At 33.2% G+C, this 72,089-nt stretch overlaps 4 protein-coding genes and 1 long non-coding RNA gene across 5 annotated transcripts; 2 read left to right on the top strand and 3 right to left on the bottom strand.

Moving 5' to 3' along the window:
* Positions 1–6,073: 6,073 nt before the first annotated feature.
* LOC121218427 (tropomyosin-like) lies at positions 6,074–7,569 on the bottom strand. Its single transcript, XM_041095610.1, has 3 exons — positions 7,371–7,569; positions 6,892–7,286; positions 6,074–6,292 (listed from the first exon to the last, which is right to left on the bottom strand). Exons 1-3 carry the CDS (start codon positions 7,567–7,569, stop codon positions 6,074–6,076), a joined length of 813 nt encoding a protein of 270 aa, XP_040951544.1.
* Positions 7,570–18,592: 11,023 nt separating this feature from the next.
* On the top strand, positions 18,593–20,437 carry LOC107901825 (uncharacterized). Its single transcript, XR_001685457.1, has 3 exons — positions 18,593–18,913; positions 19,130–19,217; positions 20,213–20,437. It is a non-coding gene; the product is annotated as an uncharacterized lncRNA (long non-coding RNA).
* A 23,614-nt stretch (positions 20,438–44,051) lies between these two features.
* Positions 44,052–44,637, top strand: LOC107900146 (serine/threonine-protein phosphatase 7 long form homolog). Its single transcript, XM_016825846.1, has 3 exons — positions 44,052–44,087; positions 44,155–44,403; positions 44,518–44,637. Exons 1-3 carry the CDS (start codon positions 44,052–44,054, stop codon positions 44,635–44,637), a joined length of 405 nt encoding a protein of 134 aa, XP_016681335.1.
* A 9,642-nt stretch (positions 44,638–54,279) lies between these two features.
* On the bottom strand, positions 54,280–55,137 carry LOC107900145 (uncharacterized). Its single transcript, XM_016825845.2, has one exon. It carries the CDS (start codon positions 55,135–55,137, stop codon positions 54,415–54,417), a length of 723 nt encoding a protein of 240 aa, XP_016681334.1. The 3' UTR covers positions 54,280–54,414.
* LOC107901824 (uncharacterized) lies at positions 54,280–56,243 on the bottom strand. The gene has a single exon (XM_016827979.2). The coding sequence runs from the start codon at positions 56,184–56,186 to the stop codon at positions 55,833–55,835; it is 354 nt and encodes a 117-aa protein (XP_016683468.1). The 5' UTR covers positions 56,187–56,243; the 3' UTR covers positions 54,280–55,832.
* Between the last annotated feature and the right edge of the window lie 15,846 nt (positions 56,244–72,089).

The raw sequence follows: 72,089 nt of genomic DNA, 5'->3' as shown, positions 1-72,089 counted from the left end.
ATGAGTCTAGTTTCAGGGAAAATTTACGGATATAAATTTCGAGTTTCGTAGCTTGAATTATAATTATTTTAGTGACTGCTGTACAGGTGGACAGCTTTATTATGAATGATGAAATTAAATTTGAAAGTAAATTTTTATGCCCCGAACTTTTAAGTTAAGTCAAGTAACGCCTCATGCTCGACTCCGGCAACGGTATTGGGTAAGGGGTGTTACAGTTAGCTAGTCCTTTTATATCTATCTATTGTCGAAACCACCCTTTTTTGAAAAACAAAAAAGAAAGTTTAGTTGTCGACTTAAAAACGAAAAATTGAAGTCGCCACCGATATTTTATTGAGGTGCGATCGGATCGCCTTGAAAATAATTTTAAGTCTACGAATTTTGAGAAAATAGGTTCGGGAGTCAGTTACGCACGAAGAAGGATTAGCACCCCCGTAACACCCAAAATTGGTACCGAATTGATTGTTTAATGTCTTAGTGTCGAGAATTTAAAAAGTTTTTAAAATACGATCTTTTGAAAAGAAAATTTGAATAAAACTGAATTGGATGATAAGACGTACTCATTTCAAAGGGGTAAATTGTCATACTCAATGAGTTAGGGTATAACAATTTAATCTTCAAAATTAAGTTTATCTTCACGTGCTTTAATTTGAGAAGGATACCTGGTTATTTGAGTCAAACGGTAAATTAAAATCTACTAAGTTAGGGTTCAATTTCTCGAAATTCTTAAACACCAAATATTACTTTTATCTAAAAAATCCTTAATTCGAGGTAGCAAAATTGTCAGATCCAGTGAGTTAGGGTCCAACATTTTGAAATCTCGAGAAAGTTTATTTGAAAATTACGATTTTATTTTAAAGACATTAGCCACCTAAATTCAACGAAAAAAATCGAAGTCCAGTAAGTTAGGGCACAATTTTCTCGAGAATCTTGGGTACTGAGTAGTTAAAAACTTAGGGATAAAACAATTTCAATATTTTTCTACATGGATGTAACGCGATTGAATGGTAACATATTACGCAAAAGTATAATTTAGAAATAAATAATAATAAAAACGCGTTAATAAATCATGAATAATAAATAAACACAAACTAACATAGCGATAATAATCTCAATCACACATGTCGATAACCCTTTTAATGAAGGGTTTTAAAAACATAAAGAAATAAATAAAAATTTTAAAAAATGAAGTAAAATAAAAGTGAATAACTTGAAATTAAAATCTACATTCTAATTTATATAAATAAAACTTAGTATAAATAATAGTATACCTAGTAGTAACATATAAAAGTTAAATAAATAGAATAAAATAACAAATTTAAAAGGAATAAGGTTTTTATGCGTAAGAAAATATCATTTGAAAATAATAATATATTATTATATATATACATATGTATACTAAGGAAAAAAAATCATATTATATATGCATATATATAAAAATATAAAGTATCATTATTAGAAATTAACTTTCTATAAAATATAAAGTTAATTATATATAAAAACAAATATAGTAAATAAAAAATATAATAATACAATAATAAGAATAAGTATGATGATAAAAATAACAACAAATTTTCTAAAAAATTTAAATAAAACGAAGGATTAAATTACAAACAAAATCGAATTAACAGGGAATAAATAAGATTAAGCTAAAGTGGGGGCTATACTGCAATGCGCGGATTATATGAGGCTAGGCTAATTGGGTTTAAGCTAGTTGGGTTTAGGCTAGGCTAGAGTTTCGGGTTAAACTAGGTCGGGCCACGTTGGGCCCATACATTTGGATTGAATATTGGACTTTTATTTTGTTTTTCATTTGATTTATTTTACTAACGGGTCGGGCAAATTGGGCATATTACAGCTACCCCTCTTTGCTTATTGTTGTGTAACGGGAACAGAGCAAAGACTCTAAAATGGCCAATTTTGCCCGGTTGTGTTGGACTTTGGTGCTCTTTTTCTTCAAATAGCCTCATTCCATCCTACTGCATCTCCAGAGGTATAGGAATTGGCGACTCCGTTGGGGATACACCAGAGAGTCCGGCTGTAAAATTGATTGTTTTTGGTCTTATTATCGAACATTGAAAATTGATTTAAAAAAAACTACGATCCTTTTCTTACATGTGTTTGTATGATTGTTGAGTTTTTATACCTTGGCATCATATTGCATAAAGACTATTTGGTCTTACACTTCTAAGAGGAGTGAGAAGCTACTCATTCGTGAGGTTTTCACCTCTGTGCAGGATAGCAGATAACTTCTAGGATACGTCCGTACCTATGTCTTCATGAAGTTTTCATCTCCGTGCAGGCATAAGGAAATGTATTTCCCTAAATCGAACTCGATCTATATGAGCTTATAATGGGTGAAGATTGAGGAATCTGCTGGTTCGGGTACCTTGACTCTAGAACCAAACTCCATATAGCTGACTTAGAAGCCCAACCTAGTTAGAATTATTCCAACCTCTAGTGATTGCCCGGATAAATGCTTAATTTTTATACTTGCTTTGAATTGTTGTGTTATACTGACTTTTTTGTGTTTTGTTGATATTTTGCATGTCATTGCATATTTCAAAGAGTGTCAATTCAAGTTTAGTTACTAAATTAGAAAATTGTTATGGCAAATGAATTTCTTGATAAAGTGGAAGACAATGGTTAGAGAAAGTGCAATTGGAAAAGGGAGACAGTCTAGCTAAGGATTATGTGTCAGAGCTATGGGACTACACTCATATTAATGTGACGCAAAATAGCCTTCAAGAGTTAAAAAAGATATGGGATAAGTGGAATGATGAGACCAAGTAGTTGTTCTATTCTAATTATAGAGACTTGACGTACTTATTGGACATCAAGGTGGATGAGCAATTATTTCGGGCCCTAGCTCAATATTGGAACCCTGCATATAGCTGTTTCACTTTTGGCAAAGTAGATCTGGTGCCTACAGTGGAGGAATATACGGTTTTACTACATTGTCCAAGGCTTCAGGTGGATAAAACATATTCTAGAGCCGCGTACGTCCCGGCATTTTGGAAGAAACTGATGAATATTACTGGCATGAGCGAGTAGTGGATCATGGCCAGGATCAAGCAGAAATGGGAGTGTTAATGTATTTCATAGAAGAATTTACGAGACTTGATTTTAGCGTATCCGGATGGGAAAAAGAAGGTCGATGTATTTGCTTTGAGTATTTATGGGTTGGTGATCTTCCCTAGAGCACTGGGGCATGTTGAACAAACGGTTTCAGATCTCTTTGACCGGTTGGGTAAAAGGGTCATGCCTGTTCCTGCGATTTTGGCTGAAACGTTTAAATCTTTGAATGCATGTAGGCGAGCTGGTGAATGCAGATTTATAGGCTGTACGTAATTGTTGCTAGCTTGGTTCCATAGTCATTTCTAAAAGGTCGACAAGATTTCGTATCAAGTTTTCTCTGAGCATTACTCACCGTTAAAAAAGATAGTGGCTACGCCAAGAAGTGACGATATATCAGAGGAAAATTGGATGGAAATTTTGTAAAATTTCTGGGAGGAAGATATTGAATGGAGAGCTCCTTGGTTGATTCTTGACAGAATTCTATACTGTTACGGGAGCTTTGATTGGGTTTCGTTGCTCGGAATTTGGGGAGCCGTTGGGTATGCACCTTTGTTGGTACTAAGGCAATACAATTCAAGACAGTTTGTGCCGGCAACGCATGGTTTAGCTCAATGTGAATTCTCGTATCGAGGAGACAATTTTAAGAAAAAGGTAAAAGAAATTTCTCAAGCTTGGAATCAGGTTCATAGGATGAAAAGGCTAACTGCAGGTTCGATGACAACTCTAGAGTACGATGAGTAGCGAAGTAAGAGAATTAATGATAATATTTTAGAGTTAAACTTAGAGCGTGTTCGACCAATGGAAGAGTACCTACAAGTGATCTCATCAGAGTTGGAGATTATAAAACAAGAATTTGAAAAGAAGAATTTAGAGCTCGAAAGAAGATAGAGCGGTTGGAAGAAAAAAAGATACATTTGAGGCTAGATGTTGACGTCCAAAAGTTAGAGGCTGAAAAATTAAAGAAAGGGAAGAATAAAATTGAGAAGGATCTAGATAGCTTAAAGATAGACTACAAAAAGCTACGAGTATCAATGGGAATTGCGGGGCTGGGAAAGACTTCAGAGTAGTGGCGACAGGAGATCCAGGAATAAAGAAACAAAGCCGATCGGTGGGAAAGAAAGGCTCAGGAGACTCAAGCACAGAAGGAGGGTTTAGAATGGCAGATGTTAAAAACTCCGAACCATAAAGCAGAATTAAAAGCTAGAATAGTGGAGCTCGAGAGATCACTCGCTCGGTATAGAGGTCGTAATTCTGTGATAGAATTAAAAGTAAGCCTGTGCAATATTGAAGAAATGAAAAAGAGGATAGAAGAACTGGAGAATACATTACAAAGCTATGGGCAAATGATCGAATTCTTGGAAGAAAATGAAGAGCATTGGAAGGAACAACTTTATCATTCTCAAATCAAATTCAGAACAGAGATTACATTATGGGCAAGGCCGTGGCTCAGATCAGAGAGGTAGCTGATCATTTGCAAACAATAGCGATTCAGGCTGACGTTTTAAGTGTAAAGTATGAACTGGAATCGGATCGGGGTCAGGAGTTAGCTTCATTGTTGAAAGAAGTTAAAGCTCTGAGCATTAGGGCAAAGCCATATCTGTAATTCATTTTATGTAAAGAATTTTGTTTATCAATAAAGTTTTCTAAAAAGAAATTGGATCAGAATCGACGCTCTTCTTGCATTCATTTCATGCATTTGCATTACATGACATCATATGCATTCAAGATTATTAAAAAGGGTTTTAATTGGTTAAAATTGTGCTTCAGTTAATCTGGAAGCCAACAAAAACTTGTCAACCGAACACCGTTATGGTACCTGTGCTAAGTCAAAAATTATGGACCAAAGGTTGGAAAAGCTAGAGCGACTTCAAAAAGAAATGCAAGATCAGTTGCAGATGCAATAAAAGAACAAATGGAAAAGATTTAGCATGGCATGACACAAAAGATGCAAGTCTCAAAATGACCTGATGACTAAGTTGACGCAATTATTAACGAAAGGAGTAGATAATGGGAAAGGTCCTGTGATTATTAATGAAGAAGAAAACAATGACAAACTACTTTATCCTCCAGGTTTTACGCATCCGCATGCGCAAGTTCAGACTGAGCTGCATCCGCGGAGACCTGTTTCAGTTAGGCCTCAACAATTCCAAGGCGGTGCTTCAATGCTAATGAACTTTCAGGTCGGATCAGGCTCTAATCCTGGTGATAACCTGAATAATATTGCTATTCCAGATTTCGATGAGATAGCTGAGAAGGACAAGGCGAAGGAAGAATTTCCAAAGAAGTTGAGAGAAATGAGGAAATGGGTTCTTATACGCGCAATAGGAAGCGATATGACGCTTAAGCAGAATTGCGAAAAGAAAAGAATTTGATAGTGGAACGGAGAAAAGGGAAAAGAGTGGAAGTTGAGTCATTGGTTAATGAACCAATAAAAGAAGAAGTAAATGAGTTTTTGAAAATTTTAAAACACAGCGAGTACAGTGTTGTGGAGCAACTACACAAACAGCCAGCCCGCATATCTGTAATAGCTTTACTCCTAAGCTCAAAAGTACATCGAAATACATTGATAAAAGTATTAAACGAAACATATGTGGCCGATGACATCTCAGTGTGTGCAGATAAAGGCAATACATTTAGTGCAGATCCATTATCAACCAAGACCCCCTGCAGTGTGTGCCCCTTGCATCGGGTAGTAATGTGCAAAGCCTTAGTAGAACCTCTACCACCAGACGGTATTTCATCATCGTTGAAGATGATAAAATTGTCAGCACTTATATTGTTGACCAATCGATCCAGTTTATTGACTGAGATGCCATCGGCCACATATGTTTCGTTTAATACTTTCATCAGTGCATTTTGATGTACTTCTGAGCTTAGGAGTAAATCTAATACAGAGATGCGGGCTGGCTGTTTGTGCAGTTGCTCCACAACACTATACTCACTGTGTTTTAAAAACTTCATTGCTTCTTCTTCTTTTACTGGTTCATTAACCAATGGCTCAACTTTCATTGCTTTCTCTTTTCTCCGTTCCACTATCAAATTCTTTTCTCTTCGCAATTCTGCTATCGCTTCCCATTGCGCGTATAAGAACCCATTTCCTCATTTCTCTCAACTGCTTTAGAAATTCTTCCTTCGCCTTATCCTTCTCAGCTATCTCATCAAAATCTGGAATAGCAATATTATTCAGGTTATCACCGAGATTAGAGCTTGATCCGGCCTAAAAGTTTATCGGCATTGAAGCACCGCCTTGGAACTACTGAGGCCTAACCGAAACAGGTCTCCGCGGATACAGCTCAGTCTAAACTTGCGCATGCGGAGGCGTAAAACCTGGAGGATAAAGTATTTCGTCATTGTTTTCTTCTTCATTAATAATCACAGGACCTTTCCCCTTAACTACTTCTTTGGTTAATAATTGCATCAACTTAGTCATCAGGTCATTTTGAGACTCCTGCATCTTTTGTGTCATGCCATGCTAAATCTTTTCCATTTGTTCTTTTATTTGCATCTGCAACTGATCTTACATATCCTTTTGAAGTCGCTCTAGCTTTTCCAACCTTTGGTCCATAATTTTTGACTTAGCACGGATACTATAACGGTGTTCGGTTGACAAGTTTTTGCTGGCTTCCAGATTAACTGAAGCACAATTTTAACCAATTAAAACCCTTTTTAATAATCTTGAATGCATATGATGTCTTGTAATGCAAATGCATGAAATGAATGCAAGAAGAGCATCGATTCTGATCCAATTTTCTTTTTAGAAAACTTTATTGATAAACAAAATTCTTTACATAAAATGAATTACAGATATGGCTTTGCCCTAATGCTCAGAGCTTTAACTTCTTTCAACAATGAAGCTAACTCCTGACCCCGATCCGATTCCAGTTCATACTTTACACTTAAAACGTCAGCCTGAATTGCCATTGTTTGCAAATGATCAGCTACCTCCCCGATCTGAGCCATGGCCTTGTCCATAATGTAATCTCCGTTCTGAATTTGATTCTGAGAATGATAAAGTTGTTCCTTCCAATGCTCTTCATTTCCTTCCAAGAATTCGATCCTTTGCCCACAGTTTTGTAATGTATTCTCCAGTTCCTCTATCCTCTTTTTCATTTCTTCAATCTTGCACAGGCTTGCTTTTAATTCTATCATAGAATTACGACCTCTATACCGAGCGAGTGATCTCTCGAGCTCCACTATTCTAGCTTTTAATTCTGCTTGATGGTTTTGAATTTCTAATATCTGCCGTTCTAAACCCTCCTTCTGTGCTTGAGTCTCCTGAGCCTTTCTTTCCTAACGATCGGCTTTGTTTCTTTCTTCTTGGATCTCCTGTCGCCACTGCTCTGAAGTCTTTCCCAGCCTCGCAGTTCTCATTGATACTCGTAGCTTTTTGTAGTCTGTCTTTAAGCTATCTAAATCCTCCTCTACTTTATTATTCCCTTTCTCTAATTTTTCAACCTCTAACTTTTGGACATCAGCATCTAGCCTCAAATGCATCTTTTCTTCTTCCAACCGCTCTATCTTCTTTTCGAGCTCTAAATTCCTCTTTTCAAATTCTTATTTTATAATCTCCAACTCTGATGGGATCACTTGTAGGTACTCTTCCATTGGTCGAACACCCTCTAAGTTTAACTCCGAAATATTATCATTAATTCTCTTACTTCGCCACTCACCGTACTCTAGAGTTTTCATCGAACCCGCAGCTAGCCTTTTCATCCTATGAACCTGATTCCAAGCTTGAGAAATTTCTTTTATTTTTTTCTTAAAATTTTCTCCTCGATACGAGAATTCACGTTGAGCTAAACCATCGTTGCCGGCACAAACTGTCTTGAATTGTATTGCCTTAGTACCAACAAAGGTGCATACCCGACGGCTCCTTAAATTTCAAGCAACGGAACCCAATCAAAGCTCCCATAACAGTACAAAATTCTATTTGGAATCAACCAAGGAGCTCTCCATTCAATATCTTCCTCCCGGAGATTTTACAGAATTGCCATCCAATTTTCCTCTGATATATCGTCCATTCTTGGCGTAGCCACTATCTCTTTTAACAAGGAGTAATGCTTAGAGAAAACTTGATATGAAATCTTGTCGACCTTCCAGAAATGACTATGGACCAAGATAGCAGCAATTGCGCACAGCCTATAAATTTGCCTTCACCAGCTCGCCTACATGCATTTAAAGATCTAAACGTTTCAACTAAAATCGCAGGAACAGGCGTGACCCCTTTACCCAACCGGTCAAAGAGATTTGAAACTACTTTGTCAACATGCCCCAGTGCTCTAGGGAAGATCACCAACCCATAAATACTCAAAGCAAACACATCGACCTTCTTTTTCCCATCCGGATGCGCTATAATCAAGTCTCGCAAATTCTTCCATGGAATACATTTACACTCCCCTTTCTGCTTGATCTTGGCCATGATCTACTGCTCGTTCATGCCAGTAATATTCATCAGTTTCTTCCAAAATGTCGGGACGTACGCGGCTCTAGAATATGCTTTATCCACCTGAAACCTTGGACAATGTAGTAAAGCCGTATATTCCTCCACTGTAGGCACCAGATCTACTTTGCCAAAAGTGAAACAACTATATGCAGGGTTCCAATATTGAGCTAGGGCCCGAAACAATTGCTCATCCACCTTGATGTCCAATAAGTACGTCAAGTCTCTATAATTAGAGTAGAACAACTGCTTGGTCTCATCATTCCACTTATCTCATATCTCTTTTAACTCCTGAAGGCTATTTTGCGTCACACTAATACGAGTGTAGTCCCACAGCTCTGACACATAATCCTTAGCTAGATTGTCTCCCTTTTCCAATTGCACTTTCTCTGACCATATATGGACAATGGCATTGTCTTTCACTTTATCAAGAAATTCGTTTGCCATAACAATTTTCTAATTTAGTAACTGAATTTGAATCGACACTCCTTGAAATATGCAATGACATGCAAAATATCAACAAAACACAAACAAGTCAATATAACACAACAACAATTCAAAGCAAGTATAAAAATAAAGCACCTATTCGGGGAATCACTAGAGGTTGAAATAATTCTAACTAGGTTGGGCTTTTAAGTCAGTTATATGGGGTTTGGTTTTAGAGTCAAGGTACCCTAACCAGCAGATTCCTCAATCTTCACCCATTATAGGCTCATATAGACCAAGTTCGGTTCAGGGGAATACATTTCCCTATGGCTGCACGGAGATGAAAACCTCACGAAGACATAGGTACGGATGTATCCCGAAAGTGATCTGCTATTTTGCACGGAGGTGAAAACCTCACGAAGGAGTAGCTTCTCACTCCCACTTAGAAGGGTAAGACCAAATAGTCTTTATGCAATATAATACCAAGGTGTAAAAACTCAACTATCATACAAACACATGTAAGAAAAGGATCGTAGTTTTTTTTAAAAATCAATTTTCAATGTTCGGTAATAAGATAAAAAACAATCAATTTTGCGGCCGGACTCTCTGGTGTGTCCCCAGCGGAGTCACCAATTCCTATACCTCTGGAGATGCAGTAGGATGGAATGAGGCTACTTGAAGAAAAAGAGCACCAAGGTCCAGCACAACCGGGTAAAATTGGCCATTTTAGAGTCTTTGCTCTGTTCTCGTTACACGACAACGAGCAAAGAGGGGCAACTGTAATAGGCCCAATTTGCCCGACCCGTTAGTAAAATAAACCAAATGAAAAAAACAAAATAAAAGTCCAATATTCAGTCTAAATGCATGGGCCCAACGTGGCTCGACGTGGTTTAACCCGAAACTCTAACCTAGCCTAAACCCAACTAGCCTAAACCCAATTAGCCTAAGCCCAATACCCTAGCCCAACTAGCCTAAACCAGAAGTCAGAAACCCTAGTAGCTAGGGTTCCCAGTGCCGCAGCAGTAGCATTTCTTCGTTCTCCCTCCGCATGTGACAAGCCTTCATACGCACACGCCTTCGCCTCCGTACATGCCACGTCCTTAGCCCCGCACGTCGTACATACAAATGGGAAGAAAACGCAACAAAGAAAGCGGAAAAATTGTATTCTTTTTATTCTTTTCTTTTTCTCAGCCTATAAAATAGAGGCAAAACCTTTTGTAATCGGTTACAAAAAAAACAAGAAACAAAAAATCTTTCAGAGAAACCGAAAAGAAAAAGGTTCCAAAGGTGATTTCCCTTTTATTTTTCCAGTAATGCTTCCTATTTCTTTTACACATTCGTCTTCATTCTGTTGATTGTGAGAAGAGAATAAAGGAGGGGAGGAGAAACTCACCTTCGAGTTGGGAGCGCCGGATCCTGGTTCACTCCGCCGTAATCGGAGTTTAGACTGGATGAAAAGGGGTCTGAGGCGGCGCGACTCTGGAATGGAAAGGGATTAGTTTTTTTAGGGGTTTTTCTTTTTGGTTTAGAGTAATTGATGGGGTTTAGTGTTGGCTTAAAGGGGAATCATAAAACGTCACTGTTAGGGCTGGATTCAATGGCTCTGAAACAGTGCCGTTTTAGGTCGCGACCCAATGACCCAACCCAAACGCGGCTAGATCCGCGTTTTCTGGCGTAGGGAGGGATATTTGCGCGATCAGTCCATCCCTTTTCTGGTGTATTTGAATCGGTGATCTTCTTTCTTTTCGATTTAGTCCCGTATCCTGCTTTTATTTCATTTCAACCCAGCTTGCAACGCCGCGTTTTGGGGAAGCGGGATATTTCCCAATCGGCTCCTCATATAATCCGCGCATTGCAGTATAGCCCCCACTTTAGCTTAATCTTATTTATTCGTTGTTAATTCAATTTTGTTTGTGATTTAATCCTTCGTTTTATTTAAATTTTTAGAAATTTTGTTGTTATTTTTATTATTATACTTATTCTTATTATTGTATTATTATATTTTTTATTTATTATATTTTTTATATATAATTAACTTTATATTTTATAGAAAGTTAATTTCTAATAATGATACTTTATATTTTTATATATATGCATATATAATATGATTTTTTTCCTTATTATACATATGTATATATAATAATATATTATTATTTTCAAATGATATTTTCTTACGTATAAAAACCTTATTCCTTTTAAATTTGTTATTTTATTCTATTTATTTAACTTTTATATGTTATTACTAGGTATACTATTATTTATACTAAGTTTTATTTATATAAATTAGAATGTAGATATTAATGTCAAGTTATTCACTTTTATTTTACTTCATTTTTTTAATTTTTTAATTATTTATTTATGTTTTTAAAACCCTTCATTAAAAGGGTTATCGACATGTCTGATTGAGATTATTATCGCTATATTAGTTTGTGTTTATATATTATTCATGATTCATTAACGTGTTTTTATTATTATTTATTTCCAAATTATACTTTTGCGTAATATGTTACCATTCAATCGCGTTACATCCGTGTAGAAAAATATTGAAATTGTTTTATCCCTAAGTTTTCAACTACTCGGTACCCAAGATTCTCGAGAAAATTATGCCCTAAATTACTGGGCTTCGATTTTCTTCGTTGATTTTAGGTGGCTAATGTATTTAAAATAAAATCGTAATTTTCAAATAAACTTTCTCGAGATTTCAAAATGTTGGACCCTAACTCATTGGATCTAACAATTTTGCTACCTCGAATTAAGGATTTTTTAGATAAAGGCAATACTTGGTGTTTAGGAATTTCGGGAAATTGAACCCTAACTTACTGGATTTTAATTTACCGTTTGACTCAAATAACCAGGTATTCTTCTCAAATTAAAACATGTGAGGATAAACTTAATTTCGAAGATTAAATTGTTGTACCATAACTTATTGAGTATGACAATTTATCCCTTTGAAATGAGTACGTCTTATCATCCAATTCAGTTTTATTCAAATTTTCTTTTCAAAAGATCGTATTTTAAAATCTTTTCAAATTCTCGACACTAAGACATTAAACAATCAATTCGGTACCAATTTTGGGCGTTACGAGGGTGCTAACCCTTCCTCGTACGTAACTGACTCCCGAACCTATTTTCTCAAAATTTGTAGACCTAAAATTGTTTTCAAGGCGATCCGATCACACCTCAATAAAAGATCGATGGCGACTCCAATTTTCGTTTTAAGTCACACAACTAAACTTTCTTTTTTGTTTTTCAAAAAAAGGTGGTTTCTACATCTATCAATGCACTTAGTTAATTGTTGTTGCGACCTAAAAATTTCGGCACGGGCGCTAATCGAAATAAATATTGAAAATTTGAAAACAGAATCTCGATCTATTTGAAAAGGGAGTCGCCACCGATCTTTTTTCATAGGTGTGATCGGACACCTAATAAATTCTCTTTTTAGAAGAAAAATTTATTTTTAAACTTTTCTAAAAAAGAGATAATTTTAGGTCTACGTGAAGATCCAGAGAAAATTAGAGTTCGGGAGTCGGTTACGCGCGAGGAAGGTATTAGCACCCTCGCGACGCCCAAAATTGGTATCTCGTTAAACGCATGTTGTCTTAATTTTCAAAAATACGAGTTCCATTTAATATTTAGTCGTGATCCGATTGAAATATGAAAACTTTTTTTAAGACACGAGAATTTTGAAGCACGAAATTTTTTTAAAAAAATGAAAGTTTTTTTTTAAAACACGAGAATTTTTAAACACGGAAATTTCAAAAAACACGAAAATTTTTAAAACACGACATTTTTTTGAAACACGAGAATTTTTAAAACAAGACATTTTTTGAAACACAATTTTTTTCTTAAAAAAATTTAAAATACGAGAATTTTTAAAACACGAAAATTTTTAAAACACGAAAATTTTTGAAACACGGAAATTTTTTAGAAAACGATTTTTTTTAAAATCACCGAAGTTTTTGAAAACACGAAAATCCTTGAAACACCGAAATTTTTGAAAACACGAAAATTTTTGAAACACGAAAATTTTTTGAAAATACGAAGATTTTTTTTTAACATGGAAATTTTTGAAACACGGTCATTTTTTTTGAAAACACGAAAATTTTTGAAAGACATGATTTTTTTGAAAATACGGAAATTTATAAAACACGAAAATTTTTTCTGAAAACAAGAAAATTTTTGAAACACTAGAATTTTGAAAACGCGATTTTTCTTTAACAAATACCGTATTTAACACGAATCGATGATATTCATCCCGATATGGCGATGAAACCATCGAACTAGTGTTAACTCAATTCAATTTAATATTTAATTGGGATTCTAATAAAACACAAGAATTTTTATTAAAATACGATGATTTTTGAATATTTTTTTTAAAAGGGCGTCCCGAATTTAACACGAGCTATCGATATCCACCCAACATAGCGATGAATTCGATGACTCGATGCTAAATCGGTTCGTTGCCTTATGCATTAAAATATTATTATTATTTTTTTAAAAAAAATATGCAATTAAAATGACATAATAATATTTATGAAAACTATTTTTAAACATACTAATTTAAGTTAAATAAAACAACATTTAAATACATTAAATAAAACAAAATAGATTAAAAAAATTACCCAAAAAGGCCCTTTTTCTTTTTTTCGGTTTGGGCCTCAGTTGGCCCGCTTCACTGCTGCAATCGGCCCGCTGGAGCTGCTGGTATATTGGGCCTGCACTGGGTTAAGTCCATTGGTGGTGGACTGCTGGTGGCTTACCAAAAATGGGCTGCTGTTTTTATTTTTTAATTACTTTTTAATTACTTTTTTTCTTTCTTTTTCTTTCTCTTTTTTTCTTTCTTTTTCTTCTTCTCTTCTTCTTGTCTCAAAGCCTTGGCCCTTCTTTTTCACCGCCGTCGGTGTCTCCTGGGTGCGGTGGTTGGACGGTCACCGGCGTTCTCCTTTCCCTCCTCTCTTCTTCTTCTTTCTTCACTTCTTTCTACTTTACTTTTTTTTTGCTTGCTTGCTGCTATTTTCCTTTCTTTTGTTTATGCTTGCACATTTCTTAGCTTGACTTCGGCGAGGAGCAACGATGATCGTTGCATGGCGATCGTGGTGGCGTGTGTACGGTGGCGGTGAGCGTGGGATCGGCCCATGGGAGTATTTTTTTTGCTGCTGGAATTTTCTGCTATTTTTTTTTTTTGCTTTTGGTTGCCGAAAAAATCCCCCCTCCCTTCTCTTCAATTTTTCTTTTTAAAAGCTCCAAATTTTGTCCTCTTTCTCATTGTTTGCAGGTAGTGGGTGAAGAAGGAGCAGCCACCCATGTTTATGGCCTGAAAATCGGGAAGTGGGTGCCCCAAATCACGTAACTTGTCTGAAGGACCAAATCACAAATGCAGCAAAACTTCTGGGGCTAAATGTAATTTTAGAAAATTTAGGATTAAAATGAAATTTAATGAAAGTTTAGGGGTCTAAGTGAAATTTAAAGAAAGTTTAAGGGTCAAAATGAAATTTAGGAAAAGTTTAGGGGTCAAAATGCAATTTTTATTTTTTAAATTTTTTTTTGAAATTTTGAAAATTAAACACAAACTCTAGTCGGACAAAAATTTAGTGCTTACAATTGTTACTTCTCTTCTATAATTATCCTGAAATCCTCTGTTGAGACGGACCCACAAGCCATTGAGAGAGCTTCTCCTCTTTTTTGGCTTAGGGTTTGACTCGGTTCGACTTAAAAAATGTGCAAAACAACCAAAAATATATAATATAGGCCTCAGCTGGGGCTGGGAATTATGGGGGGATCTATCCACCTTAGCTACAGTTAATGTAAATTTGGTCTAAATAGTGAAAACGGGTCGGCTCTTCGATTGTGCAGGGCCAAGAAACTATTCAGGTCAGGCTGAACCTAACCACTGACAGATATAAAAACATACAGGTGGCGGAGAGAAATGAAAGAAATATGAAAATGTTTAGTTGTAACTTAAAGAAAGAATAAATGAAAGAAATAAGAACTATGTCCATGATGATATTTACCCAGTTCAGTTTTCTAATTTATGTCTACAAAGTTTTGTCTAGTAAATTTAAATTTACAAGTTATGATTTAAATTTAATCAATCCTTAAATTGTCTTAGTTTCACTTCCATATATTCATAATGAATATTCTCACCAAAGAAAACTTTCCTCAACAATATCTCCACTAAATCCTCAACCCCCCCTAAATCCTCAACAATCAAACATGCATTTTCTTTGCATTATCAACAACGCTTAGCTCCACTAAATCATCAACAGCCCGCCAACTAAATCCTTAACAATTAAACATGCATGATTTTCTTTGCCTTATCAACAAAACCAAGTGTTTTGTCTTATATATATATATGGTGTATTAATCTATGCTTGAGATAAAACTGAATTTTCATCTTCTCTAAACTTGGCTTTGAGATGGTTTCTGCATTCTCTGGGGTACCAACCTGATGACATGCAGTATTGCAAGAACAGGAGTGACTCAGAGCTCAAAGGTGTCCTCCAACGGTGAGCTGACGACGGTGAAAGCGAAAATACGTCTGGCTTCGGGGTTTCAGATGCCACTGCACTATCCTCATTAAACAAAAGTGGATTACAAGAATGGAGTAGAAAGTGGACATGCTTCTCAGAGAATATGGACTAAGTTTGTAGTATTAAACAAAACTAGATTCCAACCATCTTACTACAAAGTACCACACGCCATATATATGTACTGTATTTAATTATATAGTGCTAAAAGTTATTAACTGCATGCATATGATATTAGCTAGCAACTTGATTAAAGCACGATGATGATTAGAAGATGGATTAATACTGATGAGGCCACAAGAATGTGCCCATTGCATATGCTCTCTTATCATCAAGGCTAAGGTTGCCCTCCAAACTTAGTCCATATTCTCTGAGAAGCATGTCCACTTTCCACTCCATTTTCTCGTAATCCGCTTTCGTGTAATGAAGATAGTGCAGTGGCATCTGAAACCCTGAAGCCGGATAGTGCAGTACCATTATTTATCAAAATGGTATGTTTGTTACAGTGTTGAGGGGTAGAAGGGTGAGATAGGCGACATCACTTTTTTTTCCTTACAAAATGATATGTTTTTGAAAACAAAATTTTATTTTAAGGGTGGAGGGTGCGAGAGAGGTGGCACCCGTATCCGGGTTTCGGTAAAACCCGTTAAAGAAAAGGCCATATACTATTGTGAAAAATAATCAATTTTTTTTTAAAATGATAATAATAAATAATTAATGGGGACTGCATGTGTCAGGGGGTAGAGGACTGCCGATAGGCGGCACCTCCACTGGTGGAGGACTGGCAGCAGGCGGCACCGGTTTGACAAGACCAAACGGTCATGGGGTCATGGGGGTTTGGGGTTTGGCAATCAGCTGCTTCTTTGTTTCATTTGTGCATATATATGAAAATGTACATGGATGGAGTTTGGGGTTTGAAAAAAATTGGGCTTTTGGTGGAGAATAAAAGGAAGCAGGTATTGTATTGTTTTATAGGTTCGTCTATGAACATATATATATTTGATTTATTTACTTTACAAATGGTGGTTGTGTTGATTTAATTTTATTGAGTTTATGATTTTGTAGAAAGAGTGTTTGAGAGAAAATAGGTATGTTTCTGGCTTCTTTTTTTTTTTAATATTTGTTATGTTTTTTACTTTAGATGCAAATAAGAGAAAGGGTGTGAGTTTTTTTTTTGATAGATTGGTTTGTAACTAAGGTGTTTTGAAGAAAAAGAGCATGTATGTTTCTGTTTTTTTTAATATTTTTATTGTTTTTTACTTTAGAGGCAAATAAGTGAAAGGGTTTGAGTGTTTTTTTATGGTTTGTTTGACTAAATTACCAAAAAAACCATTTTAAAAAAAAATATGAAAATAGGTTGATTTTTTTAAAATTTACGGGAATGGACCGATTTTGATAAAAGAAGCTTTTTTGCCACATCAGTATTAAAAGTGGCAATATAAAATTTTATTTATTTTTGGTATCACTATTAATGTGGAAATAAAACTTACAAAATAAGTCTTTATATAGACTCAATGTCTTATTTTTCTTGTTTTAATGTGAGATATGAGATATGTGTTTATAGACTCATGAATAAGTTTGCAGCTTGTTCCTAGATAACGTGAGATTACTTCCTTAAATTGTGATATATGTAGACAATGTGTATATATAGACTCATGAATAAGGGTCTTCCACTACTATGCATAAATAATTATATTATTTAGATAAAAACCCAAATCATTTAATTTAAATATTTTTTCACCAATTTTTGAGTATCATAGTTCCAAATCCTAAAGAATTTGGAAGAGTATGACCCCTACTATCTTTGTGTAAAGACGAATTTTGATTTTTGTTTTCGTCCATACATATTATTATTTGTTAAAATATATTGAAGTCTCTATTCTCGATAATTTTGGACTTTAGGCCTTTTATTTTTTTATTTCAAATAATTTAGTTTCTCTAATTTTTGAATTTAAAAATATAAGTCTAATTGTTTAACATTGTTAAAATCATTTTTAATTGAACAATTAAAAAATGACATCGAGTTTATTATTAATAATATAAATATAATCACAATTTATATTGAACAATTAGACATATTATTAGTCATATAAATACAATCACAATATATTTTAAGAAAAATTCAATTCACATATTGACAACTTAAATTTCATAATCTATGTTTTCAAAAAAATTCACAATTTATATTGAACAATTAACTTAAATTTAATTTTTATAATTAGACATATTCATGAGTCTATATATACACGTTGTTTATATATCACAATTTAAGGAAGTAATCTCACATTGTCTAGGAACAAGCTATAAATTTATTCATGAGTCTATATATACGCATATTTTATATCTCACATTACTTAAGAAAATAAGGGAAATGAGACTTTGGATGTATATAAAGGCTTGTTTTGCATGTTTTATTTTCATATTAATAGGTGGCATAAAAAATTTTAAAAAAAATTGGTGCTGTCACTTTTAATGCTGATGTGGCAAAAACATTTCTAGTTGGAAGCATTTTTCTGAATTTTGCTTAAAAATGCTTACCAAGATCCGCCCATTCCCGTAAATTTTTTAAAAATTGGTCTATTTCAATAATTTAAAGAAATTTTTTTTTTGGTAATTTAGTCTAGTTTGCTTTGAAGATGGAGAGTGTATGTTTCTATTTTTTTTTTCAATAGTTGTTTTTGTTTTTTTACTTTAAATGCAAATAAGAGAAAGGGGTGTGAATTTTTTTTAGTTTGTTTTGTAGAGAAGGTGTTTTGAAGAAAGAGAGTAGGTATGTTTCTGTTTTTTTTTAACATAACATTTTCTTTTGTTTTTATGTATTTATTACATATATAAATATCGACATTGGTTTTTTGCTTTCAATTTGTATGGTGATCCATTTTGGTATTTAATTTTTTTTGTATTATTGCAATAAGAAAATTTAAATATGCTATAAATTAATTCTCTTGGAATAGAGAAATTATCTAAATACTTTTAAATTTTCTATAAGAAAATTAATTTATACATCTTCGATTAAATTGATTGAATGCGAAATTATCGAAAAAATTTGTTATTGGAATAAAAAATGAAAAAAATAAATAAATGTTTATTATGTGTAAAAATATTAGAAATTTTTCAAAAAAATTAAATGACTCATTTGTGTGGTGGAAAACGAATTCCTAGAAGAAAACATTCTTCAAAACATGGGTAAATCTAATGCTTTCATTTTGGAAAACGCCTTACAGATTCCTGTAAAACATTTTCTTTCTCTTCACTCTCATCACGATGATTAAACAATCGTTCTCCCTTCCGTTCTATCTGTCAGCCTTTGCCCCCCCTCCTCCTCTTTGTCCGTTGGTTGCACCTCCTCATCTCAGTATCATCATCTATGTCGGTTGACCGTCATTCTTACCAAGTCTACATTTCGAAAAAAACCCTCAAAATTTGGCTTTCCAGTCCTATCAAGGTATATCACTATTTTACTGAATTTTAGAAAAGTTGTAAAAAGCCAATCTGGTTATTTTCTTTTGGTTGAAGAGGAATTTCACAGCATTTCTCGTGATGGCTGTCAACCAGTTTTTTCTTTCTTTTGCAATCTCACTCACTTTTTCTCTCAGCCACAGCAGTAGCAAAGTTTGTAAATTGATCATAATCTTCACTTTCAATTTTGTTATTATATTAGGGCTTCAACTTCGCCTTTTGTACTCTTTCAAGAGGATTTAGTTCTAAGTCAGCAATAGAAGGATGCTGAAGCCAATTGGAAAACACAGGTACCTCTTTTCTTTTTTCTCTGTAGTTAATTTTTTGATACATTTACAATTTACTCTCACACACCCTTATAATTTACTTAATAATAATAACATAGGAAAGTAAGATATCCTTTAAATTGATTTTATTTTGGATTTACAATTTTGAAGTTATTAACTTTGTAAGAATATAAATGTTTGAGACAAAAACTTCAGATTACATTCTAATCAATTTAACTGCAGCACTACAATGACAAATCATTAGTAAAAATGTAATGACCCTATATGTATATCTATTCATCGAAGGATTGAATTTCAACATCCGAGTTGGTGTTTAAAGAAAAAGTAAAGGGGAAAAGGAAGGGGAAGAAGATATGTCTTTTCATGGTGCATGGTTGAGGCCTACTGATTGATTGTTGCATCATATTAACATAGTATTTTATTGCAAAATTGAAGTATATTATTAAAGTTTTTGCTGGTTTAGAGTTCTATTTTGACAGTTAAGGATGTTTTAAAGGGTTGGGAAATGTAAGCTAAGCTATGATTATTGGTTTTTCTATTATGTTGTATTGTTAGCTACATCTATTTACCATTTACCCTTTGTTTTTTGTTCTTTATTATTTGTTCTATTTCTCTTTTGTGCTCATTAAAATAGTGAAACAATCATAAGAGGAAAGATGTAGGAATGCTAATTGTATGGGATAAAGGAGAGTTCTTGGCTAGTAAAAAGTAGGACTAATAAGAATTTTGTGGTGGTTGAGTTGGAGTAAGGAAAACTATAATGCTTCTATATGTAATGTATAAGATACACAAGCAACCTGCTGCCCCTAAAATTCCACTAAAGGCTAGATTATCTTTTAGTCAAATGTTATGGCTGTGCAATTTCTATTTCTAGGTTGGTTCATCATAATATTTTGAGCCTTATATATATATATAATATTATTGGCATGTTTTTTAGTCTTATAAAGACAATAAAACATATTTTCTTGGACCTAATTGTCATGTTCAATCTTTTGTAGGTTACTAGTGTTGAAGAAATGCTTTCTCCAGAAGCATACATTTTGCTCTATGTTGTATGCTAGACAAAGTATAGTTTTCAATTGTAATAGAACCGTTGTCTTGTAAACAAACCCTCTGATGTGGAGAGTATTTTCTTATGTGCAATTGAAGTAGTTATTGCTAAGTTCAAAGATTCAAATGTTGTGTATTTGGTTAAAGCATCAAATACATCTTCTTTAGATGTACGTGAGCCTGTCATCTTCACATTTCAAATTTTGATAAAAGATTTAGAAATTGGAATTTAGCCTAGAAATAGAAATTGCACGACTATAACATTTATATAAAAAATAAAACATTGTAATATATATACACAAAAACATTGCAAAATGTAATTTTATAGCAATAAAATAAACTCAATAAAAAAACAAAAGATAACATAAAATATTTTCAGGAAATCTATCAAATAACATAAAGCATTTTATACAAATTCATCCAAACACCAGAAAATATTAGCTTTTTCAGAAAAGTAAGTCATTTTCCAAAAATCATTTTTCGGAAGCCATTTTCAATGAAACAAATGGAGCCTAATTTCAATATATTAAATATTGCGGTAATTTAATATGTTAAGGGTCTGTGTCGTGTACTGAGGGGTCGTGTCAATGGTGTGGGCTATCTATTGGATCCCCATCTTATGTCATACTTGGAGGCATTCGGATTTGGATCGATTGCAATGATCTACACATTTGATTTCAAGTACGACTTAATTTCGCTTTGGTCGAGTGGTGACGCCCAAAGACCCACGCATTTCATTTGCCGTGTGGGGAGTGCACCATCACTCTTGAAGATGTTGCACTGCAACTCGGGTTTTCGATCAACGGCATTGTGGTCACGAGTGTTAGTACATTGTCCGATCCGGCATCCATTTGTTATGAGTTACTAGGACGCTCGCCTGATGATGGTGGCGATAAATTAACGACTTTGAGATTTTTACGGTTAAAGGTGAATTTCAAGTATTTATCGAGTACTGTCATTGGGCGAGAGGTGATGTATGCCACTTGGGCGTATATAATGCATATGATAGGGGTGTACTCATGTCAAATGCGAATAAAAAAAAGTCTACTTAATGTACTTGCCTCTATTATCTGATTTATACGTTGCTCGTTCATACAATGAGGGATCAACAGTACTAGCTACATTGTATCGCGAGCTTTGCCAGACGACAAAGCGTCGTGCCGTGGACATAGGCGGGTGCTTGGTATTGCTGCAGTCCTAAGTGCTTTACAAGATGTCATTCTTGGCATCAGTTACTCATCAAACATGTCTTCCTACTCGTGAATAGGTTATAAAATTTAATTATTACAACAAGAATTATGTTACTTTTTATGAAAATTTGTTCTAACAAGTTTACTTTTTTCGTAGATGGAGTTCTTCTCCGAGTATCGAGAGGTCATATACGCTTCCAATTTACCGCTAGATGATTGAGATACTCTGGGAAGGGTGTAATTTTTACTAATATTCATTACATGTAATTACTTTATTTATGTTATTTGACTCGTGCTACTATAACGATATTATTAATTGTGCAGTTCATCTAGTTGTCATATTCCTTCTCGGGCATTGCAGTTATTTTTCTCTGGTCTACTTACATTCACTCACATTTTTGGTGCATTAACACATCCCCTGCTGAATTTCTCGACAGTTGAGTGGCTTAATAGGGATCGAGTATTGCGACAGTTCAGGTGTGTCCAACATATCCTGGACCCTCCACGGAGTTTGAGGGGTGTACACTTAGTTCACAAAATTTGCCATTGATTTTCTCCCTCATGTCCATTCTATTATAGATCCAGGTGACTTGCGGGTGACCTTTCGGCTTTCTACGTAATGCCTTGTCCGGGACAAGCTCGAAAGTCGACGAAGGCACTTTTCATGTAGACAGATCACGCAGGACGGGGCACTCATTTCTTCAGATACGCAATGTGCGCTCGAGAGTGTACACCTCATCGATCTATTGTTCAACATTGATCGAGGTGCATGTACAAGTTGCAATGACACGCACACAAGAGTAACGAAAGTGACTAGAACCTCTCACAATCGCACTGTCTGTTTCGGAGATCAACTCTATAGAACCTAGATGGATACCGGGTCAACGATTGATGGATTCTGTAACTTGAAAAGTTTCTAACTATCGAGATTATATTTCTATATTCATCGACCTCGATCTTCGGTGGTTTTCATCCATTGTCTTCCTGACATCTTCGACAAACATATGTCCCACCTCTATCTGGTTGACTTGTTTTAGCCCCATTCTTGGCATCAAGGTAGGCAGCCTGTAGAACATAGCTGAGAAAACAGATGAAATCGGAAGATGTCATGTTTGCCTCAACACGGAATTAACTGCCTCTGTCAAGTTAGTGGTCATATGACCATATCAAGCCCTGTCATCAAAATTTTAAGCATATTGCCACGACTTCATGGTACCCAACAACTCTTGAAAAGACGTATTCGTTTCACCTTGCATGTCACCCTCAAGTTTGGTCATCCTTTGCCTAAAAAGGTGTGGCTCTAGCTGATACGCTAAATATGTATTAAAAAGAGACAAGTTACAGTTTCAAATTAATTTATTGAAGTATTAAGAACATTTAAAACATATGTTGAAACTAAAATTTACCCATTTCCATAACATATTTTTGTCAATTTTCATTCTTGTAGTCTCGGTGAAAGTTAGTCTCGATATGATGGATGCAGTAAGCAAATATTTATGGAGCACCGAAATGCCTAATCGTGGAAATTATTCCATTTCCTCTATCGGATATTATGCAAATATTGTCGTTCCTAACAACATACATTCACAAGTTAGTTAGGAAAGATTCTCATTATTTCATGTTCTTCTTATCCACAATAAAAAAACGTTATCGGGAGCAAATTTTGCTTCTCGTCTTAAGCATCTGCAATAAGTAGGATCTGCATATATCTTTTGTATAGCCAGGTCCCATCAACCTGCATAAGTGGTTTGTAGTGGGGAAATACTCGCACGCAATGATTGAACGCCCAAAACATCCGGTGAAATTTTTCTTCCCGATTGTAGTTGGCTGGCCGGGCCGTAATAAGGTCGTGACTAGAACTTAATGACAGTCTCTGGCATCTACTCCTGCATAACGGCTATACACCCTTGTAGCTTATTGTACGACGCATCCCAATCTCCGTATAACTACTACATGTCTATCTATTTAGCTATTCATGCTTTCTGGTATGACACTCGATACTGGTATCGTTTTTGCATTTTGACAATCAATACTGAAAACAGGAATGATGCAGTTGAACTCCACCTAATGGAGTGAAATCTTCAGCTGGCTCCATATCAACTAATTCAGCAAACAACTTAATCGAATCAGTTTGGCGACTCTGATTCTGGAAATAAAACGCAACCATTGTCTCCATGTCTTTATCATTTACAAGTTCCATCTTAGTGAATTTGATTAGATCTGTCGAAACTGGAAATTTGTAGAATAGTCTCGAGATCCTCCTTCTACAACGTCTAACAATTTTTACACTAATCCTTTCTTTCATATCATCAACTAATATTTTTTTTATTAAATCTCATTGCTATTTGTTGGCGACATTCAAATATACATCCAACTATTGTTGTCAAAATTACTCCATCGAAATAAACGCATACAAAAAATTGATTATCCACATTCAATAATAAATCTATAAAAAATAATTAAATTTCTAAATATTTTATTTTAAAAAAATACTGAAAAACAATAACATTCATATACTAACCGTACAAGATCTTCTTTGTTTTCTCTACTTCTACAACCAAAATTTGTCCTCTTCTCGTCTTAAGAATTCTTCTCTATTTTCTCTTTTTCTATAATCAAATTTTTTACTCTTCTCTTATTATCTTTCAAAAATGTTAAGAAAAACCCTGCTTAAATAGGGGTTTAGCATTGAGTGCCTCTTGTCAGGTACCCTCCACTGGTGCCGCCTCTATCTGACTCTCCACCCATTAAAATAGTATTTTTTCCTGGTATTACCTATGTATGGGCAGAAGAAACTGGTGTCGCCTCTCACACACTCTCCACCTTTAAAATATAGTTTTTTTTCAAAAACATATCATGTGTATACATGTGTCAGACATGAGTGTTGGACACAAGTCATGAAGAATGATGAGTCCGAGTAACATAGATGGGATAGCACATTTATTCCTTTCTAGGTTTGTAACATTCCTAACCCGTATCCATCACTGGAACAGGGTTACAGAGCATTACTAGAATTTAAAGATTAGTTAACAGACATTTCATATCATCTAGAATACATATCAGAAATCAACTAAAATCAATTCTTTTGTCCCTTATGCGAGCCCTCGAGGCTCAAAATACACATTGGAAATAAGTCAGGACTAAATCGATTACTTAAAATTTTTTTCAATAAACATTAAAATTTTTCAAAGGTGTAGAGGACACACGCCCGTGTGGCCAGGCCGTGTGTCTTAGGCCATGTGGGCATTTGAAATTGAGACACATGGCCATGTCTCAACCCATGTTTAAACTTGTGAGCTCTCTGAATTGGGTTACACGACCAAGCAACACACCCATGTTCTAGGCCGTGTGAGCATTCTGTTTTATGCAAATTTAAGTTACAGGGGACACACGGTTGAGACACACACCCGTGTCTCTGCCCGTATGGACAAAAATAGGTCATTTTCCTAGCCATATTTCCCACTCAATTTGTCATCAACCTAAATCAACATTTTTGGACATCAACAAGCCATAATAAGGCATTCAAATCAAGTCAAAATCAATACTTAAACATGTAATACTATCACATACCAACAATATGCCCTTAGGCTCTTTAAATGACAGCATAACTCATATCAACCAAATAACCAATTTCACCTATATGACCTAATACATATATGCATAACTTACCAAATATACCAATTCAACCCAACCATCAATATACCTATAAGATTTTCATCATTCAACCATTTCAAACGCACATCAAACATGATAAGGCCACTTATATACACATCAAAATTTATTCATCACAAGTCATTCAAATGGCTAGTTCCATCAAAACATTTATATGTCATCAATGGCCAAGTTAATCTATACATGCCATTATAATCAAAATTAATTTACTAATTATACCGAAAAGGTCGATGGATAGTGTGGAGTTACTTCGACCAGCTTCTAACCAAAATGGGCTTTCGAATTACTATAAAATATGGGAAATAACACAGAGTAAGCATTTAAGCTTAGTAAATTTGTATAACAAAGAAATTAACTTACCATTTAATCACATTTAAGGTAAGCATGCTAATATAACCAAACCAATTTGGCCAAAAGCCTAAACATATATCCTCAACATGCTAGCTATGTAACACTTCCCATAACTAATAAATGTGGATGTACATAATCACTAGGTAAGATTCACGTACATGTATCATTCATATCATATTTCAATATATCATGTAATATCATTTCCATGTAATTCAAGTATATACACGTAATTGTTCATTTCAAACTCATATTATTTCATATCAGAACTTTATTCGTTGAACCATTTAAAATATCATTGGATACACGGGTAGTACACACGAAGTGTACAAATCTATAATCCGTCAATTCATGTACTTGTATGCTTATACAAGCATGTAAACGGGAAGCTCTTCCGAGCCATATAATAGGAAGCTCATGTGAGCTAAGTAACGGGAAGCTCATACGAGCTGTATATCAGGAAGCTCTTATGAGCCAAATATAGAGAAGCTCAAGAGAGCTGTAGTGTATCCGCAACACATGCAGGATTACAACCATATCAGGAACCCTAATGACATGTCATTTGTATCCTTCGAATTTCTAAGGTTCAAACGGGACTCGATAATTATCAGATATGTGATCATAATTACACATGGCAATTTGTACAAATCACACACAACAATATTCAATTTAAAACATTTAAATATAAAATTTAGTTATACGAACTTACCTTGATAAGTATATATAGATACGAAGGCTACTAATTCGATACTTTTTCTTTGCCTCGATCTAACTCCTTATTAGGTTTATCTAGATCTATACGAATGAATTTTAACTCAATTTAATATAATTCATATTTAATTTAATCCAACACACATCTTTAGCAAAATTACTATTTTGCCCCTATACTTTTAATTAATTACAATTTAGCCCCTATGCTCGAAAAATGAAATTCATACAATTTAATCCTTATTCAAGTCTAGTTTCATACATATCAATAGCAGCCCATGTATTTCACAAAATTCAGAATTTTCCATAAATTTTTCATCTTTTCTATTTAGTCTCTAATTGACAATTTCATCAAAATTCTCTTTACAAAAGTTGTTTATCTAACAACAACCTTTCATTTTCTATCATAAAACTTCAAAATTCAACTATACTCATCCATGGAAAAACCTTATTACTTTAACGGTTTTGCAAATTAATCCCCGAGATAGCTAAATTAAGCTATTACGATCTCAGAAACATAAAAATCATTAAAAATGAGACAAGAATACTTACCCAAATGAGCAAAATAAGTTTGCTAAAAACTCAAGCTTCCATGGCTAGAGTTTCCATATTTTTTATGAAAGATTATGAGAATAGATAATAATAATTATTTAATTTATTTATCATCATTTTATCATTTACTTTCCAAAATTAACCTTAATATTCTCTTCAATTTCCAATGATGAATAATTATACTTATCCACTAACTCCTCTAAATGGTCTATTTACTATATAAGGACCTCCAATTTTAAATTCCATAGCTATTTGATACTTTTAACTACTAGAATTCAATTTTCACACATTATGCAATTTAGTCCTTTTTATCAAGTTAGGCATGTAAATGTCAAAATTTCTTAAAGAAATTTTTATACGATATTTCTATCATACTGTAGACCATAAAATAATATTAAAATAAATTTTCTTCTGACTTCAGATTTGTGGTCCTGAAATCACTGTTTCGATTTCACTGAAAATGGTCTATTACAAGGCTTTATCCTGGTGGGATTTAATTTTTTTGGTTGAAAATGTTGCATGTCAAAAGATGGGGATACTAATCTTTAGCATCCATTTTTAAGTGATAAACCATTGAAAGTTGGGTTATCATGTTCTATATGGTGCCACCGGTTTCATCCCAGGCAGCTTCAGGTGAAATTTGACAAACATACACAATGTAAGTGTTCCACGTCTTTAACTTTTATATTTTCTTCACTTGGTGAATTTGTTGTTTTGTTTGAAGTATGCAGTTAATCTTAGCAATTGTTCTTGTTGTTATTATTATTATTATTATTATTATTATTATTATTATTATTATTATTATTATTATTATTATTATTACATGAAATTATGGTATTGCAGCTGATTGCAAGAATAATCTTTCTGAATGATGATTGAAAAGCGGATTGTCTCTGCCACCTGTATGTTTTTATATCTGTTAGTGGTTTGGTTCAGCCTGATCTGAATAGTTTTCTTGGCCCTGCACAATCGAAGAGCCGACACGTTTTCACTATCTAGACCCGCATTACATGCCTTTCATGGAAATGGCCAAGATAGGTAAGGCAAAATTGTATCGATTTTGGTAGTGTAGCAAGTCATGCATATTCTTTTGCGAGAAGAATAGTTTATTGGTTTGATTGTTAGGACTGTTCCATACTGGAATTATTGATAATTATTTGGATGCTTCCTTTTTTTCTTTTGTCTCCACTAGCAGGACAGATGCTGCAACAAGCATGCTCTAGTTGGCAATGCTTCTCATTGATGCCTGCCACCGTGTGATCCTTCTAGACAATCTCCCTTTCTCCATAACTGGTCTGCCTTAGCAGGTATGAAATTGAAATGATTCAATGTGAGTGTCATGGCATAAGGGTCCCCCGGCTGACTGCAGAGATTGTCCACTATATTTTGCTAAATAACATAAATAATAAACAAATAAATGGAAATGAAAGGTGCATTGATTTGTAGCCACATGATTGTGGGAAACCCTAGTAGATGACAAATAGATAGAACTGATCTGCTATGCTATCAACAATCAAACTAGTATATATGGTATATGATTTACTTCTGTTTTGTCCTCAAGAAAAACTTGCTGCTGCCATTGATATTTTGGGTGTTCATGGCATGGATAGGGTAGTTAGCTAGTCCTTTTAGATCTATCTATCGATGCACTTAGTTAATTATTACTTCTCTTACATTATTATCATGAAATCCTCTCTTGGTATGGACCCACAAGCCATTGAGAGAGAGCTTCTCCTTTTTTTGGCTTAGGGTTTGACTCGGTTCCACTTAAAAAATGTGTGAAACAACCAAAAATATATAATATAGGCCTCAGCTGGGGCAATATTATTAGAGGCTACAGTTAGCTACAGTTAATGTAAATTTGGTTTCTTTTGTTTGAAAGATGAAGCCCATTATTAGAAGCAACTTGTGGCAGATAGTTGCCATGGGGGATGCTAGGGTGCAACAAGAATGGGCATTTGGGCACGTGGAAAGTTGTGTCAGCTTGATTTGGTAGTCTTTTTTTTTTTTCTTGTGTATTGATGAAGTCATGGTGGGGTAACCCATTTAAGGAAATTAGCAAAAATGTCTGATCAGAGATTTTTTTTCCCCCTTCCTTTATGTTGTTGAAAACTTGAACTTAATAAAAGGTTTTCTTTTTTTTTTTTGTCAATTTCATTGGAATTTGTAGTGAAATCTTTGGTGGGTCTTACAAAATCATGTGACATTTAATTAGTGTCTAATCTAATCTCATTTCTTTCTTTCTTTACCATATAGCTCTCTGCCTTGCATGAAGTTCTATCCACGTCGAACGTTGGTGCTTATACGACACAGTCAAATAAGACTTTGTCGGGCCGGCGAGCAGATAGGCTCAACAATTCTCATGGATGAAAAAAATTGAATCGACTGGTTCACTCGGCCAAATTGAAAAAGGGTATTAATTTATGTGAGAAGTCAAAAATGTAATATTTTTATTTAATAAAGGGTTAAAAAGAGTTTAAATTGAATTCTTAATTTTTGAAAAGAGTAAACAAATTAGGGAGTGTAGTTTTCAATTTTTTGGAAATGAAAAATAGTGAAGAAACATGGTTATAAATTTTGAAAATAATTTTTAGAAAATTAAAATTAGATAAAAAAACATGTTTTCATGTTTTCAATAAAATATTTTGAAAAAAGTTGAAAATAAGAGATTTTTTTAAGTTTCATTTTATGTATTAAAATAACCTGAGTTCGAATCTTTTAGAAATAACTGTTTATTTTTGAAAATTTTAAACTATTTTATTTAATTATATTTTATTTTATTGTAATACATTTTAATTAATTAATTTATTTTTATTTTTATTTTGAAAAATACATATCAAACGTGTTTTCATTATTTCATTATTTAACAAATTTCTATTTTCATTTACCAATCATATTTTCTATTTTTAAAAAATAGAAAAGAAAAAAAAGAAAACAGAGAGCGCATCCTTAGTTTTTCATTCCATCAAGGAAAAAAAATGTTGAAATTAAATTATTAATTTTACAGGAAGATCAATTATGTAAGTTAAATAATAATAAAAAATGGGAATCGATAAAAGTTGAGCATCGGAAACAAAGCGAAAAAAAAAATTAAAAGGTTAAATTCTGTTATTAGTCCCTTTACTTTACAGAAGTTGTAGATTTAGTCTCTATATTTTGATTTGATCAACTTTAGTCCTTGTACATTTTGAATTTTGAAATTTTACTCTTGATTCAAACGGTAGCATTTAAATCTGTTTAGTTAAATTCGATTACTAAGTACAGTCACTAACCAAAACAGGTTTTTAGCGGCGTTTTTTTAGGCCTTTAGCAGCGCTTTTTAACGCTACTAAAGATCTTTGCGGCGCTTCTTCAAGCGCCGCAAAAAATGCCGCTAACGAAAACGTCGCAAACGTTTGCAGCGTTTACAAACAAAAACGCCGCTAAAGACCATGTTCTTTAGCGGCGCTTAGAAAAAAACGCCGCTAAAGAATATGTTCTTTCGCGGCGTTTGTAAAAAAAACGCCGCTAAAGACCATGTTCTTTAGTGGCGCTTTTATACAAAAACGCCACTATTTTGGGGATTTTTTTATATTAAAATTTTCATTTTTTCTGCCCTCCTGTAGCAAAAATTCAAAAGCAACCAATAGCAATAAATTTATATAATATTTCAACATAAGGGAATAAAATATTATTAATATCAATAAATAAAAATGAATTCATATTGTTTTTGCAAAAAATGTTAAATGTTAAATGTTAAAATGATAAAAATATTTATGTCATACACTATGAAGGCGGAAGTTGCGACTTAAACATCTTCATCATAATCTGAAGCTGCTGCTGAAGTTCGTCGTACTTTTTGCTCTGCTCTGCTTCTCTCGCTGCAGCCTCCGCTTCCCTCGCTGCAGCCTCCGCTTCCCTCGCTTCTGCCTCTGCTTTAAGTTGTAGCTGGAGTTCTTCATATTTCCTTTGAACCTCAATTGTAGTCGCTTGCATCTGAGCCATCTGGTCTTTTAACCTCTGAACTTCAGCTTGAGCCTGACTCCCCGAAGCCATGTATTGGTGGGAGCTGGATCCAAAATATTGGGTTGGGCTAACAAAAGATCCTTGAAATCGAACCCGACCATACCTTTTAGGACCCAAAACTTCAGTAATAATCCGGTTATCAATATCTTCAAGATGAACCGAACTATCACTAGAAGCAATTGCTTCGTACTCCGCCTTTTTATCCTTTAGTTTTTCCTAATAAATATATCACATAGTTAGGAACGCAATATTATATATTGAAAAACATATGCAACATAACAATAGTCGCATTACAAGCAATGAATTAAACCATTAGAAAATAAACACTATAAATAACTAAAATAAGTCAAATCGTATTAAGTAAACGTACCATTATTTCAGCAGCTTCAGGAGTCATGGGAGATCCATCTTTCTTCCTATGTGTAATTTCAAAAAGTTGAAGGCGTCCAACTTTTTGACCGGACGACCGTTCCTACAATATAGTAGTATAAATATTATTTAATAGAAAGTTATACATATTCGACAATATTAAAAAATTTAAAAATACCTCCGCCTCAGCTACACATGCGAAACTTCTCGACCCGGCTGTATGGGTGAATTTTTGTTTCTGCCTGCTGCTTATTCCAACTTGTTCACGATCCTACGCTATGAAATTTTTTAGTACGTAAATAGAAAATACTATAAACCAAAATAATTACAATAGTTTAGAAGGACGTCAGACCTCGCCTTTATTCGAATGCCAAAATCTAACTGCATCTTCCCATTGGTACCTCAAAATACCCGGCGGGACATTTTGCAATTTCTCATCGAGGGTTGTTTTTGTCTTATAATAATTTTTCTTCAAAGTACTTTTGTTGTCTCTCCATCTTTTTCCCAATACCTTCTTTACATAAGCATCCGAGACCTCTAAAGCAAACCTCGCCTGCAAAAAACAAAAAACACAAGTTAATAAAGTAAATATAAATGAAACTATTTCCCAAGCATTATAGATAACATTAACATTTTGTTACCTTAATATTATCGAGGGCTTGGTTTTTGTTGCTATCGGGCATTTGATGCCATGACTCGTAGTTTATAGGTAACATATTCGGATTTCGTGCTAAAATGCCCATGTATCCAGCTAAAAGTCGAGCTTCTGATCCAACAGGCTAACCAAAACTGTTTCGTCCAACTTTGACACGCTCGACTGGATCTAACTCGTACAACTCTCTAAGTAGCGTACGTCCTCGACCTCTGCGCGTCCCACCATTTTCAGCTACAAATGGTATATTATAATATAAGAATTTGAAAAATAAATCAACTATAACAGAAACACACATGTAAATTAAATGTAAAATTACTTTGAACTTCTGTAGGATCCTCAGCTGTAATCGGAACATTTGAAGATCCAACTGCTGCCTATTGTTCAGTACTATTTGTTTCTGTCGAGTTTGGATTATTTTGAACAATGCTTCCCCTTAGAATTTTTCTTCTAGTCATTTTATCTACAATACACATAAAATAGTTAATAACTTAATAGCTAATTACAACAATAACAACACATATAAAACAGTTGAAACATATAATAAGACGAAGATTTAAATTATGATATTACATATAATTAAACAATCGTAAAATTTTACTACATCATTATTCGTAAATATCTTCATCGGTATCCTGACGAACCCATCCAAATTGTGCACTAGTACTAGGGATATTATCATTTAAGTTTTGTTCTGGAAAGGGCAAAGTTACTGATCTATCGTCGATGTTATCTCTACTTCCACTGCCCATGTCAAACAAGTCTCTAGGGATGTTACGGAGTACAACATACCAACCATCATCAGTTGGATCTTTTGAGTAAAAAACTTGTTTGACTTGAGATGAGAATACATACGGCTCATCTATCAGTTGTTGTCCTGTATGAATCAATCGGTCAAAGTTCACCATTGTAAAACCAAATAGATCTTGCTTAATTCCACGAGCTGTATTAACATCGGCCCAATCACCACGAAATAAGACAACTTTCCATTTGCCGTAGTAATCCAACTCAATTATGTCAGTAAGTTGTCCAAAATATTCCACATTTCCCTCGACAGGATTATTGTCCCTAGCACTAGCATAACTTGTAATTGCAGAATTGACACCTATTCCACAATTTTGCGTTCTCCTCAACCTCTCGCGATATTTTGTATGAAATCTGAATCCGTTGATGAGGAACGCACTATATCTTTTAACCACTCGATTTGGACATTGGGAGAGCCATTTAACATCGTCGTTTACGTTCTTCCCACTCCAAACCTATTGAATGGAAAGTAAACTGAGTAACTCATTTGTTATGAGAAAAAAATTATTATTTGTAAGCGGAAGCTCGAACTGCATACCGTTTGGCTTAACCATTCATAAAAAGATTCTGTAGACAACTTATTGATATCTCGATGTTGTGTTCTTCGAGAGCGCAAACGAGATCTCAATATTTGTTTGTACTCACTGTGTTAAAAAAATGTAATCTTTGTTAGAAGATAAACAGTTATTAGTTTGATAAATATTTATCAAATTTGTAGAACTTACTTCCGTAAAGGTTCCAATAATTCATGGTGAAACAGAACATATCAATGTGCTTGTACCCACGATAAATGATCTAATTCTATAATTTCAACTTTTTCGATTGGTTCTCCAAAACTTTGGAACAAATAAGTATCGGCTAAGTTATGGTCCGTGAGTCCAGCATTCCTATTTGGTCTATTTAACCTTGTTTCAACATCTTCCAAATATCTTGAGCAGAAGGTCATACATTCTTCTGCCAAGTAGCCTTCAGCAATCGATCCTTCTGGATATCGCTTGTTGCGGCAGTAAGACTTTAATTTGGATAGAAACCTAAACACAATATACAACATTTCTTAATTATTGAAACTAAAGGCATAGAGGTGAATGAAGGAAAACTTTAAAAATTTTAATTAACACCTTTCTATGGGATACATCCATCGATAGAAAACGGGTCCGCCAAGAATTGCTTCGTGCGGGAGATGGATTATCAAGTGAACCATAATGGTGAAGAAGGAAGGTAGGTAGGAAGATTTTCTCCATGTTGCATAAAGTCAAAGCAGCTTGATCCTGTACCTTCTGAAGTTCTTGAATGTCCAAAACTTTGCCACAAATGGCTTTCATTATGTTGGATAGTTCAATTATACAAGACGTCACCTTCTTGGACATACAACATCGTAGAGCCACTGGTAGTAAATCTTGCATCAAGATGTGATAGTCATGTGATTTTAGCGAATATAATCTTCGATCTTAAACACTAACACATCGAGATATATTTGATGCATACGCATCTGGAACCTTTATATCCTTCAACACCGTGCAGAACAATTCTTTTTCCGTCTTCGACATTGAAAAAATAGAAGGCGGCAACCAATATTTCCCATTCGGAAGTGGATTGGGATGGAGATCAGGTCGGATTCCCATTTGGACTAAATCAAGTCAACTCTGAAGATTGTCTTTTGATTTTCCGTCGACATTCAAAACTGTACCCACAATGTTCTCGCAGACATTTTTCTCAATGTGCATAACATCAAGATTGTGTCGTAGAAGGTGATGCTCCCAATAAGGTAACTCAAAAAAAATACTTCTTTTTTTCCACAACTCCACCTCATTAGGATCGTCCTCTTTATCAGAGTCATCATCAGCTTCATCATTGGATCTGATATTTTTTTGCGTGTTTGGCGGTTGGTTCATCTTCCTATAAATGAAATTCATATCTTCCAACATGAACAAGATTTCAGAGCCACTGGTCTGCGAAGGAGCTTCTCTGAACTCTTCAGTACCGTCAAATACAGAACTCTGAAATCTAAATCTATGATTTTTCGGTAACCACCGACGATTCCCCATGTAAGAGAACTTCTTCCCATTGTACCACCATTGCGAACATGTTTGTACAGCACAACAAGGACACGCATAACGACCCTTGGTACTCCAACCGGATAAATTGGCATAAGCGGGAAAGTCATTAATGGTCCACATTAAAGCTGCACGTAAATTAAAGTTCTCCTTTCTCAGCACATCGTATGTCTCGACACCAGCCCACAATTGTTTTAACTCTTCAATAAGTGGCTGCAAATAAATGTCGATATCATTCCCGGGCCCTTTCTCTCCAGGGATAATCATAGATAAGATAAGGGAAGATTGTTTCATGCAAATCCACGAAGGCAGATTGTAAGGAACAAGCACTACTGGCCAAGTACTGTAGGCAGTGCTCATGATCTTGAAAGGATTAAATCCATCAGATGCTAGCCCAAGCCTCACACTCCTAGGATCGCTTGCGAAGCTTGTAAATTTATTGTCAAATGATTTCCAAGCTAAAGAATCTGCCGGATGCCTTAGCAATCCATCAACAGTTCATCCATCATGGTGCCATGTCATTGACTCCGCTGTCTTCAACGACATGAAAAGCCTTTGAAGCCTTGGTATCAACGGAAAATACCGTAAAATCTTGGCTGGCTTCTTCTGTGACTGTGCATCATTTTCATCGTCGTTCCCATCTTCTGTGTTTCTACTTGTCCAACGAGAGTGGCCGCATACATGACAGCACTGTTGGTTTCTCCGATCGCCCCAATACAACATGCAGTCATTTGGGCAACTATGGATTTTGTTATACCCAAGGCCTAAATCTTTTATCATCTTCTTCATATCTTTGCATGACCGAGGGATTTTTGCAAATGGGAACATTTCTCTCAAAAACTCTAACAGCATTGTCAACGAGTTTCCGGTCCACCCTCCCAAACACTTTAATTGAAAAAGACGAACACAGAAGGACATCTTTGAAAATTTTGATCCCTCATACAGTTCTTCGTTCATGTCATTAAGTAGCACGTAGAACTTCGCCGCTTCTCCATTCAGCTCTTCATGACGTACACTACTTCCCGGTTCGATAAAAGTATTTCCACCAATATTACAATCATCAGAGGCCATAAAGTCCGCTGGGAATGATTCGACACCATGATTGTGCATATTAAATACATCCCGCAACATACCTTTCATGTCATCCCCTCTACCAGACTGATGGTAAGCAGTATCAGGATAAGTTACATCCATCCTTGAAGAGGAAGTACTAGGCGGGCATTCTCCATGAAATAACCATTGTTTATAACCCCGAACAAACCCATCAATAATTAGATGCTCGTATACAACTTCACGATAATGCCAGTTTATGTTGACACACTTCTTACACGGGCAAAGAATCATGTTCTCTTGGCTTGCATATTGAAATGCAAAATTTAGAAAAGTCTGTACTCCATTTCGATAAACGTCGCTTACCCTTGACAAATTCATCCAAGACCGGTCCATTTCTTAGATCTTGAAGTCTGATTTTCACCAGAAATTACAATGGTAAGTTATGTAAGTTATGTAAGTTAAATGTATTATGTAAGTTGTAAGTTATTATGTATTATGTAAGTTGTAAGTTAAATGTATTATGTAAGTTGTAAGTTAAATGTATTGTGTAAGTTGTAAGTTATTATGTATTATTTAATAAAATAATATATAATTTAATAACATTACTAATATAATTATTAATAATATTTAATAAAATAACATTTTATTTTAATAGTCAATTTTAATATTCCACATATTTTTTATAATTATTAATAATATTTAATAAAATAACATGCTATTTTAATAGTCAATATTAATATTCCACATATTTTTTAATATTTTATTTTATCTTTTATGATAACATGATAACAAAAATTAATTATAAGGTATACTCTTTAATAAATGGTTTATTTATAGCAATCTTTTGATTATGTAAGATATGTATGATGTAAGTATAGCACTTTTATGCATCTTATTTATAATCATTTAAGTAATAAATTTAAGTAACATTTTTAAGTAATAAATTTAAACAAATTTTAGTAAGTAATGTATTTTAGTAAGTAATGTATTTTAGTAATAAATTTAAACAAATTTTAGTAAGTAATTTATTTTAGTAATTAATGTATTTTAGTAATAAATTTAACATTCAATCGCATAAATGAGAACTAACGTCGATAATTTATTAATTGACAAGATCCTTGAAAATCGATAATTTGTTCACTTTAAGTTAAAATCCACTATTTGCCCATAATTTATTCACTTACTCAAATATATAAAATGATTTAAGAATTTTAATCATTTGCGTAATTGTTTTTGCTTGGGTGCCAAATACGTACAAGAATTACAATCATAGTTTATACCTTGCAGTTATGGGAAAATTTGGCAAAGTAACATGCAAATTGAGCTAGCAACATATAAATAAAAAATGATAAATAAAACCAATACCCACAGCGTAAAAAAAATTCTTAATTAAAACTCCCTTTTAAAACTCAAAAATAATAATTAAATTAACAAAATCCAAAATTTAAACATTTGGAGGTGTTTTTTTAAGAAAACCGAGGTGGGAAACATAGGAATAAATACCTCAATTTCCTGGACTTCGAAGCAAACTACTGCAAAAAATAAAAATAAAAAGGAAAACATAAGTAAGTTAGTTCCAAATAAACAGGAAAGAATTAGTATAAAACTAGTATCTCTTGTCTAGTCCATATGCAAAATATTAGCAGAGCTATTAAAGGGAATGTATTCTCAAGCTCACCAGCACCATCCACAATCATATATACTGACATATAAAACAGTTTTGCTTATTGTCCTAGTTGCCACAATAGTTTAAAAGGAACCCAGATTAAACTCTAGAATCCACAGCCATAAAGATGATAATACATTAGTTACCCATTAGTTACCCATAGTTTGAGATATTCAAATTTATTTACCCATTAGTTACCCAAATACTACCATGACCAGAAAGGCTGTACTTACCCTTTTATGCTTCTCCAAAAATCGCTGTAATGGAGAAACAACAGGCTTCGATTAGGTCATGATCCCTAGTGTATATATCACTATATATTCTATATTAAATACTTATAATAAAGAAGTTTCTCAATGTACAAAAGTTGTGGATATATTCTTTATAAAGCACACGAAATAAGAAGAATGATCACTTACAGAAAGAAGAAGGAAAAGGGGGTTATTTTTATGCCTAATATATACTTCAAAGATGGAAGGCCCGCAAGATGGATTCTGTAAGATGTTCTTTCTTATGTGATCTTTTGCACAGTCTTCATGTTTTAGTGAAGTTGTAAACTTGAAATATTTTCATGTGAAATTAATTATTAGTAGAAATGGAGCTTGCTTATTAAATTCTATAATTGTCAGCTATTTCTCAATTTGTAACGTTTCTGAATTTCCACAGGAAACCCTAATTTCTTTTTACAGAAGAATTAAAACGGAACAATAAAAACAGTGGACAAAAAAGCGAACAATCAGGCTTCGCCCCAATTCATGTGAATTTGGTTGAATATGGAAAAATCTCTTGCTTCAAACAGATGTTATAGATATCAAATTTCCTTTTAGGCTAATTTGAACACCCAAGTGAATGTTTTGGTGATAAGCAATTAGATTTTTTTAACTAAATACAACTTTGATTTCTTAATTACAAGCTTGGTAGGGAAAATTTGATGAGATTTCTCTCACTAGGGTTTTGAATTAGGTTCCTGGTTCAAGCATTTAGGGTTTTTCCTTTCAGCTTCACTCAAATTAAAACCTAGGTTTGACTGCCGGACCCATCTAGAAAAATGCCTTTCATTTCAAAACTTTTTACTATATATTATACACTCCCCTTTCGTCGTTATTCGTCCAGACGAAAAACAAACAGTTCCCTTACGTTGAGGATTTTTTTCCTCGATCAAACTTCAAATTATATCAATTAACACAGCATACTACTCCAATTTTAACCTAAACCGCAAACCCCAAAATCTAATTTTTGGTTCTAAGCCCCAAATTCGAAAAACACAATGCACCCAAAACCCCAAATCAAGATGATGTTCTTCAGAAGGATTAAACGCATACCTTTTAACCAGATATTCTGCAACTACTGTCAAGAATGGCGCAATCGTTGCTTCCTCTTTGATGATTTCTGATTTCTCCTCCCCTTTCTTCCTTAGAATATTTTCTTAGGTTTTTTCCCCTTCCCAATCGGCGTTTTCACTTGCCTTTTCTTTATGTCTTTGTCGACGAGTGAGTAAAAATGCTAAGTTAAAAGCCATCTGCAGAAACGGCACCGTTGAGAAAAAAATTTAAAACACCTTTGCGGCGTTTATAGACCAAACGCCACAAAAATTAAACCTTTTAACAGAAACGGCGCCGTTTTCTTAGTCTGAAATTGCATTTTTCGTGGCGTTTAGTAAAAACCGCCACGTATACTTAATCTATTTTAAGCCAAACGTTGACGTTTTCAATAAATTATTCTAAAATTTTTCTAAGTTAAAAATTTGTTTCGGAAACAGCGTCGTTTAGCGATTATATTAACACCGTTTTGTGGCGTTTTTGGTAAAAACGCCACTAAATATTACAGCTGTGAACAGAAACGACACCGTTTTCGTGGTCTGGAATTGCATTTTTTGTGGCGTTTTCCTAAAAACGCCACTAAATATTACAGCTGTGAACAGAAGCGACACCGTTTTCGTGGTCTGGAATTGCATTATTTGTGGCGTTTTCCTAAAAACGCCACCAAAAGTTTAACTATTCATTCGAAAACGGCGCCGTTTTGAATTTTTTTGTTTTTTTATTTCATTTCTTATGTATTTGGTCCTATATATATATATTTCCAAAATAAATAATTATACCTAAATATATAACCACCCATATAATATATATCAATATATTTTTTAACTTATTTATGAATTCTATTTAAAATAATATTTAAATATATCAATTGGTACTTTAGATTGATTTTTTAAAATATTATTTAAATAAATTAATCTAAACTAACCTAAAATCCTTATTTGACCCCTAAACCCTAAATCTTTAACCCCTAGATCGCAACTTATAACCCCTAAACCCCTAGCTAACTCTTATATCCCAAACCCTAAATTTGTACCCCCTAATCCTTAAAATAGTATGGCCATCCAAAATAATCCCTAAATCTTTAATAAATATCATAAAATAGTTATAATTGATTAAACAATAATTAATACTAAAAACTTTTTGTATAAAGTTTGCTGACGTGGCATGAACAGTTTGTGTTTTTAGCTTGGAAAACTTTGAAAGGCCATAACTTTTGGCTCGGTTGTCCGATTGAGGCGATTTTTTTTTGATTTCTAAAAAATTTTCGAGATCTACGCGCCGGCAAACAGCCAAAGGCAGTTTGCCGAAGTTTTCATCGAAAAAGATCCTCTTTTGCCCCTTAATTTTGATTTTTTCGGTTTAAAATTGAATTTTGAAACTTTCAAATCGTTATTTTCCTCATTTATTTGAAGTAAACACCGGATTTTTTTTTACAAAATTGTCTTATATCATCCTGTTATAGGTATAACTCAGCTCATTCCACTTTTGAGAAGTTCCCTAACATTTTCCATTTTATTCAATTTAGTCCCTAAAACCTAAATAGTCATATTTTCAAATCTAAGCTTCGTTTTTCAATTCAATTTCAATTTCATCATTCTTTCAATTCAAATTCACAAAATTATTTAAGTATATATTTAAGTGTTATTCATGAATTATTTGAGCATTACTATTCAAATTAGTATTTAAATTAATAATATACCGAAACCAAATCATATACCGAACCGAAAAATCCTAAACAAATTTATTATTACCTCTTTTACAATTATATATATAAGAACATTTTTAAAATATAATTTGGCAATACTAATTAATCTAAACCCTAGCTAAACCCTAAATCCTTAATCAACTCCTATTAACCCCTAAGTGCTAACCCCAACCCTAACCCCTAAACATTATATCTCAGCCCTTACACCATATCCCTAAATCCAATATTATATATATATACTCCTGATCAATTATAATAATAACCTTAAAATAGTAACCCCTAAACCGACTTAAAATCTTAAATTAATAATATCATATATATATACCCCTAAAACCTAAAACCCTATATTAACTATAGTGATACGCTTAATTCAATATTTTAAATTTAAATTAATACTTACTATCTCTTTTAATTACGATAATAATTTCAAATTTTTAATATATAAATTAAAAAACAATCAGTAATGTACCCAACAAAAACTTTAAAATTATTTTAAATAATACTATTTTAATTTTTCCATGTGTTTTATTTCAAATTATTTATACCTGTTATTTTTTATTGAAGATTTTAAATATTCTATTAGAAATATGTTTAATTTGATTCAAATAATATAAATAATAGTTCAATTAAGATAATTTTTTTGCGGCGCATAAACAAAAACGCCGCTAAAACACCTAGATTAGCGGCGCTTTACAAAAAACGCCACTAATGCCCCCCCAAAGGACACAAAACGGCACCGTCTGGGTGTATTATTTGCGGCGTTTTTTATAAACGCTGCTAATGTTCACTCTTTTAGCGGCGCTTTACAATAAACGCCACTAGGTCCCCCCTAAAGGCCACAAAACGGCACCGTCTGGGTGTATTATTTGCGGCGTTTTTCATAAACGCTGCTAATGTTCACTCTTTAGCGGCGCTTTACAATAAACGCCACCAATTCTCCCCCAAAGGCCACAAAATGGCACCGTCTGGGTGTATTATTTGCGGCGTTTTTTATAAACGCTGCTAATGTTCACTCTTTAGCGGCGCTTTACAATAAACGCCACTAAGTCCCCCCCAAAGGCCACAAAACGACACCGTTTGGGTGTATTATTTGTGGCGTTTTTTATAAACGCTGCTAATGTTCAGTCTTTAGCGGCGCTTTACAATAAACGCCACTAAGTCCTCCCCCCCAAAGGCCACAAAATGGCACCGTTTGGGAGTATTATTTCCGGCGTTTTTTATAAACGCTGCTAATGTTCACTCTTTAGCGGCGCTTTACAATAAACGCCACTATTTCCCCCCCAAAGGCCACAGAACGGCACCGTCTGGGTGTATTATTTGCGGCGTTTTTTATAAACGCTGCTAATGCTCACTCTTTAGCGGCGCTTTTCCTTAAACGCCACTAATGCTCACTCTTTAGCGGCGCTTTTACTTAAACGCCGCTAATGCTCACTCTTTAGCAGCGTTTTTGCTCCAAACGCCGCTAAAAGTGCCGCTAAAAGCTTGTTTTTGTGTAGTGAGTTATATATTTGGTCCATATTTTTCAATTGAAACATTTGAAGTCCCTATATATTTCAAATTTTAAAATTTCAATTTTGACACAAATGACAATCGTTAATCCATTAACTATATTTTTAGTGTGTAATATGTGGAAATGATAAACTTACAATGCATTACATATATGATAATATGTTTGGTGCAACTTGGAAATTATACTAGAGCTTAACTTAATTAATTTAACAATTATTGTTTTTTGAGGACTGAAATTTGAAAATTCTAAAAATACAAAGATTAAAAATATCAAATTAAAGTACAATGATTAGATCACTTATATAAAATATAGGGACTAATAGAAGAATTTTTCCTTTTTTTTAAATATCAAGCTTTGGGTTTTTTACCTATATATTATAAAAAAATTAATTAAATGGTATGTTAAATAAATTATGTACCAAAATGGTACATCCAAACAAGTGGAGGGTGGTGCATAGGCGGCACCACCCTAAAATACTGACACATTTGACTGAAAAAATAATAAAAAAATGGTAATGGCAACTAAATAGGCTGCACCTAAAGAAATGCGGGTCAAATACGACCCGTATACGAACAAAACCCTACCTTCCCAAACCCACTGTCGACCCCTTGTCATAGATGGGACAGGACAACTGAGCAGCACTGGTCAAGGCCATTTAACAGGTGGCACCGACTAGTCATACCTACTGGAGAGGCGACACACCTACGGCTTGTCAGCGATGGGACGGGTCAGATGGCATGCATGTGAGTTGTGTTTTTAGGGACCAGTATAAGGTCCCCAATGTCTCATTTTTTGCCGGAAGAGAGAAGAAATTTGAAGAAGAGAAGATGGAGGAGGAGGAGAGAGCGGGAAGGGGAAAAAGAAAGAAAAACAGAGAAGGAAAAAAATAAATAGAAAAGGAAATGAGAGATTGTTGTTTAGGGAAGATTTGGTGTTTAAAAAAATCATAAAAAGTAATTTTTTTATTTAGTAATTTTTTTTGTTATAAATAAATGTTAATTCGTTTTTGTTGTTATTGTTGATTTAATTCAGATTTAATTTTTAATTTTATTTTTGTAAGGTATTATTTGGTTAAAAAGAATTATTAAGGTATGTTTGTATTTATTTTATATTTTCATTCATTCATAAGTTATTTTTCATGTTTATTGAAGTAAAAAAGCCTATTTATGTTATGTATGAAGAATGTTTTATTTTTTTTATGTAATTTATTTGTTATGTGTGTTTTAAGCTGATTAGATTTATTTTTTTATGTAATTTATTTGGCATATTAATTTGATTATTTTAATATAAATTTTTTATTTTTTATGTAGGTAAAAGATGAGACCATTGATATGGAATTTGTGAATGAGACCATTGAGTTGGAATTTATGAGATAAATTAAGAATAATAGTTTACATGCTCTAATTTTTTAAGATTTTATAATTGGGAATAAGAGTTTATGTTTTAAAATTTTATTTTATATTTTATTTTATAAATATTATAAATGAAATTTCTTTTGAATCCTTCTATGCAAAAAATGACAATAATTAAGTTGGCATATTATTATATATATTATATTTTAAACCAATACATTTTACTTATTATCATTTTAAAATAATAATAAAAATATTCGTATTTATTATGTTGACATAGTTTATATTATATTTTTGTTATATTTTTTATTGGCATGTTATTTTTATTATTTTAATATAATTTTTTTTGTTTTTTATGTAGGTAAAAGAATAAACCATTGAGATGGAATTTGTGAATGGGACCATTGAGTTGGAGTTTGAGTTGGAATTTAAAAGATATATTTATTTTGTTAATGTAGTATAGCAAAAAAATATGATGTGGACAAAACTGTTTGGTATTATTTGTAATTAAAAGCAATATATAAAATTTAGGTACTTTGATAAATATTTAAAATGCATCAACCTTAGAAATTAATTATCGAAATTTGTTTTGAAATTGCAGGTATCGCAATGGGTTCATTGATTAAGAACGATGACCATATATCAAACACAGTTAATAATATGGCAATATATTGTTATTTTTTAATCACAGGTTCCCTTAAAGAAAGTTCTACGTCATTTACGAAAATAAATTATATTATAATAACTATTTTCTGTAATTTAATAGTGTCAGGGCATGTACCGCTCATTGAAGGGTTGGGTGAATGATTTAGGATATCCCCCGGATGAATGACTGATGCCATACTTGGAGTTAGCCGGAATCAGGTCAGCAACATTGTTCTGGATGTTTGATTTGTAGTATGATTTAATATCCACATTGGTCTAGCATTAGTGCCCGGAGACCCACACTTTTCATTTGCCTTGTGGGGAGTGCACTCTGGAGGATGTTGCATTGCAACTTGGGCTCCCAATCGACGGGAGTGCTATAACGGGCATAAGTACGATAGCTGGGCCGACTGCCCTTTGTTATAGTCTATTAAGATTGTCGCCCAACAATGCTGAGTCCAAATTTTTTGGTTTGAGATTTTCATGGCTGAAAGTCAATTTTGAACATTTATCAATTAATGCCACTGAGCAGGAGGTGATGTGCGCAACTCAAGCATACATTATGCATATTATAGGGGGTGTACTGATGCCGGATGCAAACAAAAACAGGGTTCATTTGATGTATTTACCCCTATTAACTGATTTGCAGAATGTTCACTCGTACAGTTGGGGTTCCGCAGTTCTGGCTATATTGTATCGTGAGCTTTGTTGGACGACAAAGCCTGATGCCGTAGACATAGGCGGATACCTCATATTGCTGCAGTCATGAGCTCTTTATCGGATGTCATTCTTAGCATCGATTAGGCGCCAAGCATACGTATTTCCACTGGTGAACATGTGATAAAATTTAACTTGTTATAGCAATTAATTGACATTTTTTTTTCAAATGATATTATTCTAACGTTACTATTCTAACATGTAATTTGTTTTCGTAGATGGAGTACTAATTCGGGTATCGGGAGGTCATATATTGTCTCGATATATCGTTTGATGATTGAACAACATGCCAGGGAAGGGGTAAGTAATTCCAATATTCGTGACATGTAATTACTTTGTATACCTTACTCGAACCGTGTTAAATTTTAACCATGTTATTAATCGTGCAATTTATCTGGATGCCGTATCGGAGACCAAAAATTGCGGCTGTTATACCCTCGTTTGCCCACATTCATTCTCACCTGTGGTACATTAACGCACCAATTATCACTTTCCAGACAGTCGAGTGGAATAACGGGGATTGAGTATTGTGACAGTTTGGTTGCATCCAGTATATCCCGGCTCCGCCAATGCAATTGGGGAAGATTCACGAGATTAACAAGAGAGAAAAACATGGAAATAATTGGGGGGTTGTGCATCATAAATATATTGCAGTGTGGGATAATTGGATGGCGCGGAGACCTCAGATGGATATTTCTTTTGATTTGCAACCATCATTAGAGCACATACAATGGTACTCTAGTACGAGAAAAGGTCGAGCCAGACCTAGAGCCCAAGCCCGATCCCGAGCGGTTGTATACACATTCCCGGGGATAGTTCTTATCATCTAAAGTTGCAGGTCAATGAATATTTCCCGGGCTTGTCAAGACACGGATATCATTTTGGGTTTGATATCTTCAATCCAGTACCATCGCAATACAACACTGTTCCTGGCCTGTATCCACCACATTACTCCACTCTTCCTGGGTCATATCCATCACAGTACAGCACTCCTCCCGAGTCAAGTTCATTGTAAGAGCCCATTTTTGCCCGGCCCATAAACCAATAAAATTAAACCAAAGTAAACAAAAATCCACAGTCCATTGTAAAATCAAGCCCATTGGCTAACCTTAACCCGACGACCCAATACCAAGCAGCACTCAGAAACCCCAGCGCCGCAACCAGGCTCTACCCTAGCACAAACCGCGCCTTCGAACCGCTCCCCTCACTTGTGCCTCCGTACCTTCTGCATCTGCCACGCACACCGTAACACCCGCACCATACCTGCAACAAACAGAGGCAGACAAAACGCAACAAAGAAGAGCAGAAAGCGACAGCAAATACTAGCAAAAATTAGGAAAAAATGAAAAAATTGTAATAGCAGAGAGAAAAAAGAAAAACAAAAATAAGGATTTTTTGTATTTTCTTTTTGGCTATATAAAGCCATTGAAAAATTTTGTAAAGGGGACACAGACGGAGATTTTGAAATTGAAAATAAAAAAGATTTAGAATACTTAAGGTGATTAAAAACTTTTACTTTGCTTCTTTTGTTTTCGTCTTTTAATCTTTCTTTTCTGTGTTCGATTATTCTTCTCGTTCGATAAAAGATAAAAAAGGATAGAAAGATATTAGAGAGTATAAAGATTACCTGGTAGCCGAATCCTTTCTCTCTCCGCAGTCATCGGAGTTGAAGTGAGGTTCGAGGGCTCCTAGTCTCCGTTCGTTCCGTCGCAATTGGGGTCAGACGAGGTAGAGGTCCCCTGAGCAGTCGATCCACAGAGCGGCGCAGAGGGGTAGAGGCTGGTGTCTGATTTCAACAGACTGATTTTAGGGTTTTCGGGGGTGCCCTTTTATAGCGTGTAAAATGACACCGTTTAGGGCCTGTTCTAGTGGCCCTTAAATGGTGACGTATTGGCCGACTAACCCCAGCAACCCGCACGGTGACCCGACCCGGGGAAGGATCCGCGCCTTTTGTTTGATGGTCTATTTGCTCGCACAGTCCCTCCGTTTGTCAAGTGCACTTCAACCCAATCCTTTTATCTTTTTTTAAATTTAATCTCTCATTTTATTTTTGTTTCATTTTAATCCATATTAAGACGCTACGTTTTGGGGGAAGGAAATATTTCCCATTCGGTCCTCATATTATTCGCGCGTCACGATTTCCCCCTCCATTTTGATTTTTTTTCGTTTTCCCCTTCCCCTTCCGGTTCTGTTTTGATTTTAATTTAATCCTTTTTATTTGTTTTCTATTGATTTGTTTAATATTAGTTTATTAATATTTTTATTATTAGCCTTTTATTATTATTATTATTATTATTACTTACTTACTTACTTACTTACTTACTTATTTACTAGTTCTATTATTATTTGTACCATTTATTTTATTTTATTTTCATGCGCATAGCTTTACCCTACTGGGTATTATTATTTTAATCATTTTTATATATTACTATTATATGTTCTTTTTTTATATAATATATTTTTCATGTTGCTTTTATACATTAGCCCCTAAATATAGTATACCTTTAACGATTTTTACTTTACATTATATTTTTAATTCATTTAAATATATTTCTACATTTTAAAAGATTTATATAATAATACTCTTTTACGATACCATACTTTGTATATATGTACACGTTTGATATTAAATTATTCTTGTTATAAATTAGAGATTTCATTTTTGTCTTATTTTCATATAATTTTCTTCTAAAAATTATGTTATTATATTTTACCTATTTTAATATATTTTGTTTACATCAACTCTTTTACATATATTATTATATATTATTATTAACCTCATTTTTCTTAATACATACATTTTTTTACACGCATCACTCATTTTGATTTTCTTCCTATATAGTGTTTATTTTAAATGTTATCCAGATATTATTATTTCATGTAGGGTCCTTTTTGGAAATTAGCTTTTAATTCATTACCTTTCGATTGCCAATATGATACAAGATTATTGTTCTTACATTGCTTGTTCATATTATTTGATTGATTCATCGTTCACTTGTATGTATTGTAACTCACAAATTATCTTATTGCGTTATACGTCACCATTCAATCACACTACATCTGTTTTAAAAATTATGATTCCTCAAAATATTAAAATCGTTTTAATCGAAAGTTTTCAAGATAAAGCAAAGTTCGGCATTTGAAAGCTTCGAAAGAATTGAGCCCTAACGTATTGGGTTCTAATTTTCCTCGCCGAATCCAAATAATCGAGATTATTCTTTAACCAAAACACAGTAAAAACCCATTCTCGGGAATTTGACACGTTGTGTCCTAACGCATTGGATATGACATATTATTTTCTCGAGACGAGGATTTTAAAAATAAAGGAAATGTTCGAAATTTAGGAATTTTGTGAAATCGAACCCTAACTTACTGGTTTCGATCGTCTCATTTGACCCAAATAATCAGATATCCTTCTCAAAATGCATATGTTTTAAAAGTCGAGAGATAAATTTAATTTTGAGGATTTAAAATGTTGCACTCTAACTTAATAAGTGTGACGATCTATTTCTTTGAAATAAGTGAATCTCATCGTCCAATTCATTTTACTCAAATTTTCTTTTCAAAGGATCGTATTTTAAAATCTTTTCAAAGTTTCGACATTAAGACATTAAACAATCAATTCGGTACTAATTTTGGGCGTTATGAGGGTGCTAACCCTTCCTCGTACGTAACCGACTCCTGTACCTATTTTCTCAAATCTCACAGACTTAAAACTTATTTTTAACGGTGAACCGATCACACCTTAATAAAAGATTGGTGGCGACTCCTATTTTTCATTTTTAAAAGTCGATCCCCATTTTTCAAAATTTCAAAAGATGGTTTCGACATTCATCAATGGTGTTCGGGGTATATGATTTTTTTTTTATTTCATACACCCCCACCTGCAACTGAAGAGGATGATGATCGGTGCGATCACTCACATCGTGAACGTCAACCCCCGAAGAAATATACATCTAGGACTACACCATCAAACCATCAATTTTAGGGGTTTCTTGCAATTTAAATATTACAAAGTTTTTAAAAAAATATAAATCAAGAAAAAGACAATCTTTGTATTTATTTAATTAGATTAATTGCAACATTAAAACTTGGAACAAACTTTATGGTCATAAATTAGAATAATTGCAATATTACAACATTACAACATTACAACATTACAACATTAAAACTTGGAACAAACTTTGTAATATAAATTAAATACATTACAACATTAAAACTTGGAACAAACTTTGTAATATAAATTTTGTAATATAAATTAAATACATTACAACATTAAAACTTGAAACAAACTTTGTAATATTAGTTTTGTAATATAAATTAAATACATTACAACATTAAAACTTGGAACAAACTTTGTAATATAAATTAGGTACATTGGATTACATAAGCTCAATTCCTACCCGATCATGATGATTGTCCAATATGGTAGTTTCGTTGTGGGCATTTACTCCGATTATGACCAGTTAATCTGCATAATCCATAACGCTTACAGTAGGATTTCTGCCTAATATCCATTTTATTATGGATTTTGGATAATTGCGGACAACCTTTTATATTTCTACACAACCCTATTACTGGGACAAGCTCGAAAGTCGTCGGAGGCACCTCTCATGTAGACAGGTCAGGCAGGACAGGGAACTCATTCTCCCAGACATGCAACGTGCGCTCGAGGGTATACACATCATCAACAAATTGTTTAAAATTGAGCGAAACTTTAGCACACGCTGTCACGACATGCCCACATCGATAATGAAGTGTTTGGAACCTCCTACAATCGCACTGTTTGTTTCAGAGATCAACTCCATAGGACCTAGGTGGTATACTGGGTCGACGACCGATGGTCTCTATAACTCGAAACGTTTCAAGACGTCATGAATATACTTCTACATTTATCAACCTCGCCATCCGACGGTTTGTAACCATTGCATCCCTGACATCTTCAACAAACACATGTCCTGCCTCCATCTGATTTATTTGTTGCTGACCCATTCTTGGCATCAAGGTAGCCAACCTATAGAATGTAGCCGAGAAGACAGATGAAACCGGAAGATGTCATGTTTTCAACAGCACAGAATTGATCCTTTTCACCAATTTTGTGGTCATATGATCATAGCGAAAGCCCTCGTCAAAACTTTGAGCCCATTACCACGGCTCCATGGTAACCAACCACTGTCGGAAAGATGTGTTCGTTTGACCCTTCATGTCACTTCAAGTCGAGTCATTCTTTGGCGAAAAATGTGTGGCTCTAGCTCGTGCGCTGTATATGTATTAAGAAAAGATAAGTTACACTATTGCCCTAAAACATTAAAACTTATATTGAAAAGATAAGGTTATCCTTTACTTATTCTCACAACTTTTCTTTGCCAGCCTGCTTTCTTATAATCTCGATGGAAGTTAGCCGCGATGTGCCGGATGCAGTAAACGGATCTCTATGGCACACCGGAACGCCTAATGGCGGCAATTAATCATCTCCCTCTATTGGAGATGATGCAAATATTATCGTTGCTAATAACATACCTCCGCAGGTTGGTAAGGAAGAATTCTCACGATTCCATGTTCTATTTATCTACAGTGGAAAATTCTATTAGGAGCACGTTTTTGTTTCCATTTTGAGCAACCGTAAGAAGTAGAATCTGTATATTTTCCGTATAGCTAGGTCTCATCTACTTGCAAAAACGGCTTGCAGTGGGGAAATGCATGCACACATAGATCAAACATCTAAAACATCCGATGGAAATTTTTTTTTCCGGTTATAGTTGGTCATCCGGGCCGTAATAAGGTCGTGTAACTCCATGATAGTCCTCGGTACGTACTCTCACATAGCAACTATCCATCCCTATAACTCATTGTACGACACATCGAAATCCCCGTACAATTGCTTCATTGTCATCTATTTAGCTATCCACACCTTTCGGTATAATACTCAATACTAGAATCGTGCCTGTATTTTGGCAATCAGTACCAAAACTTTAACGGTCGGCATGTCCTTCACGATTGGCATGATACATGTACAGATGGTTTTGAAATCAAGTTTTCGATGATCTTCTGTCATATGTGTTAATGTGCATGTGTGAGGCCCAACAAATTTTAGTATCTCTCACATCAGCGACTTTTGAATAAATACAGTTCGTACCTGCTAATTGCAGCCTTTCGTCGACTTCCAACACTCCCCAATATATAATGTCGATTTAGACACTAAGACTTTGTAGTCCACTGATATATTTATATTAAATCGCTTAATAGCAAATACGCACTCTTCTTTACTTTCAAATCTCTGGCTTACGAACAACTCTTCAGGATCAAAATCTACGGCCAGCCGGTAAGCAGGTAGTATTTTAGGGTACTCTAGGAACTCGGCTACGTGTGCCGTGTCGGAGTCTATGAGTGACATGTGTGGCCCAGGATTATTGTGTATCACAATACGTCAAATCTGGTTCCTGATTGAAGACGCGTTAATGTTTCCATCGTCATTCACGTCTTCGTCTTTAGTATCATCGGGGACCTCGTCCACATCGGAATCACTATCACTATCGACCTCATGATCATAAGGATCACTACTATCGTATCCATCATCACCAATCACATCAATATCGGGTGCAACATTAAGATCGATATCGATCCTGCGTATAGTTGATTCACTATTAACTAATGATATTGGAGCCACCATACACGGTTCTTGAGCTCCATGTTCTTTACCTAATGCAGTGAGATCTTTAGTTGGCTCTACACTAGCTAACTCAGCAAATAACTAAATCAGTGCATTTTGGTCACTCTGATTCCCACAATAAATAGCGATCATTGTCTCCATGTCTTCATCATCTACAAGTTCCATTTCGGTGAATTTGATGAGATCTGTCCAAACTGGAAACTTGTAGAAAAGTTTCGAAGTCCTTCTCCCACAATGTCTAACAATTTTTGCGCTAATCATTTCCTTCATATAATTGAACGAGACATTTCTATTAAATCTCATTGCTATTTGTTGGCGACATTTAAATATACATCCAACGGTTGTTGTCAATATTATTCCATCGAAATAAACGCATACGAAAAATTGATTATCCATTTTCAATACTCAATTTGTTAAAAAATAAACAAAAATTCTCAAAACAATTTCGAACATCATAAAAATACTTACATAAAAAATTTAATGAATAAAAAGAGACCAAAATCATATCAGTATGTAATTTTTTTCATTTATAAGCTCAGACTTTTTCAGTTCTGATTTTGTACATGAACAACATTTATCTTTACATTTAATCACTTAAATTCAGTTCTATGTTTTCTTCCATCTCCGATCTTGTATCTTCCTCTAGGAAATTCTCTATATTAAATTCTGAATTCTCTTCAAATTCATCTTCTACAATCCAATTTGGAAATTCCTCAGGATCTTCTTCCTCTTCAATCTTTATAACGGGTATTGAATTTAGAAATTCGCTTGGTAATTTCTTAACAACTAATTTATCCATCCATGGTATGTCAAACACATTTTGCTTCCCAGTCAACTTTCATGAACCTACACTTTGTCTCGCTATTTTCCTTGCTCCATAAGAGATTATAAACTTCATGAAGTATATAACTAGATTCCAATAGGTTCATGGTACCAATGTCTTCCAAAGTTGGTCTAAAATGATTTGATATTCTCGTTCTATTAATGTCCCTCTAAGGGTTAAGTATTGCACTTTATTCTTTCTAATCAGTTCATGACCCTTCCATAACACTTCTTGCATCTTTTGATTTACGGTAATAAGGTGTTGAACGATGTCTTCTTTTGGTTTCATTCTGTGATATTACAATTCTCTCATCATCTTATCAACTTTCTTCCTTTGTGCTGAAGTTATTATCTCCTCAGACAATATCAAATTTGTTGTCATTTCTAACAATATCTATGACAGAAATATTTTTAGTATTTATATATATTTTTTGTTATCACTAAAAAATTTGTTCCTTATATATCAACATGAGATACATGTGGCACATCAAGTATCATAATCTGATTATCCCGTCAGCCATGTCAGTTTTTGACAATACAAATGGATGAAATTTTTAACAAAAATGATCAATTTATTCTATGATTTAATGTACAGAGACTAATTTATTCATTTTTAATAAAATAGACAAAATATAATATAATTCCTAATACAAAGTCTCTATGATACTTTTATTATCGATAATGTTGAAATGTTTTAAATATTATTTTGTATAAATCATATATAACGTTTCTTTAAATTTATTTTTACTTAAATCTTACTAAATTTTTTAATCTAATTTATATGTGATTTGTGTTATATAATCTTGTAGTAATTCAAATATGTTGTCTTGCAATTGTAAAAATAATAACTGCTCTTTATCTGTCTCTCTATATAAAAGACTTACAGGTTTAAGAATATGACAAATTTGTTTATATTGCAAAAATTCATGGAATTAAAGTAATTAATTATTATAAAAAATATTATTTAATTACTTCTGTCACCTGTTTATTCAATATTTATTATTAAATTATTTAAGTAAATCATCATTTTGTTCTATTTCAATCATTTTTTTTCAATGTAATTATTTTAATTAAAATAATTATCCAAATTAGTTATGAGATAGATAGTTGATGTGGTATTTTGTTTTTACTTTTAACTAAAATTAAAGACTTTTTCATAATTAACCCAAAACACTTTTTTTTTTCGCTTTTTGACCACCGAAAACAACTTAAATATAATTTAACTAAACAAAGGCTAGCCAAAACCAAATTTGAGACGTAATTTAATTTAATTTCAAACAATTTCTGAATTACCAACCAGCTTCACTTCATTCTCCATTTCCATGGCGGAGAGAAATCCCGGCCGTTGAAACGCCGGATTCTATTACGAAACCAAAATTTACAGTAGCTTAAGGCACCCGTCCCTCTCCCGCTAGCTGATCAGCCTCTTTCCGTCGCGGAATATTGTCTCTCCATCTTCTCTTCCATTTCTACCAGCGGCGCCACCCCTTTCGCCGTCAATGCAACCACCGGCCAAACGCTGACTTACTCTCAATTCGTTTCTCAGGTCCGTTCCCTTGCTTACAGTCTCGAAAAACGCTACCCTCTGTTCGGAAAAGATGTCGCTTTCGTCCTCTCCCCTACTTCTCTTCATATCCGTGCTTTACTTTGCTCTCATGTGGTTGGGAGTCATCGACTCTCCCGCTAACCCGCTCGGCTCCAAATCGGAAATAGCTCATTAGACCCACTATTATTTCCACCTACTGCACCACCGGACCCACCACACCAAAAGAAACAAAAGCGAGAGAAGAGAAACGACCAAAAAAAAAAAGTTTTGGGCAGAAAAGTCTTACCTTTAGTCAAAAGTTAAAAAATAATGCATGAGGTTGGGTTAATATGTCAGATTAGTAACAGAATTTTTAACAGTATTGATTATAATAGTATTAAATAAACTTATTAGTATGACGTGTCGAAATAGGAAGCAAGGTACATCTCCTGGCTAGTCCATTCTAGCATTTTCCACTAAGCTCCGCAATGCTTGAGTATTTATCTTTCTAACATACAGTTCTGGACCTTCTTCTGTTTCTTCAACTTTAATGATTCTCGTCTAACTAGGGAAAAGAGATATATAGATAATAATTATTTAGCTTTGTGAACTTCACAATTTGCAGTATTGGTGCAATGCCATCAGAAGCAAAAAGAAAGAAAATAGAGAGCGAGAGAGAAATGGAAACAAGCTCTAAATAGAACATCAATTTGCATGGAGAAGGACACCATAAAGTCTGGGAAACTACATATGCAACGTAATAAGAGGATTTACAATATATATTTTTATTATATGACTTGCTTTATAAATATTTAATTAGATGGAACCATTTGTTGTTGGGCTTCAATCCTGATTTCTTCTTTCATTTTCCTTATGAACTCTTCAATTTTTCTGTTCAACTCCTCCGTGCTCATGCTTATTGGCAACTCTTCCTTTGCTCCTACACCTCCTACTCGCTCTTCTTGTTTCCCCCACCACCCTTTTTCTCTTTCTTTGTATCCCTCACCATCCGCATCTTCCACTATCACTGAACCTTCACTTTCTTCTTCTTCTTTAACCAAAGACTCGGTTTCATGTTCTGCTTGCTCTTCAGCTTCATTTTCATAAGCATCTTCTGTTTCTTCTGCTTCAGCTACGTCCAGAGGTACATGTTGGTCATATTCAGCAGCACCCACATCATCGGTGACTGAAGGTTTCGTTTGGGTTGGTGGGGTGGATATCTGCAAGGCCAGGGAGCCATTATTATCAGACTCTGAGCGGCTACACACGGAGCTTTTGGCGACGAATGCTAGTATTCCGTTGCAAATGATGAACATGTACTTCCTCTCAACTGTGTGGGTGAAGAAGGAGAAAAGGAAAGTGGAGAAATAAACATTGAAGGAATGAGGAAACAAAGAGTAGGCCATGCCTGAAGAATGGCAAAGGAAAATCGATAAAAAAGAAACCCATACAACAATCTGCAATGTGTTTCTAAGGAAGTGGTATTTGCCTACAGCTTCAACCTTCTTTTCCGCATGCTCCTCCCTTTCATCCATAATGATACTTTAGGAGAATTGAACAGTTACGTTTAATTTGGGTCGATTTTTTTATATTTTTTTTGGAGTGAATAAGAAGGGTCTCTCTTTTTTATACTACTCCTAGATTTGGTATGGCAATGATGAAATTCCAAAAATAGGCATATTTATTGTACCAAAGTTATGGCACCAGCGTGTGACATGCAAAAAGGCATCAACAGTAGTAGAAAAAAATGGTGTAATTATATAAGTGTAAATGGATACGCTTTCTTTCAATGAAGCTTCTAGGCTCTACCAAATGCCCACTTATGGGTACATGCATATCCACTACCATGGTGTATCTTGATGTTTTAATTGGACATTCTTATAAAACATGTTTTCATATGTGTGTATGGTCGAAGATTCTAAAACCAGCTGGCATGCATGATAAAAATACAAATATCACAAGGCTGGATTAACATTAATTGTCTTGTAATGATATTTAACTAGTTCATCTGTGCGACAGTGTGAGAGACCACCCGAATTAATTACGCTGAAAACTATAGAGAACTCGAGAAACCTTATTAGGGACTCCATTAAACAAAACTAGATTCCAACCATCTTACTACAACGTACCACACACCATATACATGTACTATATTTAATTATATATTAACTGTATGCATATGATATTAGCTAGCAGCTTGATTAAGGCACGATGATGATTAGAAGATGGATCAATACTGATGAGGCCACAAGAATGTGCCCATTGCATATGCTCTCATATCAAGGCTGAGGTTGCCCTCCAAACTTAGTCCATATTCCCTGAGAAGCATGTCCACTTTCCACTCCTCCATTTTCTCGTAATCCGCTTTCGCGTAACGAGGATAGTGCAGCGGCATCTGAAACCCCGAACCCGGATGCATTTTCGCTTTAACCACCGTCAGCTCAGCGTTGGAGGACACCTTTGAGCTCTGAGTCACTCCTCCACTTTGTTCACTTGCCATGTTCTTGCAGTACTGCATGTCATCAGACTCATGTAGGTACCCCAGAACATGACATGCTGAATGCAGAAACCATCTCAGAGCCATGTTTAGAGAATATTAGGATTCAGCTTTATCTCAAGTATAGACTAATTCACCCATATATATATATAAGAACAAAACACGTGAGGGACAACACTTCGTTTTACATGCATCAATCAAGAAAAACGAAGTATCCCATACGATATATATTTCAAATTAAAAAATTGGCACTGATTGCTTCATATATTGTATTTAGCGTTAGGTTTTTTTGTCTAATTATAATTTTATAATTATATTTGGATGGAGTGCCTGATTGGGGTATTTACTCGTGTCTTTCCGTGTGTACATGAACAAGCATATATAATTGATTGGTCGCGAGTTTGCTCATATTAAATTATTTCAACTGCCTTGTTGCCTAAGGTTTCACTCTCTTAACCTTAAAGCAAGGGCTGTTCAATGTTACTTATTTGTCCAAAATACAGCGTAAGTACTAGCTAATATTTTTTAATTTATTTTATTGTTACTTCACCAATTCCCTGTTCGGTTACTATTGAAATTAATTTCACTATTTTTGTGATTGGCATCTATATTGTTTATAATTCAAGAGTATATGGGTTTAAACGTATTGAAATGCGATTATCTTTCTATTTAAGAGTTGGGAAGAAATTATGAATAATTCTAGTCATTGTATAAAAAAAGATCAAGACTGATACTTCAAAACATTATTGATATATGTTATTAAATTTTATATAATGAAGGCTCTATGGACCTTGGAGATAGAGCTGAAAGAGTTCACAAATTTGGTTGATTGGGATAAACATTTTTAGTGCAAATACCATATATAAGGAAGAATTTCAAAATTAAACAAGAATTTCAAAATTAAACATGAATTTTGGATTAATATGTAATGTTATACATGAATTTTGATTTTGTGTGATTTTATACATGAAATATTAATTTAATTCTATTTTTACAAATTCCTAACACAACTATAGATATAGTATCATTTGAAGTATACACATTGTACTATAAATAAATATATATTTAATATAAAAATAAAACGATATATTCCTTTAAATGTATGCAATTGAATCAAAATTAAAGTCTCATGTATATATTTGAACCACAATCAAAGTTCCATGTGTATAATTGCACTAAATCATAGTTCATGCGCCAAATTGCACATCGGATCAAAGTTCATATATACATTTGAGATTTATCTTATCAATTATATACAAAACAAAAAAGTAAAGTATGGATATTGATCCAATTCATCTCATTAATATTTGTAGTACAATCCTTCAATCGATTTCGTTTCATTTAGTTCAGTTTTAATTTCGGTACTATTTTAACCGTTGATAATAAACTTTTAAGTGGAAAGTTTTATTTTGTGAGAATATTCATTATGAATATATGGAAGTGAAGCTAAAACAGTTTAAAGATTGATTAAATTTAAATCATAACTTATACTAAGATTTGTGATAAATGTTTCACTAGACCAAACTTTGTAAACATAAATTAATAAATTGAATTGCGTAAGCATCACCATGAATATGTCACGGGGCTAGAACTTTAGTCTCACAATCCATGCGATCTTAGGCAAATTCTTTGCTTCAAAAACACCAGAGTTAGCCTAACTCCCAACAATTGAAGATTCAACTAGAATTCCTCCAAGGCACCAACGCAAGTGGAAGTAAATCAAAGATGAATGAACTTGAAGTATAAGAACAAAGCCACAGAAAAGCTAGGAACACAAGAGAGAAAGTTTGAGTGAATGCTCTCAAGAATTCTATTACTCAAAGCTAGAGTGATTTACAATGTGGGGAGAGGCCTCTATTTATAGTTGATCCTCCCCAATTTCAATGGTACAGATCAAAGTACATCAACGACTAAGATTAAAAGCTATCTACAAAATCAAATCTCTAAGATTACAGAATCATATATTCTAAGATTACATATCATATATAAGATTGCATATCTTCGAAGATTACGTTCCATATTTACCAAGCTTTGTGGATGGGCTTTCAATCTCTCCAAACCACGGGGGAGTCTGATTGAGCCAAATGACCTCCCTTGAACATGATAGATCATTCAAATGTGCCATGGTTGCGGGCTCCTATGCGCAACCCATGACATTCTCCTCTATCTGTTCTAGCGACGCCCTTGCTGCATCCTCTAAGTTGAACTGGTCTATCTTGTCTAAGAACTGCCATAGGGCCTCGACAGGTTCCATACATACTTAACTATTGGGAAGTCCCTTCCATCGTACTAAGTACTTATGCCTCGGCCCATAGTACTTCCGTCTAATCACACAGTTCGCCATGATGCTTTCAACTTCGCAATCATAGGAGACCTTTACCCCCATTGGTGCTCGTTTGGACTCATTTCGATTTGGATCCTTATGGAATGGTTTAAGCATACTGACATGGAACACTAGATGAACCTTACGTTTTGCTGGCAACTCAAGTTTGTAGCCCACTTTGCCTACTCTTTTCACCACTCGGAAAGGTCCCTCACACCGTCGCACAAGCCCCTTGTGCAAGCCATTGTGACACAATATCATGTGTAATTTTGTAAGGATAGAATCATCAACCTGAAATTCCACATCCTTACGACTCTGACCAGCCCATTTCTTGTTGTGCTTACTCTCTTTGTGTAGGCAAACTCTAGTTAAATCATTCTATTCATGCCACTCCTTTGCAAATTTATAAGTTATTGAATTTGGTCCTCCATAACGGGTTGCAATAGTGTTGGGTGTGAGTGACTGTTGGCCCATCACTATCTCAAACGGACTTTGATTTGTGGCCCCACTTTGCTGCAAATTATAATAAAATTGGACCACATCCAACAACTTTGACTAGTCCTTCTGTGTCGCACTCACAATGCGAAGGTATGTCTCCAACAATGCATTCACTCGTTCGGTTTGCCCATCGATTTGCGGATGCATGCTAGTGGAAAAATTCAAGTCTAAGCCCATCAACTTGAATAACTCCGTCCAGACTATCATCGAAAAATAATGATTACACCAATATTGTAACATAAACTTTACTAATAATTTTTATTAAAAATTAAAAATATCATTATAATTACACAATTATATTTTTTTAATTGGATAAATAAATTACTAACTTACAACTTCATGAGTTAATAGTAAGAAAATATCATTGCAAGTATAAAAATGAATATAAAGTGATCGATTGAATCTTAACTCGATTGGCATGGGCATTATTGCTAATGCAGTAGGACGTGGATTTGAGTGCATTAAAGCATATTATTCTCCTATTTATGAGTTGTGGAGAGACTATGAGTAATATTAAATATTATGTCAAAAAGAATATGATTAAAATCTATAAAATTTTTAAAAAGAAAATGAATATAAAGTTAAACTCGCATAAATTAAAATTGGAAGCAACTTGGGTAGATAAATATAACAAAAAACCCCCGGTTTATTGCCCACTGATAGATATGAGAGGTGTCATGCTCATTCTAAAAGTTACCATGAAATCAAAATAGGGTTGAATGAAAAATAAAATAAATCTCATTATATAAGAATAATTTGGACACGTAAAAGAGGGTTTTTTTTCATTTGTTTCCAATTAGCTTATATATATATAATCAATGATTGTTCATAATGATTAAGCTTTTCTACATATACAATTAATTCTGTCGAGCACTAGACGACACAAGTTGATAACTTGATTGGGAAGAGATGGAATTATGAAATTATATAAATACACTTCAAAGAAACACTGGTAAGCATAAGCAGGCGTTATTCAAGCATTTTGGTCCAAATGATTGAGTCCAGTTTTGTTTAATAGGACCTTGATTGAATTGTTTTTAATGTGTTGACAAATAGATAATGACATACTTCATTTTCAATAAAGAAAAAAAAGAAAGAAAAGACAATGCCATACTTTATTTTCATTTTGTGTGAGTTTAGTCATTCGAGTTGTAATTAAATTATTCATGTGTAATATGTTTAGGTAATTTCTATAATCAGTATCCTTTATTCTAATTCGTTTGGAAGTGGGTTATATTTGAATACAGATGGATTCGTTAGACTTGAGGATGGTTCAGCAACAGCAGGAGGAGTTGTGAGAAACATAAATATTGGGGAGTGGATTACTAGCTTTAATAGGTTCCAGGGAAGTTACTCAGTATTCGAGGCTGAACTGTGAGATATATTGGATGGATTAAACATCCTAATTGATCAAGATTTAGATAATGTGTTGATCCAAATAGATAGCTTGAAAGCGGTTACGACCATCAAGGAAAGTCTTACTGGAGGGTCTAATTCAGCTATGATCAAAAGAATTCTTAAGCTTTTGTATCAGCTTCGTCATTGGAATTTTTGTCACATTCCTAAAGAAGATAACCAGGAAGCCGATAAGTTGGCCAAGTTGGCTCACTTGGAAAATTAGGGTCTTTGTATTTTTGAAATATCCTAGTTTGGGGATTTGGGTTTACCTCTATAGGCTTTGATTTGTAATTTCTTTTTCATTGCCAAAAGAAAATATAAATAAAGTTTTAGGTTGAGTATTAATTTGGTTAATATTGACATTATTGTTAGTGCAAGAGGACATAGGTTTGAGCGTACAGACACGCTTTTGTCCTTCTATTTAAATATTGAGAAAGAGCTATGAATAATTGAAAAATTAGTGAAATTTCGCTAGGTTAATAATCAATAATTCAAATGGTAGGTTAGTTTTATATTTAATCGTATTTTATATGTTACATTTTCTTAGATCTAAAATTATATAGATGTATAATTATGATTCTTAGTACCAAACATAAAATAAAAAATTAAAATATAATTACATTTCGTTAATTAAACATGCTTAAATAATTATATTTTTTTATAATTATAAAAATGTCAAATAATTATTCTTTCTTACCATTATTCAAATGTAAATAAAAAAATTCACTAAAAATTGATTAATTCAATAAAAAATTAAATAAGAAATCATAAAATTGATTAATTCAATATGATCTGTCTAATAGACCCTCTCCTTTAACTACAAATTTAAATTTTATTTGAGGTATAGGACTTCCTTTGTTTTTTTTTTCTTTTTTGGATTCGGCACCCATCAATATTTTTATTTTTTTAAAGAATTTTTATTAGTTTGAACTACACAATTGAATATGTTAATTAATTATTAAAGAAAAAGAAAGAGGAATGAATTTTTGTGTGCCTATTGCTGTACAAGTGCTAAATATTTATACTAGTACTTAAAAATTATACATGAAAATAAACTAGACAAAAATCCTATATTATAACCTAATTTGCATGTTAGAATCAGATTTAAATACTAGAACCATGCTAGAATAAGATATTAATACATATTTACACTAACAGTGATAATGCTAGAATCATATATTAATACCAATTATTCTATTCTTTTATCACACATTTGCTATACATATTATATTAAATTTATTTTAAACTCACTTTTTTTTTTACTTTTTCTATCATTCTAGTATGAATATTTCACTTTATAACTGTACATTCTTAGTCATTTTAATTTTTGTTTATGTTATTTTTCTAATTACTATTATTTTTTTATAATTTTATAAATTTTCAATAATTAATACATCAGAATTGATCGAAGATGATAGATTATCAAGATAGAAAATGATGACAAGACTGATAAATTATACTAAAAAATAAAATAAAATAAAATAAAATATATATATTTAATATTATTAGTATTTAATTTTAAATTACATTCTATTTTAATTTGTTAGGAAGCTGGATTTTTTATTTGTCTAAATGTACTTTTATTTTAATTTTTTTATGAAGTTGAAGTTTTTTTTAATTTATTTGCAATTCATTTCATATTTTTTATAACACAATTAGATTATTTAATAATTTTAATCAGTTGTTTGACTTATGAAAATAAACTATATAAAAAATATATATTATGATAATCTCATTCCAAAAAGATAAGTTGATTTTGAATATAATTTATAAACTTTAATTTGAATAAATTTGATACAATTTAAATTTTCTTTTTAATAAATAATATTATTATTTGGTTTTAAATTAGAAAAAATAAAAAAATGTAAAATGTTAAAAATAGTTTCTGAAAATTTTGAATTTAATGTTTTAACTTTAAATTTAAAATTTAGAGTTAGTTCAATAATTTTAGGGTAAATTATTAAAATAGTCATTTTTTTTGTCTCAGGTTTTAGTCACTTATGTTTGAAATGTTACGTTTTAATCACTTATGTTATCATATTATAACATTTTAATTACTAAGTCATTAATTGTTGTTAACGGTATAATGGTAAACTGACGTGGCATGTTAAATCATCATTTTAAACGAAAATTTTAGGTTAAATTCTACAATCAATCCCTATATTTTTTATTTTGAGCAATTTTGTCGAAACCATTTTTTTTAAATTGAAAAATGGGGATCGACTTTTGAAATAAAATGGGAGTCGCCACCGATCTTTTATTAAGGTGTGACCGGTTCACCATTAAAATAATTTTTGGTCTGCGAATTTTAAAAAAACTGGTTCGGGAGTCGGTTACGCACGAGGAAGGGTTAGCACCCTCGTGACACCCAAAATTGGTACCGAATTGATTGTTTAATGTCTTAATGTCGAAATTTTGAAATGATTCTAAAATACGATCCTTTTAAAGTTCAAATTTGAATAAACCAAATTGAATAACAAGATGCACTCATTTTGAAGAAATAAATTGCTACACTCAGTGAGTTAGAGTGCAACGATTCAATCGTCAAAATTAAGTATTTTCAAATTTTGAAATGAATTTTGAAGAGGTTGTTCGGTCATTTAAGTCAAACGAGAAATTAGAATCTAGTAAGTTAGGGTTCAATTTTTCGAAATTTCAAAACATCAAACATTGCCCTTATTAACTAAATGTCATATCCAGTAAGTTAGGATCCAACATCTTGAAATCTACAAAGTTTTATTTTGAAATTATACGGTTTTAACAAAATAAGCATTTGGCTATTTAAATTCATCGAGAAGAATTGAAGCCCAGTAAGTTAGGGCACAATTACTTGAGAACTTTGAGAACCAGACTTTTTTTGAAAATTATGAAATAGAATGATTTGTTGTGCTTTTAAAAAATTTCTTACAAATGAAACATGATTAAATAACAATACATAACGAAAAGGATAAATAACAACCCAAACATACACTAAGAAGTGACAAACTAATAAAAGATAAATGCAAATAACAATAATTATTTTAGTCATATCATACAAATATCAATATCAATAATTAAGTACCCTATAAATTAATAACCAATTTCAGAAAAATGCTTCAAGATAATGAAAAAAATAATAACAATAAATAATATGAAGATTTGATACAATTTGATAATGAAAAAACAAATAAAGGGTTTAAATGAGTTTTAATGGAAAATTTATTAAAAAAATATAAAAGTGAATAACTTAAAATTAATGCCTGCATTTTGATTTATAAAAAAATAAAAAAAATAAAATCTACTGTAAATAATAGTATATAAAAAAAAGTAAAATAAAAGAGTAACTTTAAAAGGAATAAAGCCTCCATGCATAAAAAATTTATCATTTAAAATTGCTAATATATTATTATATACATACATACGCATACTAAGAAAACAATATTACATAAACATATATAAAAAAAATGAGATATCATTATGAAAAAAATTTGAAATTAATTAGACATATATACGTAGATGAACAAAAAAATATGTATAAATTATGCTAGGATAGTGTATAAAAAATATATATATAAATATTTATAAAATTAAATAATGAATACACAAAATAATATTATATAATAAGAAAATTTATAGTAAAATTAGTTTGGTTGATATAAAAAAAGCTAATAATTATAATAACATCAAATGAAATTAATAATAATAAACCGATTAATTTAATAAAATGGAGCTATTGTGAATTTAAACAAAATTCTAAGGTTAGATTTGAAATAAATAGATAAACATCCGAATTGAAATAGGCTTAAAATTAAAGGGACCATTATAGCAATTTAACACGCCAATTCAGGAATTCAAATCTTATTAGCGAAACGACGCCGTCTAGCCTAGGATCTAAATGAAATTAAAATAAAAGTGCGATAACAATTTAAAAAGAATTGAAAGGAAACTGAGTCGAAATGAAAGCCAATGCGAAGGGACTCATTGCGCAAAAAACCCATTGAACAAAATGCGCGGATCCTTCCCTCGGGTCGGGTCACCGCGCGAATACCAGCTTCATACGACGCCGTTTTGAGGCCACCAAACTCGGCCTCAAATGACGTCGTTTCTAGCTATATAAAAACTGAAACAAACCCTAATCTAAGTAGACTATTCGCCATTTTTTAAGAAAGAAAAAAACCTAAAATGAACAGACCCTCTACGCCACATCTGTAAATCGACTGTTGAGGGGACCTTCAACCCTCGTCCGACTCCGATTGCGACGGAGCAAACGAAGATCAGGTAAACCCCTTGCCCGTCCTCTTTTTCTTTTTCTTAAACAGTAAATAAAAGAAAAAAGAAATCAAAGAATCTGGAAAACCAAAAAACGAGAGAAGAAAAAAAAAACTCAAAATCACCTTCCTCAAACTGATTTCTTGATTTTTTTGTATTTCCAATGTGCGTTTTTTCCCCTTTTACAAATGTTGAAAAATGGCTTTATATAGCCGAAAGTAAAATGAAAATTACAAAAAATGTATTTCGTTTTTCTCCTATTTTCTTTTTCTTTTTTTGCTACTATTTCTCTTTTTTCGTTCGTTCGTCCTCTGTCGCTTTGTGTGTTGTAGGTGTTTGTTGCATTGCAGGTACGGGTACGGGGGCCATATGGTGACGTGGAGGGCACGTATGAAGGCAGAGGCTGGCGTGGAGCAGCTACACGCGCGCAGGTGCAACACGTGCGAGGAAAAGGCCTGGTGGTTGCGGCGCTGGTTGGGGCTGATGCTAGGGTTTCCCCTTCTATTGTAATCGGGTTTGGGCTAGGCTAATTTGGGCTTTAGGGTTTTAATTCTTATTGGGCCATTCGGGCCATTGTAATTTTGGGTTTTTTGGTGTTGGGTCATTTGGGCCGAGTTGGTTTTGGGTTAAGGTTATTTGGGCTAGTCTAGCTTAGGTTAAAAGGATTTGGGGCACGTTGGGCCCATGTATTTGGACTGTGGACTTTTGGTTTGGTTTATTTTATTATCTGTTGGGCCGGGCAATATTGGGCCATTACAAATTTAATTTTTTTCTTTTATATTCTTTTAACTTTCCTTTTTTTTCCATTCTCTTATGCTTCTCCCTTTGTTTTCCTCCCTTCTTCATTTCTTTTATCATAATTTTTCTATACTTTTTCATTTATTTTTCTATGTTTTCTAAATTTAAAATTTAGAACTAGTTCAATAATTTTAATACATTAAAATCAAAATTAATTTTTATCTTACATCCAAATTCAATCTTAATTCTCTCTCTATTTTATTTAAACTGTGAGTAATTCTATTATGAGATGATAAAAATGCAAAAAGAGGTATATACAAAAGATACAAAATATAAAGAGTTGTTACTATAATACAGACACATATGTCACATTTATCTTATAAGTGAGAATAACATCATTATTAAATTTATTAATACTACCATTAATTTATTTACATTGATTTTGTAGTGATTAAAAAAAGTAAGATCTAAGAATTAAAAGTATAAATATGCAGTTTATCCATCTTTTTAACATTTTACAATATAATATAATAGAAGTTTTTGTAATTTAATTTACAACTATTAGTTAAAAAATGTTGACTTAATTTTAAAATATATGAAAAAAAAGTTAGTGATAAATATAATTTAAAATGAAATTATTAGTTAAAATATTTTGATGTAAAAAAAGTTCTTGCTAATTTTATTTTTAAAAAGTTAAGTTAATTTTATTGATGTAAAATAAAGTTATTATTTGAGTAAAATTCTAAACATCTGAATTATAAGTTAATTAATATATTAGAGTTAATTATTGTAGTCCACTATTGTTTTAAATAATGTTACTTTATATTAATTAAATAAAATAAAATTATAATGTATGTTGAATATGTTAAAAATGTTTTAATTATTATTTAAAAATTTTCTATTATAATATTTGAATTGATAAATTAATATATTTTAATATATTCAATAATTAAAATAAAAATTATTATTTTAAGTTAATTATTATAATAAAATATAACATTTAAAAAATTGAGTAACGTATGCTAGTTATATATATAAGAAAATTGTAAGAGGGTTTTGGTTGGGCTCTGCAAGCCATGCAAAACGAAAATTAATCCCTACATACTGTATTAATATTTAAGAGTATGTGAGGGTACTGTAGTTAAAATGAGATTTGAAGGGCGAGGAAGCAACTTCAAAAGTCAAATGGTAATGGATTGATCCATCATTATCGCTGCCAAAATTCAACCAACTATATATATACATAAATGAAGAAGCCGATACGGTCCCCAATATGTGGCAGTAGTACTTGTATATACGTTGCGGTCCTAGCTAGCTTATATATCGCAAACTGAGCTTTGTCATCAGTATGCATGCAGTGCAGTAGTCAGAATTTAGTACTAGTGCTTTGAAGCTCATTCAGAAAACTGAGTTTAATATATAAGAAAAACAAAATGCCTTGAAAGTAGTTTTTCAAGGGATTTATGTTAAGGTTGATTCATTAGAAGAAGCATTTGAGTTTAAATGCGTGGAGAGAAGACGAGTCATTAATGATAGGCGTAGCATTAGTTTGAGAGTTTCCAAATTATAAATGAGGGTGCAGGAACAGCACCGTTGTTTGAAATTCCAAGACTTTGCTGCATGCATTAATGTTAATGGAATTGGTTTTTCTTGGTGCGATGGATGGCCATGGAAGCATTGGCTTCATAAACTGCATTTATTTTCGTAGAATTAGAGACTGAAAATTTTAATTTAGTACATGCATGCATGCATTTTGTGGCAGTGTCAAGTCACCGCTTTGAGCTGCTGGGAATATTTCCATGCACGCATGCGCTGCGAGTACTTCACCTGCACAAATTTGACATGCAGTTTGCAGACATGAGGGCTGTTTTAAAACCAGCAATAACAGCCACTTCCATAAACATTTAATTCACCATGGCGGAGTCAGGATATTATCTTAGAAGACCAACTTAAAATTAGAAGTGCTATAACAGTCAATTTAAACATATAAACAATCAATCCAAAAGAAGCAGTATTCCAACATAACAATCGATTTAAACATATAAAAAATATATTTAAAAGAAGCAGTATTCCAACAATTAAGACAAAATGACTATCATTTGACTCGGTTAACCATTTTTTATTCCATTTTCACACGAATACTCACTGCTAAGCTATCATTTGACATTATTTTAAACAAAGTGACCAAGGTTTTCTTTCTCCCTTCACTTTGGTCGAAACTTACTATAATATTATCTAACTATTTTTTATTTCATTTTTACACTTCTAACAAGTTAGAAACCATCTCCTAATCATTTTCCATCCAAAAACAAACACATTTAACTTAATTTTATAAGCTGCCAAGTTCCATCAATATCCTTTAATGACAACTTTTAATATACTTGATAAAACAAAACAAAACAAAAAAAAACTATTGGTACATATATGTAAAACAAGTTTCAAATATTCAAAATCTATGAAAAGTTTGAAGAAAAACATACCTTATACTTCAAATTTGGAGGAAAAATGATAAAGAAATTTTTTTTCTTCTTTTCTGGCTAAGCACCAATATAAAGAAGAAAGATGATAAAAGTCTCTTCATCTTTTCTTTTATTATTATGTTAAGTAAACTATTAAATAAACATTAAATTATTATTATTTAACAAAAATATCATTCAAAAGTCATCATCGATAATTTAGCCTCTTCAAGAATATTTTTTTCTTTTTTTTTTATCAAGAATAAATTTTTTAATATTATTTTTAATCCTATAAAATTATTGGAGAGGCCTACTTATATTTTAGGAGGGCTATAATGTATATACAAAGGGAAAAATTGTAAAAATCTTAAACCTTGTGGAGGGGTTACTTATATTTTTGGGAGGGCCATAGTGTAAATTTATAAAGGACTAAATTGAAAAAATTTAAACTTCAGGAAAATTCAATTATTTTTGGCCCCTAAGCTTATCTTTGTTTGTTCAGCTTAAGGGTTATTTTTGTTCAATCTATAATAGAATGAACTTGTTAGTTTAGTGGTAAGGTGTTAACTTATCTTATGGTCATATGTTTGAGCCCCTATTTTTTGATTCCTTTGTTTGTGCGTCTATATGGAGGTGTTGGGGTTGTAGTTGAATTCTAAATGTGATAAGTTGTTAGTGGGGAGAGTTGGTTTTAATTTTAATTTTATTCCCTAACAAAAAAAATCTCTCTAATATCTCTCACCATACTTTCACGTCTCTTTCTCCCTTTTTATTTGTTTTGTTTTTTTTTTTTCTCTCATTTTGATTTTTCTGTTGTTTTTGTTTCCCTGCCGTCATTTTGCTATCTTTTAAACAAAATTCAAGTTCAACTTTGGCTCTTTTTGTTGCTATTTGGAAATTATGCTTTGCTCGTGATCTCCTTTGCTTCCAATTCCATTTTTTCTATTTTGATTTGGTAAGTTTTCAGGGCTGGTGAAATTATTATTACGATTAGTTGATGTGTAAGTTGGGTTTCTTTATTCCTTGTGATGGAAGTAGTTGTTGATTGTATTTAATCGTTTTTATGATCGATTAGGGGAAAATCGTGAGTCGTTTGGTGTTCCTCTAGCGAGCTAATTGTCGTGGGGTGATGTTCTTGAGGATAAGTGTTTGTATTTGTCAGTGGTTGTGGTCGAATTCTCTATGTTAAAGTTTAAGTGTTGTTGTTGGAATATGACTTAGCGCTTGGGTTTTGTTAAACTAAGTTAATTAATTCGTGTGAATGGTCATTTTAGGTACTGGAGAATTCGTCTTTGGATTCGCATCGAAATTAGTCAAGGTGTTTAACGAGAAAATCGAAAAATAGCAGATGACGAAAGCCGAAAAACTGCACTATTGATGCCACACGGCCATGTGACAAGTCGTGTGCTAAGCCTTGTGAGACACACAGTCTGGGCCTATTAGGCCGTGTGGGCTTAATTAGGTCGTAAACATCGTTTGGATTGATCGTAGGGCTTCCGTAGGATCGATATGTTATTAATTAAGTTATAAAACACGAATTCTGACCATCTGTTAGCATAAATTTGAGATAATTACGCATGATTGAAATTATATAAGATCAGTAAAATCTGAAATATGCTATGTATAATCTGGAAAATGTTATATATGTTATGTATCTGTTATTATAAGCATGTACATCGTTAACATATCTGATATCTGTTAGTTCTGCATTTGCATCTTGGATGAGATTTGTTATATGGAGGAAGTGTAGGCAGCTTAATAACCTGTCGTATTTGGTGGCTTAGCCACACATATTACTGTAAACGGCGATAAATCGCCTAATAAACTGGCAGCTCAGTTGCAACTATTTTGAGAAGTGTCATACCGACACTAAGCGGTGTGTAGGGTTGGATGGGTATATAGTACCCTATATGATGTGTTGGGTTGGTCGGAGATGGTGTGTATCGGATGAGGGTAGGATTATATATCTGCATTTGTTATGTTTTGATAAGCTCTGTTTCTGATATTTATATATGTCTAATTGATTTTTTAGTATGATATGTTACACACTGAGTTTTGAAAACTCACTCTTTGTTTGACTGTCACTTAACACCCTATTTTGGCCCGGGTCTAAAAAGCCCAAACTACAACGGGCCGATAGGGCCCAAATCCAAACCAAATAGAGGCCAAAAAAATTAACCCCCAGATGACACTCAGAAACCCTAGGGTTTCAACAGTGCCGCAGCCACGAGCCTCGCGCGATCCTCACTTGCAAGAAACAAACAGCAAAAAGGAAAGAAATCAAAGATTTGTAGATCAAATAGGATAAAAAAGATACACTTCTTGATTTTTTATTCTTATTTCGACTATATAAAGCCACTAAATGTACTATAATGAGGATCGGAATTCGAAATCAATTACAGAAAACAATTACTTTCACAACCAAAAATAGAGAAATCAAATACCGAAAAAGTAGAAAATCGATCCAAAGGTCTACATTTTTTTGCTTACTTTTGTTTACTATTTTTTTGTTTATATTTTTATTTTACTAAAATAAATAAGAAAATGAAAGAAATAACCTGTGTTTTGAGCCCAAATTGCCGTGAACGGCCGAGGAAGCCATCTCTGAGGAAAGACGGCAGGAAACCGAAAGATTTCTTGGACTTTTGAGGCGTTTCTACTAATCTTTTGAGGGTTTTGAGCCCGGATTTACGTTTAGGGGCTTCAGAAAGACCGGATCTGAGATTCTCCCCTTTTTCGATCACCGCAGACGGCGGTGCCGTCGCTGGAGATCAGCGGCCGGAGCGGTAGCTGACGATCGGCTGGTGCATGGACCTAGGCCGGAGAGCTGAGGGGTTGAGAGCTTTTTTTGGATTTTTTTTAGAAAAGAATGAAAGAAATGATTTTTTTTGAAAGATTTTTTGCTTAAATAGCCAACTAAAACGACGCCGTTTTGGGCATGGGTTGACCCGAAACCGACCCGACCCAACCTAGGATCCGCGCGTTTTTGAGTGGAGGGGCAAATCTCGCTTTTAGTCCCTCCGCCTTTTAATGTTTTTGCAATTGAGTTTTTCTTTATTTTTAAAATTCGCCCTTTAATTTATTTTCAATTTCAATTTAGTCCTCTTTGAACGGTGCCGTTTTAGAGGAGAAGGGACAATTTCTTTTCCAGCCCCTCTGCATTCTTTGCGCGTTCAATATGGTCCTTGAGACTTCAATTATTTACGAATTTGCCCTAAATTTTTATCACAGTTTAAATTTAGTCCTTTTTTTAGAATTAATTTCAAAATATTTTTTTCCTTTGTTAAGTTTATATATGTAATCATTATCTTTATGATCTATATATTTATTAACTTATATATATATGTACGTATATATGTATTATACTTTCTATACATATTTTATAATTTCTATATATATATATATGTAATCATTATCTTTATGATCTATATATTTATTAACTTATATATATATGTATGTCTATATATTATACTTTCCATACATATTTTATAATTTCTATATATATATTTTTCTTTATTCTCATGAATGTATTATACATAAATTTATTTTTTATATAAATTTTATATTTTTTTTCATAATTTCAATGTATATCTTACATACACACCTTATATTTGTTATTTATTTTTTTAAGTTCGTTTATTTCCATCACTTGCTTATTCATTTGTGTTTTTATTTATATTCAAAAGAATGTTTTTTTTTTTATTTTGCTCATTTATTAGAGACTTTGCATGTCATTGATTTATTTTTATTTATTTATTTATCTATTTATATTATTTCCATACAATTGTCGTATTTATTATTGTTATTTGTTATTGCGACATTTTATACACGCATTCAATATAACATTACATCATTTTTTTCACTCGAGTTTAAAAATAGAAAGTTTTCAAAATTGAGATAATACTCGTATTTATGATTTTTAAGGAAATTGAGCCCTAACGTATTGGGTTCCAATTTTCTTCGTTAAATCTAACAATCGAGAATTGCTCATAAATCAAAAAAATAAAATGAAAAGCTTGTTGTCAGGAATTTAATATGTTGTGTCCTAATGTATTGGATGTGACGTATTGATTTCTCGAGACAAAGATTTTTAAAAAATAATAATAACAATGGAAATATTCCAAGTTTAGGATTTTGAGAAATTGTGCCCTAACGTATTGGGCTGCGATTTCTTTATAGATCTTAAACAAATGAATATTCTTTTAAATTTTATTACACGAGTATTTTGGACTAATTCATTTTTGAGGAATTAGAATGTCGTGCTCTAACGCATTGGGCGTGACATTTTCTTTCTCCGAAATGATAAGAGTCTTAATAAGTAATTTTTTT

This window comes from Gossypium hirsutum, chromosome D06 (genome assembly GCF_007990345.1).
Source record: "Gossypium hirsutum isolate 1008001.06 chromosome D06, Gossypium_hirsutum_v2.1, whole genome shotgun sequence".
Taxonomy (NCBI): domain Eukaryota; kingdom Viridiplantae; phylum Streptophyta; class Magnoliopsida; order Malvales; family Malvaceae; genus Gossypium; species Gossypium hirsutum.
The sequence above is the reverse complement of the archived record's forward strand: the minus strand, read 5'-3'. Positions and strand labels throughout refer to the sequence as shown.

Excerpts from the sequence above, each read along its gene's own strand:
- LOC107901824 (XM_016827979.2), bottom strand. The coding sequence starts at position 56,186 with ATGGCTCTGAGATGGTTTCTGCATTCAGCATGTCATGTTCTGGGGTAC.
- LOC107900146 (XM_016825846.1), top strand. The coding sequence starts at position 44,052 with ATGACTGATGCCATACTTGGAGTTAGCCGGAATCAG. Across the intron at positions 44,088-44,154 it reads TTGGAGTTAGCCGGAATCAG|TGCCCGGAGACCCACACTTT; the intron begins GTCAGCAACATT and ends GTCTAGCATTAG. Across the intron at positions 44,404-44,517 it reads TTAATGCCACTGAGCAGGAG|AATGTTCACTCGTACAGTTG; the intron begins GTGATGTGCGCA and ends ACTGATTTGCAG.
- LOC107900145 (XM_016825845.2), bottom strand. The coding sequence starts at position 55,137 with ATGGATGAAAGGGAGGAGCATGCGGAAAAGAAGGTTGAAGCTGTAGGC.
- LOC121218427 (XM_041095610.1), bottom strand. The coding sequence starts at position 7,569 with ATGCATTTGAGGCTAGATGCTGATGTCCAAAAGTTAGAGGTTGAAAAA. Across the intron at positions 7,287-7,370 it reads AGAAAGAAACAAAGCCGATC|AATTAAAAGCTAGAATAGTG; the intron begins GTTAGGAAAGAA and ends ACCATCAAGCAG. Across the intron at positions 6,293-6,891 it reads TTAAAGCTCTGAGCATTAGG|GCCGGATCAAGCTCTAATCT; the intron begins GCAAAGCCATAT and ends ATAAACTTTTAG.